The sequence below is a fragment of the Pocillopora verrucosa genome, chromosome 6 (genome assembly GCF_036669915.1).
Source record: "Pocillopora verrucosa isolate sample1 chromosome 6, ASM3666991v2, whole genome shotgun sequence".
Lineage (NCBI taxonomy): Eukaryota > Metazoa > Cnidaria > Anthozoa > Scleractinia > Pocilloporidae > Pocillopora > Pocillopora verrucosa.
Genome location: NC_089317.1, coordinates 11,638,870 through 11,710,958, shown reverse-complemented (window position 1 = coordinate 11,710,958; position 72,089 = coordinate 11,638,870). Strand labels below are relative to the sequence as shown.

Below are 72,089 nucleotides of genomic sequence, written 5' to 3'. Positions count from 1 at the left end.
CATGCTGGAACAAGATAAGCATCACCTGACAACATTTAAATAAATCCTCACAATTAAAAATTGATTTGTCATTTTCTCCTGGAAAGGGAAATCTTGCAAATCCAACAACTTAGGCAGACAAACAAAACCTTACACTTGACAAATGACTATTGTTTCTCTCCTAAACCACAGCACACTCAAGGGAGACTGACAAGGCCGGTTTCCCGACCAGGGATAATGCCTTACTGCCACAACACTTGTTGGGGGATAGGGACAAGACTATTCTCCTGACCAGGGATGAGGCCTTAGTGCCGCGACACTTGGGGGAGACTGACTGGACTGTTCTTCTCCTGACCAGGGACGAGGCCTTTGTGCCGCGACACTTGGGGGAGACTGACAATACTGTTCTCCTGACCAGGGACGAGGCCTCAGTGCCGCGACACTTGGGGGAGATGGACAAGACTGTTCTCCTGACCAGGGACGAGGTCTTAGTGCCGCGACACTTGGGGGAGTTGGACAATACTGTTCTCCTGACCAGGGACGAGGCCTCAGTGCCGCGACACTTGGGGGAGATTGACAATACTGTTCTCCTGACCAGGGACGAGGCCTTAGTGCCGCGACACTTGGGGGAAACTGACAAGACTGTTCTTCTCCTGACCAGGGACAAGGCCCTAGTGCTGCGACACTTGGGGGAGATGGACAAGACTGTTCTCCTGACCAGGGACGAGGCCTTAGTGCTGCGACACTTGGGGGAGATGGACAAGACTGTTCTCCTGACCAGGGACGAGGCCTTAGTGCCGCGACACTTGGGGGAGATTGACAAGACTGTTCTCCTGACCAGGGACAAGGCCTTAGTGCCGCGACACTTGGGGGAGATGGACAAGACTGTTCTCTTGACCAGGGATGAGGCCTTAGTGCCGTAACACCTGGGTGAGACTGACAAGACCAATCTTCTCCTAAACAGGGACAAGGCCTTAGTGCCACAACACTTGGGGGAGACTGACAAAGACTGTTTCACTTCTGACTATAAGATTGGCAAGAATGTTCCCCCTTCTGGTGAATGAATAGGCTCTTGTAGAGACAAGACAATCAGAGAGTTTGCCCAGACTTTTCCCCTTTGACAGGAAAAAGGCTCACAGGGAAATTCTCTTTTAGTTATTGAATTTCATTAATTCCTTCAACGCAATTATTATCAAGTGCTCCCAGAGATACTTGAATGAGCTGCATGGTAGGTATGAAAATTTAAGAAGAAAGGGATTTATTAAGTATGTTTGTTTTGAGTGGCAGGGAATTTCCCTAGAGTAATTTTGATACACCATTCCCTATGGAAGATGACACATTGGCATTGACTTGCGTAACACTGTTATAAAAACTAACAATAACATTAACATTAACATGCAAGAAAATGCAAATGGTATCTACTCTAGTGGAAATGTTTGAGGGAGGTATGCTGTGCAGATGAATTTGCCTATAAGCTGAATTATTCATCACCATGTTATCCATTTTGTACAGCATACTTCCCTTCCCTTCATTTCTTTGCAGGTTTGCTTCAAGGGAAATGTGCCACTAGGCAAACAGGAAATCCTGCAAACGACAGTCGAGGGTAAGAATTGTCTTTATGAGGTTTATGGTAGGTTTTCTAGCAAAACTTGTGAACAAAATTATTATCTTAGAATACTTAAAATGCTCTTTATTGCATCACCTCAATAATGAAGTGGTTGTAAAATCCATTACCAATGCCTGAGTTGATTGTTAAAGGGATTAAACCATCATCACTTTTACTGACAGATGAAGACCACCAAGACCATTATAAAAAGGAAAGAAGAATGGAAAAAAGAAGAAAAAAGGAAAGGAAAGAGAAAAGAGAAAAGAAGAAGCAAAAGAGCAAAGAGAAAAAAGACGCAAGAGTAGATAAAAATTGGAAAATGTAGAAGAGAAGATGCCAGCATGGAAGGTGAGGAAGGAGAAAAGGTAGAAAAAGAAGAAATAAAGGAAATCAATGCCAAAGGGGAAAAGAAAAAAAGGGAAAAAAGAACTGGCTGCCAAAGGAAGAAGTTGAAGAAGTAGTCAGTTGTTGGATAATGTAAGGATATTATGGGGAGAAGTTACTTGTTAATCACTTATAGAAGTTAAAGGGTGAAAAAAATTAATGGAAGTTTTTAACCCTTTAACTCCCGGTGGTGATTCACATAAAACTTCTACCTACAATATCCATACATTCTCCAGCAAACAGGTAAATTTAAAACTTATCAGGTAGAAGCTGCTATCTTGATCTAGCACCAAGTTCTCATAACTAATTCACAAGGAAATGTGTAGCAGCTACAGGGGAGGATTAACAATCAGATCTTGGGAGTTAAAGGGTTAAACTAGTTTGTAATTTAATTATGTGAATGTTTGTTATTCATTAAGTATTTAGTGGTTATGATTACTCAGTAAGTAATCATGCATGTTTATAAATTTGAGTATTCTTGTTACCTATTTGTTGGATAACATAAGGATTTTATGGGAAGAAGTTTCTTGTTAACCTTTTAACTGCCACGAGTGACCCAGACAGAATTTCTCCCTACAATATTAATACAATATCAACCAGATGGTAACCAGTCAATTCGCCGACGGACCAACTCGCCGACGCCAAGTCGCCGACGTATAAAATCGAGTAGAGACGTCGGCGAGTTGGTCGTCAATCCAATACAACTTATTAGAAGTTAAACATACAGAAAAGTAAACGATATTTAGTAAAAAAACACTGATGAACATTGGTGAACATCTAACAGAAGCTTAAACATTGGTGAACATTGGTGAACATCACCAATGACTATAACAGCTTAAGACGCGAACGAGTTATTGTGCGACAACAACACCGTAAAGACTCATCATGTTAATCGCTCAGATTTTTTAACGAAAACTTGGCTTTCTAGACAAGATCTTTAGTAAAAAGCAATTCTTTTTATTTGTAACAAAGTTTATAAGGATCTCCAGGCGAATAAAGTAAAGTAACCATCGCCAATGACTACATCCGCTTCAGACGCGAACGAGTTATTGTGTGACAACAACACCGTAAAGACTCATCATCTAAGAGTCAAAGGGTGAAAAAATTAATGCAAGTTTTTAAACTAGTTTGTTGTTTAATTATGTTAATGTTTGTTATTCATTAAGTATTTAGTGGTTATGATTACTCACTAAGTAATCATGCTTGTTTATAAATTTTGATCAAAGAAAAATATAAATTATTGTTGTTGTGCTGTATCACATTCAACAGATGTAGAGCAGTTGTTAATCAAAAGTTAACTCTCAATCTTTTGAAACTGTTTCTTAATTGTCCCCTCAAGCTGCTACACAATTCCTTGTAGATAGCTTATGCAAATTGGGTATTAGATCAAGATGAAAATTTCTACCTGATAAACATGAGTATTCTCATTACCTATTTGTTGGATAATGTAAGGATATTCTGGGAAGAAGTTTCTTGTTTATCACTTCTAGGGGTTAGAGGGTTAAAAAAATGATGCAAGTGTTTAAAGTAATTTGTATTCTAATTATGTTAATGTTTTTTTATCCATTAAGTATTTAGTGGTTATGATTAATCAGCTGGTAATCATGCGTATTTATCAATTATGAATTTTAATAAATTTTGCAAATAATATGTGCACTTAACAATGGCATGTTGAAAGTTATCTTTAAATATGTGGTAGAAAGGGAACGTCAAGGGAAGAGAGCATTTGTTAGACACTAACATACACCTGTTTCAACAATAAAATGAATGTCCCATCCCTTACTATATCTCTTTTAAATATTCTGGATTATTCTCATATTAACGGGGAAGGGGTTGAGAGGAAGAGAGGTTAAGACCCAAAAAAGTTGCGTCATCATCTAGTCACGAAGTTTCGTAATTTTCGGTAGTTTAGCAGCCACGAAATAAGAAAGAATAGAGAACCCATTTATGGGGATACACAAGTGTAAGAAAGCGTTCTTACCTAGTTCCAGCATTACAATGAGCTCGATAACGGTGTCATAAGAAAACTGATACCGAATAGTTAACATTTCAATTTTTACATTCGCCTGCTTCCCGAGATTTTTTATAGTGGCAGCGAACTCAAATTTTTGCTTAAGTCTGTTAATCCCAAACTTCATTAACCAGTCGCGTCTTTGAGCTTCTGCAATAAAGTGTAGATGCGCTGCTCCTTGGATACCAGCCTCTCGGTCACTCCTCCGTGGAACAAGACTCGACCCACTCTAGCGATTGGACTCTTTAAAACTTTAGAAAACCCCCTTTTTTTTTTTCATCTCACTCAAATTTTTGCTTAAGTCCGTTAATCACTTAAGTAACATGAAAAAATGAACAATGTGAAAGACGTGTAAATCTGGTGGTTAGAGTTTAACATTAAAAATTTGGTTGTTGCAAGCTTTAATTCAATGTATAATGTAAACATTTTAGATCTAGATGTCTAAAAAGCTGGTGATTGCAAGCTTAAGGACTAGGACCACAAGAACCGTTCCAGGTGCTCACTTCTTAATCTGCGTTTAAAACCTAGATTGAGTAAGTAAACAAAGTTTAAAAGAATCGTCCAACTGGTTGCATGAGGAAACCATTCAATAATTAATTGTTCTCTGTCCAAATGCTGTTTTAAACTTACGAAAAAACATGAAACAGGAAAAACCAAATATTTTTTTTAATTTTTCTCTTCACCATAGTTTTTAATATTATCTCTTCCCCTTGATAGTCTTATATCGAGCATGATCTGCACTTCCCCCTCCCCCCTCCCCCTGCCAGAAAAATAGATATGACGACCTAAATATGAAGGACTAAGCCGACTAGACAAAGCATCCCATTAAATTCACGACCTTAATGAAGATTTCAATAATAAGGGTACCAATTACCGCCAATACCAGAACCTAAACAAAGGAAATTAATTTATTAACCGCACAACGGAAATATTGACCTTTAAAAATCACACCGTTGTCATCAGAGGTTATTTGAGCAGCTTACACTGACAAGGAAACTTTATTACGACAGACCGTGATCGAAAATCCTTTAGTCCGTAACAATGTCTCATCAAAAGACCGAAGTGGTTTCCAAGTCCAACGAATTAACTTTTCTGAGGACAGTGGATTTGGAATGCTGTATTTGTTGAGTTGAATATCATTGCTGGCTGTCATATTTTGCCATCGTTTTTGTTACCGCTCATTTCCAGTGCTATTATACCGCCACATTCCTTTTCAGTTATAGCATCGTGTCAAGGCCCGTTACCCTTGCCTGAGGGCACTCTGGCTGCAAAAATTGCATGGAAACTTGGGCAGAATCGACAGCCACACCGTTGTGTCCCCAGTGTCGGGCAACGTTCCGAAAAGAAGAGCTGAGGTTAAATGTGGCAATGGATAAGGCGACCCGAGATTTGCCTGTTAAATGTAACAGCCAAGGCTGCCAGTGGAAGGGCAACTATAGCGATGCCAACGATCACCTCAGACATTGCCCAAAAGTACGAGAGAGGTGCCCCAACGAAGGATGCCAGCACGTGGCGGCACGGGAAGAAATGACAGCACACGCTTGCTCAAAAGAAAGGATCGCATGTTCAGGATGCCAACTGAGCGTAACCAGGGAAAAACTACAATTCCACCGTACATCTTTATGCAGAAACTCTGCAGTTCTATGCCCCTTGAGATGTGGAGCATCATTACCACGGTATGTTGTATTGATTAGGATAATTCAGCATTGCGATATTTTGGTGTTTGGCGATTGTCATAAGTGAAGTATTTTTCGGTAATTTTTAGCATGAATTGCAGTATTGCTGTATTCTCTTATCATTTCAATCGTCAATAGCAGGTGACAAACTTATCCTTCGTGTTATCCAAATCGAGGACTACGAGCAGTCCTAACTTGTGTCTGGTGCCACGCGATCAGCTGCATTCCTTAAAAATAACTGACAGAGAGGAATTAAATTTCATGAGCAAGAAACGATTTGAGAAACAGAAATAATGCCTATTTTTCAGTGGGGATCTAAGAGAGGGGCCTAGTGATACTTCCAATTACTTTAAGTCCCCCCGACCACCGCTCTCCCCAAAGCCCCAAAGTTTATATCAAGGTCAATTAATCTACAGAGCCAATTGGCGTGACCCTTGAGGTGTCATGTTTTTCCCACTTTTTTTTTTATCAAACCACTGTTGGAATATATGATACCAGTCAAAATGGAAGATCTAGAACTAACACATACCTCTTTTTGAATTGTAGAATGAACATCAACCTACATCTACACAAATGCCCAGAGAAGGCTTCAATGTGCCAAGTACCTGGCTGCAAAAGAATTGTGAAAAAGAAGGACATGAATGTCCATTTGAAGGAAGCAAGCACCTCGCATTTTGCCCTCCAATCAGGAGAAATCAAACGACTGCGAGGAATAATATACTTCAAGGTAAGCTGCCTTTTCACCAACCTAAAAATCAATAAACATGCACTCTTTTAAATGCCAAAACCAGCGAAGTATGTGGAAAAAAGGATGGCAACTGTTGCATTTACCTTCAAAATCTTACATTGAAAATCTTTTTCTGGTGCATTTCATAATATCCATAAAATCCATTTCTGTTTTAGAAATGCAACATAGAACCCATAGAGCCCAAAGTGGAAAGGGTTGTCTCCTTTTGCTGGAGAATTCCAAATTTTGTGGAGAGCAGGAGACAACAAGCTTCAGATGCCACTGGTGACAAGCCCCTTACAAGTGGGCCATTTATAGATGACAACTGCAGATGGAGAGGACTGTACTCCGGACAACAAAAATTGTTCCTGCAGCTGCTCTCAGCATCCCATCCAGTTACTGGGGAAATTCAGTAAGAACTTTAATTATTTCATGCAGAGTGTTTGTGAGTGCACTTAAAGGAAAATGCTACCTTTGCCTTCTTTCATGTCCCAAGAGTGACCAACACTATTTTCATCACAAATCGAATTATACTAAACCAGGAGAAAAGGTTATGAGAATTTGTTCATAGATTGTCAAAGGGAAATTGATATTATGTTTGAAAAAAATCACCTTTATAACTAAGGGGGCTTTAGAAGAAATGATGCATAACACTAAATTTGCTGTCTGTGTGTTGCATGAAAAAAACATTTCATTGTACCTATTTGTGTATCACTGTGCCAGAACTTGCTAACTGCTGTGTTCAAAGCCGAACCCACCCATGTACTACTCCTGTTTAAGCTGAGAGACAATACGGATATCTGGCATAAAAATACACAATGATTGTTGAGTGGAACAATGTTATGATATGTAAATATATATTCTATTTTCTTTTTGAAGAATTGTAATGGCCCCTGGAAGTGACAATGAGCAAGTGCTAGACTCGGACATAGTGTCCCTGAAAGAAGGAGAAATGTGGGGTAGGAGGATACCAAATGTGGACAGTCTACTGGACGGAAATGGCAGCCTTGATGTTAAATTTATTATTTACTACTTCAACTTGTATTAATTTCATTAACAGGTCATAAAATGTTCAATTCAGTTATTAAAAAAAGTCAACTGGCATTTTTATTAACCTCTTACTTAACAGTCATAAATGTCTTGCTTATTTTTTTTGTCATGACTGCAAATTAAGAATATGGTTTTTGCAGTCTATAAAGAGGGTTAGGTCAGGCCGTTTAAAAACTAAGGTTAAATCAACAAGCATTGATTATTTTGTTAAAAGTGAACTGTTGCAGTTGTTTAATGGCTTTTTGGTGGATCTATTAACACATTCATAACTGGATTGAACATTTTAAGACCTGTTAATAATGGAAACCTCTTTGCTCTCAACTATCAAACCAATTCCTGAAAATTACTCACTTTTCACAAAATTGGCAAATCTGTCTTCACCTAGCAACATTTAATCAATCTGGATTCAAAAATACATTTCTCTCACTGATAAACACAGCTTGAACTGTACTTTAGCTTCTTTTAACAATTACAGTAGCCCACCACACTTTCTTAATTTCGTGAAATGTCGTCAATCGGTATCCAGTTACCTCGCCACCAAGCAGACTCGCCACCAAGGAACGATCTCGCCACCAACGTACTCGCCACCAAGCGAAGTCTTCTTGCCACCAACCACCAATAAAGAGATTAGTCGAGGAGAGTAGGATGTTCGGCTGATAAGTTTGTTCGCTTGTCTGTACTCAAACTTTATAAACGTATGTTGTCGAAAGCATGTTCGAAACCGATAAGTTTGTTCGCTTGTCTGTACTCAAACTTTATAAATGTATGTTGTCGATAGCACGTTCGAAACCGAAGTAAGTTTTTATTCCTCGCATCGAGTTTTGCAATTTCTCCTCGCTTACGTGCAAAAGAAAAACGCGATACGTTTTGATGTCAATGAGTTAGGAACGGAACACATCTAACACGTCGCTGAAGGTCATAATTTAAATACAGACAAGCGCACAAACGTTCGGCCGATTTGAATTGTGCTCGTTCGAACATCCTACTCTCCTCGACTACTATATTCTAGTTTATCTCTTTATTGGTGGTTGGTGGCGAGAAGACTTCGCTTGGTGGCGAGTACATTGGTGGCGAGATCGTTCCTTGGTGGCGAGTTCGCTGGTGGCGAGTCTCCCTGGTGGCGAGGTAACCGGTAACCCGTCAATCAACCATGGTCTCTGATAATGCATATGTTCAGTATAGTTAATATTATTCTTCTTAATATTTGATTGCAAGGGATGAACATACATTACTTTTCAGACTTTTTTTTGTCATATTCTCCAAAAGATTTTCATATTTCATTAGAGTTCTGTTCCTTTTCCTCGTTACAAAAGACCAATTAAAATAGAAACACGAAAGTGTATTGAGCTTATATAATAAAAATGGAATGTGTGTATTGTTGCATGTTGTTATGTATACTTTTTTGTGGGGTAAACTTGGGGTTGGTAAAATTGAGGGAAACACTTTCTTATTACACAACTGAGATTTAAAATAACCGAGAAACGTACACTCCAGGATTGAGCTTAAGTTTGAAACTGAACAAAACGTTACTACAAACTATGAACCAGCAACTCGGAACACCCTCCCGTAAAGAGCCAATGCTCACCTTAGTGTCATTTCCTTCATCTCCTTAGCAGTAGAAATCATTCTTTGCTTTTCTTCTGTCACTCTTCTTCTTTTTTTTCGAATTCGACCGAAAACATACTCCTAAAAAGTCCCGAATTCACGAACTAAACTCGACAAATTTGCCAGAAACATGGCCACTCGCGCTCGTCCCATGCTCCCTCCCAAGTCTTGGTACCAGATTACCTCTCATTTGCTGAATGAAGATTAAACCGAGCTCGATATCAAATCGAGCTCAATATGAAACCTACAGAGGCAAACCGTGCTCGATAGAATACGTGGCAAACCGAGCTCGATAAAAATAACTGAGGTCGATAAGAGCAGATTGAGTTCGTCGAGCTCGTCTTTTTAATCGAGCACGATATAGTTGAATCGAGCTCGAATCGAATTGACTGCATTTCGAGCTCGTTGAACCGAGGTTGGTTTGAAATGGTACTCGAATTGCTATTCGAGTACGGTGAACATGAATCGAGCTCGGTTGCCCAGATACTAAATGTGGTCCCAAATATTGATCCGTGACGCGAGCTCGGATAGGCTTTCGAGCTCGAGTCACTTATGTCGAGCTCGGTTGCTCAGGATCTTTCTAGTCGAGTTGTGACTCGAGCTCGGGTAGGCTATCCAGATCGAGTCACTTATTTCGAGCTCGGTTGCCCAGAAACAAATATTGATCCGAATTTTTTCCTGGGAATTCCTAGGAATAAAGGTGTGAATTTTCACGGTAAATTCGGACAGGGGATTCCTAGGAATTCCTAGGAATTCCCAACCATAACAACTCTGGTTCTAAAAATCTAGAAATTCCAAGAAATTCCCAGAAATTCCAATTTTATAGCCAACAGGACTTCGAATTCCTTTCCTAGGAATTCCAACTCAGAGCACCAATGACTTTCCCTGAAAAGCTGTAAATCTAAAAAATTCCTAGGAATTTCTAGGAATTTTCAGGAATTTCTAAGAATGTTTAAGAATTACTGGGAATTTTAAGCAAAAGTTTGATGCTAATAATATAAAATAAATACTTTAAATTCAAAACACCCAGCTAAAATTTATGTATTCAATGAAATTTATCTACAAGCTTAATAAAGGTTTACATGTTATATATTTTGATTAATTCTGAACATCAGCATGTAGTAATATTAGGATGGAATTTGATTTATTTTTCTTTTCTTGAAAACTTCATACGGTTTAATCCTCAATTACAGCTATTCATGTAAAATAGTCCGAATCAATCATTACATTTGGTTTGACACAAATTGTGAATAAAATCTGTTGATTCTTTTCAATAAAATATAATATCTTAAATTATATTTGAAAACCAAGCACTCTTGGGAGTGAAGGGGTTAATTACAGTTAAGAGCGCTTGTCTGTAAAAATCAGACAAATTCTAAATTTCGCGGCAAGGGTGAAAAGTACTTGTAAGAGATTTCGATGTTCACAACAACAAAAAAGCTTAGCAGCAGTGACGTCTTTTTTACTTTACCCTTCCCCTACTGCCTAAAAAATAACTTTCCATTGTATGATTTGCATTGAGTGACGACTCTCCGTATACAAAACTACGTTGACTGCAACATATGTGAAGTGCTACTAAACATCGATCAGATCTACTGCACCACAAACTGAACAACACTCACAGTCAACTGAACCGCTGGATAAGATGCCACAGTGCAGAAAGATGTCAAACGTTTTATAACGAAGGTTGGTGACAGTTCGCAGATTGACAGGCAGTTTCATCGGACGTTATAGATACGACGAGCGACAAGATAACCACAGTAAAATGGTCTTTGGATCTTTCTTCTAAGGCAAATGAGGTTAGAGCAATTGGAAATGTGAACCCATGTACATTTTCCGGTCTCATATGGGTTGAATTATATTAAAGTGAGTATGTGACTCGCGACTGGAAAGTTGACCGCGAAAGGTCAAATAACGGCATTGTAACGGACTTTGAAAAGCTTTTGTATCGCTCTCAAACATTTGCCCAAACAAATTTTTACAGCTATGTTGAGAACATCTTTTCGAAATTCAACCACCAAAAGCTTAATCTATTTGAAGGTTTAGCACATGGTAAAAATTAATTTTATTCACGAAGTATTTTTACTGAAGAGAAATGCATACTTTCGAAATTAAATTATTTTAAGCGCAAAGAAGAACGCAATGTTTACAAAAATCATTTTGTGAGGTCTCATGAGAGCGAAAAAGAAGAAGTGTTTAAAAGACGAGATAGTGATTCGTTTTTAGCACGCAAAGCCCTCAAACTCGTGCAATAATTGAGGGTCTGAATGGGGGTACTTCGATAACACTAAATACTTATTTTTTTGACTGTACAACATTAAACAGTTAATTTTCAGCCATTTTAACACTAACATTAAAAAATTCGTTGTAACATTATTTTTTTTCCCCATAAACAAACAAACCACACCCTAAAAGAGGAAATATCTATGTTGGGCCTATGTTTATTGTCTCAAAGAGGTTTGTTTTGGCCATTTTCCAACAATTCGGGATTATTTCAAGACTTCCGAAGAGTGAGGAAGATATCCGAAAGCTGCCGAAGATTTCCGAAAGCTGTCGAAGATGTCTGAAGGCGGTCGAAGATGTCCGAACACTGCTGAAGATGTCCAAAGACTGCCGAAGATGTCCACTGAGACTGCCAAAGATGTCCACAGACTTATGACCGACGATATTTGAAGACTACCGCAGATTTGGCTCATAACAATTCTATTCTTAAAGCGCTTTTACAGCGAGGATTCACCAACCTTGACCACTTAGAGAGAATATATTAGTAACAAATCAGATTACAATATTCAAATCAAACAGCCAATGGGATAGAACATCAAAATAAACAGTAAAATTAAGCAAATTTACGGATTGCCGTCCGTTCTATGAATACCTCAATATGATTGGTTGGCTTTGTGAGATGGTCCCAGTTGGTGTATCTGCACTGTAAACAAAAAGAGATAAATACGAAAATTACAAGGAAAATGAGAGTTAACATATATGAGTGTTTAAATTTGACTAGTGATGAATGCAATAACAGAATATTCTTTTACCAATAAGATCGGCTACAGTGCTCACAATGTATAACGGTCAACAAAAAATGACAGACATGTCACTCCATATCTGAATAGTCGCGATTGCCCCAACTGTTTCTAGAGATCAAGGCGGAAATGAGCGCGGGTGGTGCGACCAAATCTGCTGAACGTTATGTCTATATGAACATTATCCGCATCGCTCTCTGAGTCGGTGTCGAATTCATCCTGTTGCTCGGGGAGGTCTGTCATGTCACCAACTGCGACAACTCCGAGCATGCTTTTGTCAACAAAGGTGATTCTCGGTACTTCGTTTGTAGCTCGTGGAATACTTGTATCCTGGTCGACTCGTTCTTTATTGTCTGTCCCTGGATTATCTTAAACATCCTCTTGGAATGTTTCTCTAGTACACGATGGCGCACTGGAATATACAGCTGGCGGCAGGGCTCCCGCTTTGTCTTTTGTTGATTCGCTTCTTACCGTCCTTGACAGGTCGATACCTGTCAACCAATTTCTTCATGGCTGCCTCAATGTTGGGGTCAACGTTATCAGCTGGAAGAGGTTTCATCAAATCTACGTCCCGTAACTCCACACTGGATTTAGGCACTGGATAATAAGACTTCTCAAGTGTGAAGTACTTCGCACCCCACTTCGTTGTTCTCTTTAAAGATTCCTTTGAAATTGTTCCAAAGTCTTGAGTATACTGAAGAGTGGTGAAAGTCTCGTTTTTGAATTGGGGGACTGCATGAAGGTTCTCCACCTGAGTTGTTAGCAGCGTACGCAGGTCAGTGTCACCAAGATAGTCCTCGTTTACATTCTTAACGTTATCTCGTAGCTGTTCCATACCTCTTTCGAGAAGCACCAATGACTCCTGTGTTTTGCTGGAAACAGTTCCTTCAGGGCCATTTATTGTTGCCGTTTCTTTCATTTTATAGTGCTGCCTTACTTCAGCGACTGTGTTTTTAATATAAGCATTTACCGATGAAACATTGCACACAGCATCTTGAAGAGATAATTGGACCGCGTCGATCGTATGTGCACCAATTCCAAAACTATCATAGAGACATTCGAGGTTGCGAAGAAAGGACGCTTTGCCAGTAAGCCACGAAGCTAGTTTGATTGTTTCAGCAGCTATATCGGAAACAAAAAAAATTTTCTACAAGGAACAGATTGAATGAAATTGTGTAAATGAGCAGCTTCCTTCAGTTCCATCAACGGTTCCTTCATGGCCAGTACCCAACAAGGTCTCGACTGTTGCACTTAAGGGATTAAAGGTCTTAACCTTTTGATCTTTGTTGTCGGTGAAAACAATGTTGCCTTCATAACCATACAGCTTCCTGATTTCCCTACAAGAGTCTGAAGAATTCCGCAAGAGTCGCTCAACATTGACAGAATCGAGGTTACAACCATATAACCCTCCAGCTGCGCTAGTTGCAGCCAAGTATGCTGATTGCCGCAGAACATAGAGAGATTCAACACTTGTCACGTCATTGGAGTAGTTTATCTGTCTCAGCCTACTACACATTGATAGCCACTCCATTGTACTGTGACTCCAGCTGCATTATGCTTCTCTGCTCATCATCTGCACACGAGAGGATATCCTTACTTGCCGCACAGATGGAAGTTGATTTATTTAAAGGTGGGTTAATCTGGACAATTTGTTTATTCAGTTCTCGACTTGTGCAGCTAAAGATCTCAGATGTGTCGTCAACCGCTTCTGTAGAACTGGACCTGTACCCTCAAGTGACAATCTGAAACGACTAAGCTGCGAGAGCAAATCAGCTCGCGATTTTAGGCGTCCGGGTTTGAAAAGTACTTCGCCTTTCAATTCAATGAAACGGATTGCTGATGAGCCCCTCTCTGCAACGAAGAATGCGCCATTGGTAAAGCATAGGTCCCGCGCATCCTTGAATACTTCCCTCCGAACATTTACATCGACTGGTCGGTGTAAAAGCAGTTCTACGAGACTATCGAGAGTCGAAATCGTGGTCTAACGCCAGTACTTTGCCTTGGGGCCCAATTTCAAGTGCAATTGGTCTTTTGCAAACACTACTTTGGTTGGATTTCCAGAAGCAATACTTTTCAGGAACTATTGTGTGGATTACCAAACGTATCCCCTTAAGTACATCCAGTACTGAGGGTCTAGTAAGGCGCATTAGCGGTTCTAAGGACAAGAGCATTTCAGGTTTGGCTTATTGTTCGCAAGTGATTTTCTTGATTTTCTTGCAGAATTTAAAAGAGCAGATAAAATTTGAAAATCCTTAAAAAAAAACTTTGGGGTCTCCTTTCAAACACTAAACAGTATTTTTTTCAAGAATAGTAAACATTTAAAAAATGGCCAATTTAACAGTAAACACTAAAAAATATGGAAAAATAACACTAAACACTAAACCCCATTCAGACCCTCTTCTTTTTGTCACGCAATTAGCCTGTGAGCGATCCGTTCCGGATTCAGCCGCGTTTACCTTAGCAGTCAGAATTTTAACGCGTAATTTAATCTCTGGCTCAGGCACAGTTTGAATTTTCAGCATCACTCTACGCTAGTTTTTTCACTCTCTGGTCGTCAATTTATCTGGCTTTTAAGTAAACCTTTTCTTACGCATATGGTTTACTTTAAGTTCTCCGGCTAACGTTTATAAGGTCAATGACCAACGATTCGTTTAATGTATATTTGAAGGAGATGGGAAATAGTTTAATTTTCCAAAACTTCATATAAGAATTAGGGCATATAGCTAGGTTGCTCTAAAGAGCCCATAATTTTCTGTAAGAAAGTCTTAATTAATGGTGCCTAAAGTACCTGTCATAATCTGCATATCGCGTTTCCGCTTGTCACAGTAGCAGAGCAAAGTTAGCTAATTAATAATGCAAAAAATGCAAAAATTGGGGGTTTTACCAGAGGGAACCCATATCTCCCGGGTAATTAAAATTATAACCTATCATTTTCACACATTTGTTCACTCATGAAATATTTCTGCCGAGTTTTAGGTAAGTCTGTGATTAGAGCATTATCACCCACCCCGGTTTCGCCCAGTTTTCTAGTACAGACCCTCGTAATTTTCCAAATTTTTGGAGTATCAATCCGTTCGTTCTAACATTTCAGTCCTACTATAGTTTCAACTTTAAAATAATTAAAATCTAAGATTTATTGAGCTATTAATTTAATACGATAGGAGTTTGCTCTAAATACTAATTTGCATAATTCGACTGTCACGCTAGCAAAATCACCAAAATTTCGAAGTCACTACGTCAAAGGAGGATAATAAGTGCAAGATTATTTTACATCTTTATGTTTTTTAACATCCTAGTACGGTAAATCAACCGGAGTTTTCAATTGCCTGGTTTGGACTTGTTGGTATCAACCAAGAAAGATTGAGTACCTTTGAACAATTTCAGAAAGCTTAGAAACCGATGTTTTTAAACAAATTATATTGAACCTCTAAATGAACAAAGATCAAAATTGGCATGCTTTCAACCCTCTCAGATATCACACGGTATAGAAATACAAACGATTTTTTGTTGCGTAAAGTGTGTTAGGAGGAGTAAGCTTGTTCACTTTAGAAATTTTCGATGCCGCAAGAGGTAAAAGAAGGAGCAATTTTCTACTTTAAATATTGAAGGCTCTGAAACCTTTATTTTAACGTATTTCCAGAAACCAGTATGGTTTTATTTACTCACTCCTAAATATAGTTTAATGGAAAAATTTTGAGGGAAAACTATGCCCTGACGGGAAATACCTTGGACCGCTCTTACAGAGATTACCATTTAACTAGTGTTTTTGGCATTCTTTGAGATTAGATTATGTCATTTGGACTTACTTCAGCTAAGACATATATCAATTTAAACTTCCTTTTCCAAGCCTTAAGCTTAAATTGCATATAAAGAGATTAAACCTTTTACATATACAATTTAAGTGTTATGAGCAAAGTGGAAAGTACACATGGTATCAAAATTGCAAAAGCTCTCGGGTATAGTACAGATAATCAAATATTCACCAGATCTTTGCCAAAAATTAACTGTTTCTTTCAGGCTGATGCACCCGTATTTTCTTCCCAAGCAGCAAAGGGTGATTCTAGACGCATAAAATAAACAGCTGTACATTTCTGTACACGTAGTGACAGGAGCAAATCAATGTCAATTCATCTGATGCAGAAATGCACTGACGTAGAAATGTAGGGCTTTTAGATTGATCGAACCAAATAACGCCCACTTAAAGTGTAACCACCATAAACTATGTATCAGTGACAAAGTTATGAAATGCAGTATCCGGGAAAAAATCTGCCTTGGAGCTTGATCTAATCCTGAGGGGTTGGTCTTCAAAGTTGTTGAAAATCTCCTCAGAAATGGTGTTAAACTTAAGAATCAACGAACATTATATGACACTTACTAGCTAATAAAATGTAAGGTTACTTAAGAAGCATAATACTGAGCGAATTTTTAGTTCAAAGGCGCCGCTTGATAGTTTCGGTTCATATTTAGCAGGTTGCCGATAGTAAATAGGGCTGACATTATTCGTTCATTTTTAATGGTAATTAATCGCTTCAAAATTTGCATGCGATCTAATCACACGAGGAGTGACAATCAGTCATTTATTTTTTCAGTGGTAAAACGATTAAGCGTAATTGACGAGCGTTCCATTTGTACATCTGATGCAATGAAATTTAAGGCTTAATTCTCGTAACACAATTTTAGGACAGCAACTTACCTGAGTGGCGAATCACACATACAATATAATAAAATATGGGACGATCACAAATTTCATTCCAGCCAGTTCAAGACACCAGGTGGATAAATGAGCCTGGTTTCACACTCTAACTCCCTTCGTCATCAAGTTATTTCCTCTTCTTTCACAAAGCAAAGATTATATAATGTCAGTTACCCACAATTCTCTTGGCACTAAATGATATTGCGATCACCTCTCTCAGGATATTATGCATCACTTTTTATGGCAACTGTTAAGCAAGAACCACGTAGAAGACATGTCGTTAGAAGATAATTAAGTAAGTCAGGGAATTTCGCGACTTTTTGTTGAGCGATCGGCGGCTCGAACTGGACAAGCAAGTTTACATGACTCACTTTTACTTTATAGCGTCTTAATAAAAAGTCCATTAGTGGAATGAATAATCATATAATTATATTCATATAATCATAATTATGCCAATGTGGAATTTTGGGAAAGAATAAGCATATTCTCTGTGAAATGGGCATCTGTGGTCTTCGATTGTCTATGATCTGATGTGAAACGCGGGTCGCGAGAACAGTTAAAGGCAATCATTGGCTGATTGATTTAATTTGACTAAACGCCATTATAACATTGACTTGAGCTTGGATTTTTTGTGGAAAAAATAGGCGATTTTTCAAACGAGGTTGAAATAATTAGTCTACGTAGCTGGCGATTTTTGTTGGGGAGTGCCTGAGCAAGCTGCCAAGCCTCAAAGGGAATGAAAAACAAATAAGAAATAAACTTCTGCTACGCAGGCTACACAAATGCAACGTCATGTGTAGCTCAAACCAACATTTACGATCGTTTGTACATTTTGTAAGCAATATCAAAACTACTGTTGCTATGGGTTATAAAAAAACGATTCCAAAGTGGGATAGAATACCATATCCATAAGGATTTGGGTATTCGACTTATCCCCGCGAAGCGGGATTCGCCAAAATCTGGGTACGGGATGCGGAATTTTTGCCTGTATGTCGGGAACTCAGGAAAGCTTCACGACCCAAATAAATGTTTTAGCGGCAAGAGCGAATCAATCAGGCAAGAGCTCAGTGTGTAAGTGGCGTCTCCTTGCAAATGAATCGATAGAGTGTGCCTGGTCAATAGTTATCTAATTGAAACTTTCAAGAAATCACCAGACCCTGAACCCTAAGACAGCAAAGGGTATTTTGATTTAACCGGATACCAGGAAAGCGCAAGCTCTTCACATGACTTCACATCTGTTATCTTAAGCAGTTGAGGGGATTTTTCTTATAGACCGCGAGATATGGTAAATACTGATACAAGCCTTACTATCATGACCAACACTCAACTCAACACAGTCAGAGTTTTCCTTGTCATTTTTTGCAGCCACAGACTAGTCGGACAATGCTATTAGCGCTATAAATCTAACATTCATTTCCTTTAGTACAAACATTTTCCCTTTCAATGTATTTATAGGATTGAAAAACGGGATTCGGAATGGTGATAAAAGAAGGTACGGGAAACAGGATTCTAGTGAAAAACGAGTGGGAATGCAGGATTAAGACCCCCACTTCGAGACCCTGTTTAATCAAGAAATTATATGAACAACTAAGCACTTACCCCTCCAACTACCCCATAAAAGTCAACTGATGACAAGTAATGGTCAACGTTCGGTTAGGGGAAGGGTAAGTGCGCATTTGCTGACACTAGTCCACATGCGGTTATACCTCTAAAACTTTGGATGCAAAAAAACCTGTCTGTTTTTTCGGCAAACGTGCCTTTTTTGAATGACTTAATAGGGTACGAAAACTTTACGAATTGCCTTGAAATTTGGTCAGAAGACTCCCGAGATATCAAACTATAAAAAACCGTGTGAAGGAATTCCGTTTCTTGACATCGGTAAAAATTTTTAAAATTTTGATAAGCAAACTAGACAGGAAAATTTCAAAGCAACAAATAGCAATATCGAAAAATCCTTGCACAACTTTGAAGACCAACCCCTCAGGATTAGATCAAGCTCCAAGGCAGATTTTTTACCCGGGTACCGCAGTTCATAACTTTGTCACTGATACATAGTTTATGGTGGTTACTGGACTTTTCGCGGGAACGTGCAAACGGGGGGAATTAACTCGTTAGAGATCACTCGGCTTGCGAGAACGGAAACTCGTCACGATTTCCTGGTCTGTTTCTACGACGAAAATAATCTCAAAAGTAAAAAGACGGATACAATAAACTTGAGACCATTAAAAATAGGAAACTTAGGTGAGAATTCACAGCTCTGATATAGAAAATATACCTATCTTAATTACAGTAGAGCAGCTTAGGAAATAAAAACGGAAAAGCAATTAAAAGTTTCTGCTATCTATGCAAGGTTGGTGTGGAAACTATCATATGAAAAGAAATTAAAGTTACGAGTATAAACTCAGCTGCTAACTACCATGAAAACCAATTTTTCCAGAAAGACCATTAACACTTGTATTTACCTAAAAAAAAAAACAGTAATATATAACAAACGTGGCGACAAGCAGGTACATATAATGAAAGCAAGTAACAAACAAAAATCTATTCCAAAATCTACTGTGATTTTTATACATTTTTTGATTAACAAAAATGAAAGGACTGGAAATGGTTAAATGTGAAAGTTTACGAATAAATGTGTTCCGAATAACAACCACGCGGAAAAATCAGTAAATTTTCCCGTAACAATATTTCACGCCAGGAGAGTCATCTCTGAACTTTTCAACACTTTTATTAAAAACAACATGTATGAAGCTACTCTTTTACAAAAATCCTTTTAAAATTCGTACAACTGTAAGACTAGTCTATATGAGATTAAGTATCAGTAAAGCTCATAACTATCTACCTCTTAGTTTACTTTTTTTAATATGAGAAACAAGCAAAGAATATTTTGAAAGATCAAACTGCATAATAAAACTTAAGCCTGGTGCCTTAAATGGCAAGTACTCAGTAAGTCTTTTTTATTATTATTTTTATTATTAGTTCACACAACCATGGCGTTCAGAGCGGGATCCCGTCGATCTAAATAAATGGGATTCCTTTTAATAAAGGTATAGTTACAATACATAGATATCAATGCGTGTGAACTAATTTCACTAAGGCTTCCTAACTCTCAGAGTGGAGCTGGGTATGCAACCCAGGCGCAATATTTTAAAGCGAGCACGCCTACTCTACTTCATATGTTAAGGAACAAATAAAGAGTAAATAATGACTGGGAAAGCGCAATTTTTGATAATATTTCACTTCAAATAGAAGTTATTGAAAATGAATCGGCTTTGAACCAAAATTACAAATACAAATTGACTACTTCAACCTTACAAGCTCTTTGGGCATAGAGATTAATCCCCTAAACATTGGTGGCAAAGCACTCAAACAGGCAATCAAACAATGACGCCGTGTGCTCGACTACACTAGTAAGTCCTCGACGTTTGCATACAACTGCTTGTCGTACATTGCCATATTGACCAGTTTCTGCATTGAAAAAAAATGCGGGAAAAATGTGAATCTGAATGATTTTCACGTTTACGTCATGAGCAGTCATCAAAATAAGCTCCTAATAGTAGAAGCAGGGAAAGTATGCTATTGACAGCTGTAAAGCATAGATATACTGTTTCGCTTCAACTTTACAGTGAATTTTTTACAATCATCTAATCCGTTTTTATTCAAACAGCATAAACGGTTGTCATCCGAAATCTTTGATGTGCTTATTTTAAGAGAATCAATGGATCGGAAAATAACACCCGGAGAGAAAATTTTTAACAATTCCTGTCGTAGAACATCGGTGACACAACAGAAAAGAAGCCAGAATTATACCAATAACAAGAGTTTAATGGGTGCTCTTCGGACATCTGAATAAATCATTGTCAATTTGGAGAGTGCTCGCACCTAAGCTTTCATTCTCTCTTACATGAAAGGGAAGTCATAGGTGTCATGTTCATCACAATTCTCACCTTGTGTAGGGTTTCCATGCCTTTAAGCTGGTCTCTTAAATCATTGAATGTTGGTCTTGCATCCGGGTCATTTTGCCAGCAGTTCGTCATGATCTGGTACCTGAAATGGATATACCTTTATTAAGACCACCATTTTATGGGGGATAGGCGCCCTGGATTCTGATGGTGCGGATTAAGCAGAAAACAGAAAATTAAGCTTACAACTTATCATCCACGTGTTGTGGTTTAGGCATTCTGTATCCCTGCTGAAGTAAGTTTGCAATTTTTCTTCCATCCATTCGTGGATAAGGCGAACCACCTGAAAAAAAAACAATTACTTGTGAATCATACTGTGCTTGAAAACAAAATTCAGCCTTGTGCTATTGTTTCATTAGGCGGAGAATGGATTCGCGTAGAAAAGATCGACTGGTTTACCCATATCCATCTAAATAGGGTAATTTAGTAATATCACCTGAGTTCATAACATAAATCGGCCACCGTAAAGGTTTTTAAAGCTGGCGTTTCGAAAGTTAGCTTTTAAACTCTTTACGGAGGCCAATTTACATTATCAAATCAGTTGATAATACTAAATCACCCTTCTATACTCTCCAACCGATGCAGCACCACAAATTTTGTAGAAACCTGCCCCCTTTGACCGTCTAAATAGATTGTGATGATTAATTCCACAAAATAACTTGGAATTCTTTAACAAAACAATCTATAATTAAACCAAAATCAAAGAGTGAACAAATTCCACAAAAAGTTACCTATGGTGAAAATCTCGAAAAGGACAACTCCATAGCTCCATCTGCGAAGAGGCGAAGCAAAAATACGTAAGGTAGATAATTGGAGACATCAAAATTACATAACACAACTGCGATTTTATTTTTGAAAAATCATGCAACTCCTAGCCTATACTTAATTGTTCTAGAGAAATCATCGCTAAGGGAAATGATGAGATGCACTTACACGTCACTTTTGATGGTATATTTACCATACAACAAGGCCTCATAAGCTGTCCACTTCACTGGAAGACGACCCTAAAGATTTCAGCAGAAGTTAATGATATACTCTTAAGTGTATTGAGAATTTATTAGCACATGGATTGTGGAGGACAATTATACTGTATATCATGCAACCGAATACCCTCTCATCTTTGTATAACCTTTGTTTTTCGTTCATAAATATTTTCCTGCTGCACATCTCTGGCCATCCCAAAATCTGTTACTTTACATGTTTCATTTTGCCCTACCAACACATTACGGGCTGCAAGGTCTCGGTGGATGATCTAGAAAAGAATTAACAATACAGAAGTGAAAATAAGTAAACAGGGGAAAAAGAACTGGAAAAAGGTTCAGATAGTAAAATGGAAATATATAGCAACCATAATGTCATGCGCGTTCCCAATTTTCTCGGTGGTAAAAAGTGTAAGTTGTCACTACAACGTTTACGTTGGGGAAACCAACTTCTTTATTAATTCAAAACGTGGACATTTTGCGGAACGGTCTCATTAAGATGTTGACAGAACTCCGTAGTGTGAGCAGTTTTTGGAACCCATTCCTCTTCTGTTCTAGTACTAAATTGGTGTCGCTTGTGTTCATGGTGAAAATGTTAAAATAAGCTCAATGTCCTTGTCTATATCTACACAGAACAAACCTGGAAAGCTTTATTTCAATCATCTTTGAAGTGGTGAATGAAAATCAACAACCGAAATGATATGAGAGGAAACGAAAATAGTTTAAGTCGAGGATAAGGTAACCTGCAATGATGCACAACGATTGCTGAACCTAGCTTAAGAAAAGAAAAGAAATAGATAATAACGTTAGGCGTTAAGAATACGTTTCCAACTCTGAGGCATAATCGTTTAAAGTGATTTCATTGGATGGTACGCCTCACAAGGATATATCATAACTAAATTTTGACTGTTTTTTTTTTCTTGTTCTTTTTTGTTCAACTCACAAACTTTGAAGACAGGTAACTCATTCCATCGGCAATTTGCCAAGCAAATTTCACTAACTGTTGTGACGTCAGATTTGTTTGCGGTTTGATATCCGGGTCTTTGTAGTAAGTGTCATTTAATCCACGGCTCTTTCTCAGGTAACCCAGCAGATCCCCAAAAGGCACATATTCAATCAAAACCAACAGCGGCTCTAAAGAAATTAAACAAGTTTAAAGAAAAGACACGGTCACTACGCTTTAAGGATTAAGAAAAACGGCTTGAAAATTAAGTTACGGTCTCGTAAGAGGGTATACACCAATTATAGCCTATCAGCAAGCGACAGGACTTGTACAGCAGACTGGTCAGTTAAGTCGCAAACATTGTCTCCACTTGCTCGATTCCTCTTTGTCAACCCAGAAAAAAAAACAGCGCGGTCAACTATGCTTACAGATTTTTTGCACTCGGATATAATCCAATAGAGTGGCTCAGCACCAAAAGAGCTGTCCCAAAAACCTGAACAAAGTTTATCACGACTAAATAGTCTTACGGAGTTAATTGCAAGGAAAATGCTTATGACAAAACTAAACCGCCACAACCAAAGCATACCTGACTCAGTAATACATCCCAGAAGTTTGATCACGTAAGGATGTGGTTTCAGCTGTTTCATTGTTTCAAGTTCTTTCATCAAATCTCTCTTGTCAGATTCATCAGCATTAGCTAAGGAGTTAAAAGTGGAGTGGAAATTAGTAACGAAAATGACATGCAAAGTGCCGGAGTAACAACAAAAGTTCTGAAAACTTCAGTTCTTCTTCATTCAGTTTTATTTTCGGAATGACTGTCAGCTAAAACTGCCATTATATTTAATTAAGGTTATGAAAACCTAAAAAAACAGTAAAACCATTTTTGGAAGTAGTGCTAGTACTCACATTTAAGCATCTTTATAGCCACGGTGGTCATTCCAGGCATCCCACGAAGTCCCACAGCTGTTCCTCTAGCAACTTGACCAAAAGCACCCTTACCAATGACTTTTTCTATATTAACGTGATGTCTTAGAACTTCCCAAGAGCGTGTTAATGGATGAAGAGGTGCGTAAGCAGCATCTGGACCATCACGTTGTGCTTGCCTATTATCTTTGCTGGCTTCTAAAAGATCTATGTATTCTGCAGGAGGCTGAGTGAGTTTGGTTGAATCGGGCTGACCTGGTTCGATATCTTCTAAACCTATTTCATTCTATTAAATCAATATACTAGTTAAAGTATTCACAAATAACTCTAACAAGTCTCGATAAAAAGTCGTACCTGGCGATAAAAAACAGTTTACCCATTTACATGAGACTAGCACTTATGTTCTTCCTGTATTATCATTAATAATAACTAGCACTTCGTTCCCTGCTAGCTAATGACAATTTTATGTCCAATTGAGTGATCAAAGTTAATAGCATATTCCCCGAATCTACAAACTGCAACATTAGGATTGTCGATGGGTAGTGGAATGTAGTGGTAGAAATATCCTGCTGCACCCACCACCCTAACTACCAATTAGAAATTACTGCATTGAGAAAATTACACGGCCAAGGAAGCGAAAAAATTATCTAGAAAGGAACTATCAACCGGGTGCAGTCCCGTTGGTTATCTATGAAGTGTAGCCAAGGAGTGAAACTGGGGACAAATGAAGAAAAATCAATTGAGTAGCTTGGTAAAGGACTTGATTCCATGTAAAACGCCCTATCGAGTCAAACTTCCTCCTCTATTTTATTGTATCTGTCACCCATTTAACTTGATTTTTGATAAAATCCCTCCTTTTTACCTTTCCTTTTTTGAAATTGTTTATTTTCCTAAAGGAAGCAGAAGTAAAGTTACATCGAAGTTACCTTAATGTCTCAGCTGTAACTTACGTCATAAACACCTCTATCTTCTCCAGTGGTCCTACAATTGAGAAAGCATACAAATGTTTATAAACAGCCAACGATTTTGTTGGTTCTAATAACATTTTATGTTTAGATGATACCAAATCTGGTGCTTTACATTGACAAAATCAAAGTGGTAGTGAATTTGATCCTCACCTCTGTTTCCCTACTGCGCCTGAAAAAAAAGGAAAAGAAAAACAGACACATCAAATATTTCCTCTTTAGTTTAATGGATCTCCCTGCCCCAACTTCTTAACATCAATAATACATTGTTACTTACCTCTCCTGTGTAGCCAGATTATGTACGCCATCAGAAGAAGGATTATGAAGGCAAGAACCCCAATTATGGCTTTTAACAAGACGTCGTTACAAGGGCAGTTACATTCCTCAGGACCTAAAGGGATTAAAGGATTCATTTCATGAAGTTTAAGGAGGTAATATTCTGATCCTGCTCGATACGCTGCTCTTATTACAAGGGTTAGGCTTGTGACCGTAAAAAAGTAAATTCTTATTGGCTAGGTGCTGGGAAAAAATAAGGCGTTACTCTCCCTATGAAATTTCCAAAAATCAAATTTTGTTACCTATGTCAACCTATGTCATATCGGAGTACAGATAGAAAAAGTCCATCATTTTCAAAAATATTGATACCTGTAAACACTCATTACTTTTGGAAAGTTAGGAAGACCATTTGAGTCCATTTGTAACATTTACCTTGCGTTGTACTTTCCAAGCCATCTGTGGGTGTCAAAACTTGTTTTATTGAGTCTGGATCGACTTTAAAAACTCCGAATTTATCTTGCCTTGCAGCATCCGACAAGAACGTCAAAACATTGCTTAAGATAACACTTTGATTGAACCTCATCATGAAATCAAGAACGACGCTGCCACACCTAGAGAGGGGTGGAGGAGAAAGAGTACCTTTACGCTTTTACATATTTGTACTTTAGTGACTTTTAAGTGTTAAAATACGTTAAGATCTAGCCAAAGAAGTATTTTTCATTTAAATCAGATTAATTACATTTGATGTTGTTCTGTGTCAGTCTACAGCCGCAGTTTAAATGCTGACGTTCCCACTAGAAAACATATTTGCGTTAGCTTTAATTGTTTCAATGTTTAGAGGCAAGCAGTACCTTACCTGCTGGTTAAAGTGTTCGCGGATGAGCAGCCAAACCTAAGGGCAACTTTACAAGCCTAAAGGGACATTTGAAGAGTAAGTTAAAATATATATATATATTCAAACGCCTGTTTCATTACTGAATGACGTTAAAAATATCATCTGATAGACAGAGAGGTAAAGATTTCATTCAAGAACGAATTGATTAGAAAACTCACTTTTCACTGTTATGGATAGTGACAGCAAAAATGAGTATCTAGAAATTTCTAGAATGCCTGGTCATGCTGACATGTAAACCATGGAACATTTTAGATCTTCCTATTAGGTCATTTAGTTATGATGCAATACTACCAAAATAATTGCGTTGTAAGATTCCGGAATGTTCGTTTTCGGAATACTCTTTAAATGCATATAAGGACTCAGTCGTATGGTAGTAGTTAGCTGTTGTTGTCGAGAGTGACTGACTGTTTGAAAAGAGAGAGCTTCTGAGGAAGATTGTTCGATTCAAGAAGATTTGGAAACAATTGCGCGATTGTGTTGGTGGTGAGCTAAGTCACTGTTTGTAGTGGGCTGAGGTAAATTTATTACAGATAATTAATGTATTGCCCGTATGAGTCACTCCTTCGTAAGAGTATTATATGTTTTTTAATAAAGTAGTTGGGTTTGTAGGAGGATAGTGTTCTTTTTGTCGGTAAAATTATAGCGGAGCGCGCAGCGTAGCCCCATAATTTTACAAAATAGTAGTAACCCATCAAACTGGAAAAATTTGGACATACGACCGTACGACCGTACGACCGACCGCGCAAGGTGCTATCTTTACCGCGGGCACTATCTTAGCTATTATGTATTGGAAGGGCGTGGAAGAAGGTAATGCGCAGGCGCCATTGCGCGCGTAACTTGGACACCCCATTAGTGTGCGCCAGGAAACACCGGCAGATGACAATGAAGTGCGCATACTCGAGTGTCGAGCTTCAGTGTAGCGTACCACGGGCACACGGCTAGGCATTGCATGAGGGCTTCACGTGGGCTAGTAGATGTGAAGCCGTGTAAGCAAATAATTTGCAATCCGCGTTTTGAGCGCGAAATCAAACTGGTGAGGTTGAACAGTAATTCTCAGTATTTTGCAATTTCTAATCAACACGCAAAGCAACAATACCGGCAGAGCTAAAGCTTTGTCAACGGGGAGGAAATTTTTATGATTCAAGTTTTTGGAGGGAGGGTTTTAAGTGAAAATAGGATGAAAAGAAAGAGACTGAGCGACCAAAAATAACCAGAAGTAAAATACTTAAAGCGAGTCGAGAAAAACGCTTAAGAAAGTTAGAGAGGACACCAAAATATGCGGAATACGGTGAAAGAGAACAAGAAAAGACATAAGTAAAAAGGCGAATATCTAGCAAAGAACAACGCGAGAAGGAAGTACAAAGACGCTCCTGAAAACAGACTGAGAAGAGGTCATCAACAAAGAGAAGCGAGCTACAAAGGATCCGAGAAAGACGAGGAGGTAAGTCGTGTCTTATCTAGGTTTTCTCTAACGCTAAGGCCCAAAAAAATTCAAACCTTTTTTAACAATCGTCGTTTGATACTAGCTTTAGTTTATAAGTAAAATCACGTTTCGGCAAAAACAATGATTTTGGCCTTCATCCCCTAAAAACCCTCGCGCCGGTTCATCACTCGAATAACATTTCAAAGTGTTCGTATTCTTTAAGTTATTTCTTGTCCTTTCGTTTGGAATGTTTTATTCAGTCGTGGTGTTAATGGAAAAGAAGTTATCTTACGGATCTTTTTTTCCCGAGAAAGCTTCCAAATGATAGCGAACGGCGAGCGTAAGTTTCTACTTTCTCTTTCTTTCTCTCTTCAGTCATCTATCGTGGGATTTACTCTGTTTATTTAAAAAAAAATCGCACTTTATCGAAGAAGTGTTGTTTTAGCCCAAGAACGAAGTAGTAGCCTATCCAAAAATTGAAATAAAATGAGATTGAGTCAGTGATGTCCATGTTTACATTAAGTCTGACGCGGTAATTTGAGTTTGACAGTATTGTCATGAGAGAACCCGTCAAACATCTAAGAATTAAATCACGGACCGCAAATGTGTGGTGGGAACAAACTCACGGGTAAAATGGAATTAGTTCTGCTGCTTAATGAGTGAACTTCATTGTTTAGTCATGTACTTTTGAGCGCTATGTTTTCGTGCTTTCTACTTGATTCGTACGAACTTCAGGAAATAATTTCAATTGTCTCACAAAACATAGAGCCACTCTCTCTTCTCTCAACATCTCGAGGCGTACTTACTGCTCGGTTATGATGAACATGCTTGCGATAGGATATTTTTTTCCTAATGCTGGAAACTGAAGAATCCATCTCTGAAATTGGTAGTCATCACATTTTGCAAACGTATACCTTATGGTAGAAGAAATGATCACAGAATACTTAAGAAGGGAAGCTTGAAATGCATAGGATTTAATGATTGTTTGCTAGTCTTCAAAAGTTGAAGCAGGTTGGTCAATTACATGACTTTCTTTGTTTGGAATTGTGTGATTATATAATTTTTCTGTGTAAGTTGCCACATTGTAACATGTATATTATTATTTGAATCGCATTAAATACTCTTGCTTATTCATTAATGCATGGTGTTTCTTACCAAAGGTCCTACCCAAACTTAACATTGATATAAGGAATTGGTCACAAGATATGTGAGTTTTAAATGGTGGGAAACTGGAAAAGCAAAGATCCCCCTTTAATTACGACTAAAATTAAAGTGGACTCTGCTATTTTAATTCATGTTTTTACTTTGACGTGCATGAAAGTTCAACTAATTGGCATCCACATAATGCACAAAGCAAGAATATATATAATTTAGCTTAATAGGTTATAAAATTAAAATAAGAAAGTTGTGCAGACCATATCTTGCCTTTTATCCTTCTCTGGATATTTACTCAAATAACATAGTCGCTATCAGTCTCTCTCACTCTCACTTTCCACTGAGCTTGTGGAGAGATGATAACCTCAGTAATTCTTTAAATGAAGAAAGGAAAGCCTGCCCTCTTACCACAGATAGTTCTTTCGTGCATCATCAGTACATACCTAGTCTTATTTGTACACAAAGTTGATTGTTGTAGGTAGGCTAACCCAATAAATTAGTTGTGAAAATTTATTTGTTTGACTCAATTTTACCTGACAATCCTAAACTGAATAAATAGAAACTTGAAATTTATTTCTTCTCCTTTTGAGGTGTGCATCAAAATTTTGAAGTCATGGCAGGCTTGAACTACAGGTTTATAAGAAATCTGCATGTGTAAGTGTTTTCAACATTTAAAACCGGTAAAAAGGTTGCTTAGCTTTTTTCATTAGTACACATTTCTTTTTTTAAGAATCTTGTTTATTTGGCCTACGCTGAGTTCTAGTTTTTCAAACAATTTTACATTCTTTTGAATATTCTTAGATGTCCTAGAATCAGTTGATATTCATGTAATTAATATAATTACATCAAAACTTGCAGATGTTTGGTACATTTTCCACTGATCCTACTGACATTTCATCATGCGTAGGGATTGGTATTGGCCATAAAAGTATAATTAAATTAAATATTTGTGCACAGCCTATGCATCAAATATTTGTGATAAAATATTGTATCCTTCTTAAAACTAGTTTATCAGAATAAGAATGAGTTACCAGGCACAAGTATGGCTTTCACGATGATAGTTTCCAGGTTTCAAAAGAGTCACTGCCTACTAAAATCCTCAGTTCTTTTACCTTGACAGCCCAACCTTATCAAAACATTAGCAACAGGAGTGATTAGCAAATTAACAATACAGATAAGAGAGTCTATTCCCACATACACCCTCCTCAATCCTGTTGGCTTACTATGGACATGACATTTCCAACATGGTATATGTTTCCCTGACTAATTGCTTTGTAATGATGTTTACAAATTATGGAAAATGGTTGGGTTGAAATGTAATACAACGACTTGCCAGTGGATAGTCAAATGAAAACTTTTTACATATCATTAAAATTTATTGTTGTGTTTCATGTTAACATGTTGCAATAACTCCACCTTCCAGTAAATTCAGCTATTTGCAAACATGAGAAAATACCATCAAAGACTTTTCAACCTATTTAATATAGCCAATAATAACATAAATTCAACTTTAAAACTAAAGAGAAAACTTGATTGATGTTTGGAATTTATTGCTGCGATGTAAAAATGAGATCCAGGTATTATCTCAAGTTTTCCACAAATGTCTTCATGATCGAATCTTAAGTCTCTCTTCGTCATCAAGTTTTAATCATGACATTTTAGCTCTAGCTTGTCTTCTTTTAAAGCAAACTTTTGCAGCACAAGAAACATGTCAGACAAATTTCGCACTTCATTAGCTAGAGTTGCTAAGATCATGGGCAGTTGGCTTGAAGAAACCTACATTATATGTAGTTATAGCAGAGGTTATCGAATTAAATAACAGAAAGAATCTCAAAAAGACGCCGTGTATTTCCAGCCAGAGGACAATCATGAAAGAATAATAGCCAAAAGAGGAAAAGGTTTAAGAAATAACAGGTTCAAACGCGAGTTGAAAATGACTTTTCTTTTTAATTTTTACGCGAAACAGAGGAGGTTGAAACGTTAGGGAAAAAAATGGAGGGGCAAGCAGTCATACCTGGCAACTTCAAGAGAAGAAATAAGAGAAGCGATTCTGGCGTCTTGATTTACTAATTCACTGTTATCATGTGTACATCCTTCAATCGACTACTGATGTCTAAACTCGAAGTAGTTTACCGTCGTTTCTTTCAATTTTGACTCATTTTCCCAAACCAAAATTATCAGTCACGCTCAAAAGAAAATAATTTCAACTGATGCGGACTGTTACGGGAAGACTTACTGATTTTTCCGTGTGTTTGTTTAGAGCATATTTATTCGTAAACTTTCACATTTAACCATTTCCAACTTACTCGAGTTCATTCAAGTTCTTCCATTTTAGTAAATCAAAAAATGAATAAAAACAACAACAGCTTTTGAAATAGATTTTTGCTTGTTACTCGCTTCATTATGCACCTACATGTCGGCACTTTTGTTACTTATTACTGGTTTTTTTAGGCAAATATAAGTGTTAATGGTCTTTCTGGAAAAATTGATTTTCATGGTAGTTAGCAGCTGAGTTTATACTATATTTATTCGTAAACTTTCACATTTAACCATTTCCAACTTACTCGAGTTCATTCAAGTTCTTCCATTTTAGTAAATCAAAAAATGAATAAAAACAACAACAGCTTTTGAAATAGATTTTTGCTTGTTACTCGCTTCATTATGCACCTACATGTCGGCACTTTTGTTACTTATTACTGGTTTTTTTAGGCAAATATAAGTGTTAATGGTCTTTCTGGAAAAATTGATTTTCATGGTAGTTAGCAGCTGAGTTTATACTCGTAACTTTAATTTCTTTTCATACGATAGTTTCCACACCAACCTTGCATAGATAAGCAGAAAATTTTGATTGCCTTTCCGTTTTTATTTCCTAAGCTGCTCTGCTGTAATTAAGCTATATTTTCAATATCAGAGCTGTAAATTCTCACCTAAGTTTCCTATTTTTAATGGCCTCGAGTTTATTGCATCCATCTTTTTAATTTTGAGATTCTTTCCGTCGTAGAAACAGATGGAATATTTAAGTAGCTTTCGTTTAACTTCAAAGAGACTTTTTTCCGCTCCTTTGTGTCCTTATTCAAATATTGTGATTTGTGTAACAATGGAACCTCACACCAGTTCATATTTAAGCAAGTGCTTTGTAAAGCTTTTTTCGATTACATCCACGACGGCGTACCGATTACATACGACGGAGTGCCGATTACAGTTTTAGTTTTGACCCTAGCATGAGGTATGTTAGAGCGCTCTACGAATAAAAGTCTATTGTGGAACTTAAACGCTGTCTCCTCCTTGAAGTCCGTACAAGTTCACTCGAAGTAGATCTCCGTGTGCCAGGAAATCGTGACGAGTTTCCGCTCTCGTTAGCCGAGTGGTCTCTACCGAGTAAATTACCCGTTTTGTACGTTCCCGCGAAGTCAAATTTAATGCGTGAAAACCTTACCGTCACATGACATCTCACACTTCCCCTGAAGAAGAAAAGATTCTCTATCTTCGAAAATTTACTCAAAACATCGGGAATAACAACGAAGGTCCTCAGCTGCTTGAAGATACCGCTGACTAGCATACGTTTTATCGCAAGTTGTGAGGACGTCGTCCCCAGGTTTCAGACCTCGCAAATTCTTCCCTTCCTTCCCCATCCCCGGACTGGTCTCCTAATCCCCTTAAAGAAACTCTTCTACAACCAGTGTTGAAGAGTTTTATTACAGTTTTTATTGTAATGAGGGGCTAGAAAATAAACTAACAAGAGTTCCGCTCTTAGGTTTGGCTAAATCTATATATTATCGTAACATTATGATGAAGTTTGTATCGGTATTTCATAAATTCCATGATATTAATAAATCATCTCACCATTTCTGGAAATTTCGCAGCAACGTGTGAACGTCTGCGACAGTTCTCCTGTATTGTCGCCGTCAGGTAAACTTCTGTTTTCTCTGAAGCTAAAGATTAATAGCCGTGTCCTTTTACAAAACGCATGAAGAATCTTCATTCAGGAAAAGTGCAGAGAAGTAGCTAAATCTATCTAACAATACTTTCGCTCAAAATTTGTCGAATAATCCCTACTCAAAAACTCATCCTGATAGACTCTGTTTAATTCTTATGTTTAATACGAGTATAAACATGAAAACGTTTTGATTATTGCTTATCACGGTATGTTAATATTTGATAAAGAAATGTGTTTTATATTTAAGTAGGTTCACATTAAAATTGTATTGATGTGTCTTGAACAGATGCAATAGTTCGCCCCGACCCCACCCCCCTCCCCCTCAAAAAAGTTTCATTGTGCCATATTAAAAAAATAAATTGTGTTTGAACATAACTGGCATGATATGTCACAAAATGTCCATCAAACCCAACCTATAATAGAGTCCTTGCAGAAATAATTTTCGACGTCTGTAAGTATGGTAATTTTGGCCATCCTTCCATTGAAGAAGGTACAGTCTTTTTGCTCATTGAGATCTTTTGAGTCGCAGCATGACACCTACCAAGATTCGCATAATCGCATATACGCTCACTAGATGAAAAGCAATTAGGGAATAGACACAGCTTTACTGATAAGCAATCTGTGTCACGACTGGTTACGAGTCTTCACTAAGTTCAAGACTCCGATTTATTTCGTAACATTAAAGAACGTCCTATTTTGATAAGATAATTTTAAAAGTTTGTTAAAAATAAGAACAAAAACACAGTCACCTGCAGGAGTTGTTCTGGATGAAGTGGCAATGGTACTTGATACTGGCTTAACTAGGGAAAGTAAAATACGACTTCTTGATTCTCTGATCGTCATGAAATTTCAGTTTTGTCATCGATCATACCAAACTAAAACCACTTGATCATGGTATCAATATTTTTTCCGGAGGCTCGGCTCTCAGAATTTGTTTCAGGGAGGTCCTGTGTTATGACAAACTACACATTGTTATTATTATTTAAGAGGCTGTCTCTCTTATTTCCACCCGGTCAATTTTGCGTCAAAAATAATTTTGCCTGAAACTCTGTTAACAGAAAGACTTTACCTAGGAAAGAACTAAATTAGATTTGGTTTGATTCGAAATAATTTTCTGACTGCTGACGGGCCATAATTATTTCCCAGTCCGTAGGGACCGTCGCAACGTCTCGAAAATTAAAAAATAGGCATATTTTGTAACGTTTTAAAATATTTTTTTCGCATAGTTAAGCCACAGAATTTATATCAGATTGCTTAAAAACCTTTCTAGTTTGCCAAGAAAGTTAGAATTTGCCCTCTCAACATATTTGAAAAGGCGAATTTTAACATATTCTGACCACTAGAAATCGCCATCGGCCGAGCTGAATTTTTTCCAAAATCAGAATATAAACTCTCCATGTCTGGAAACTGAGGGAGAAATGAAGGTTTTAGGCTTCTGAAGTGAAGAAATAATCGCTTAAATTTAGATCAGTTCGATGTTATACTGTTCTCACAAAGGTCCGCACAAAAGAGAAGACCGCTGATAGCTTGTGCCGTACGTTGTGCCATATGGTTTTGTTTTGTATCCCACAGTAATATTTGGGCAGAAAAATTTTGGATGAAAAGAATAAATTCTTTTACCTGGAGTTTGATATCATATAATTAATAAATCAATTTCAGATATCCTGAGCTTGCTTGCTTTGCAGCGATGTTAAATGGGTGATTCACCGCGAAATGTGGCCAATTTCGACATTTGTTTTGATACCACGAATCACGATGGATGCCGCCTACTTTTCGAAGGCAATACCTAGCTATTTGTTGAAGTTATCATGGATTTCACCAATTTGGTTATTAGAAAAATTCTGAAGTGAGCCATGAAGCCGGGCTGCAAAGCGGGTAAGCTGTATTTATGACGAAATCTGCTCCAGTGGTTCGATTTTGATGTAGGCGAAAAAATCGCGAATGCTCGTACATGTGCTGATTCAAACGGTCATAACTTTTGAAAAATCGAAAACGTACAAAGGTTTTTGCATATTTTTGCCTATAAAGGTCTAAACTTAACGGCTGTGTAGGATAGAATCGTCAACCAGGTCCCAAATCCCAAAACTTAGCGTCTTAATTAAGGTTATTTACGGCCATCGGCCGATGGCGATTTTTAGTGGTCAGAATATGCTAAAATTCGCCTTTTCAAATATGTTGAGAGGGCAAATTCTAACTTTCTTGGCAAACTAGAAAGGTTTTTAAGCAATCTGATATAAATTCTGTGGCTTAACTATGCGAAAAAAATATTTTACAACGTTACAAAATATGCCTATTTTTCAATTTTCGAGACGTTGCGACGGTCCCTACGGACTGGGAAGTAATTATGGCCCGTAATGCAGTCAGAAAATTATTTCGAATCAAACCAAATCTAATTTAGTTCTTTCCTAGGTAAAGTCTTTCTGTTAACAGAGTTTCAGGCAAAATTATTTTTGACGCAAAATTGACCGGGTGGAAATAAGAGAGACAGCCTCTTAAGGCTACGGTTGACCTTCAAGGGTATATTTTGCCAAATATTGCTACTTTAACTACAATTTCCAAGAAAAAGCCTTGAAAAATATCGAAAAGTGCGCGAGTTACTCACTAAAACGTATTTTCGAACAAAATGTGTATTATAACATGTCACTAGACCTTGAATAGGGAGAGAGAAAAAGGAGGAGAGTCCTTATGCGAACCTCTAAGACAAACGCAGTGATGGATTAAGGCTCTTAGATTAAGGAATCTTCGCTTCCCTCACCCGACCACCAGCCGTTTACGAGTTCTGCAGCGGCGTGCTTAAGCCGCCTTTAATTAAAAAAAACTTGAAATGAAAATAACGGCCAGAAAATTTAACAAAGGTCTATCACCTGCAATTTTTTCGCTGCGGGTCTCGTGAGACGCCTCTAGACGCACCTGTGTTTCTATTTGAGGTCGGAATTTCCAGTTTTCGAAGATCTGACCTAACTTGACATGTGGTCACCCAAAGTGAAATGTTGGCAAAACTCTGGAGGCGAGAAAAACCTCCTTCGGTTTTACGTAAATGTGTCTATACTTTGATCGAATGAATAAGGAATGAAAACCTTACGAATTGCCTTGAATTTTTTTCCAAAGACTTCCATGATACCAAACTAAAAATGAAAAAGATATACAGAGGGGTCCATGGAATCTATGAATAAAACTAATTTTTTAGTGTTAAACTCAATGGAACAATAACATTGAAAAAAAGCTTCTGTGTTTCAAAGATATCGATGGACTTATACTGTTTAATGTCAAGTTTGAAATATAATGTCAAATGATGAAATGTCAAATGCAATTCACGTTTTATTATCTAAGTATGGAGCCTTATTTGTTCCTTTAATTTCAAACGTATTTCAGTGTAATGAAAACAACTTTGATGCAATTTTAGAGTCTAAAAAGTGTAACACAGTTTGTTAAGATATGTAGAGTGTATCACACTGAATTTTAGATAACAATGCTTAAACCTTTACTCTTTACTGCCTGTTCCAGTTAACAATAGAGAAGTTGACCGGTAGGGAGCTGGTTATGATGCTCACTCCCAATGAAAGGAGTTATCTTAGGTCGTAGGATAAGACTCATTGTTGCAAAAAAGGTTCTGATTTTTTAACCTTCATCTAGTGTCTTTTTCTATTGTTAAAAAGTTCTTTAGAAAATCCTTAGTTCCTGTACATATGCAAGAGATGCTCCTTTTGTATTCGACGTGATCCCTGGAAAGAAAATAGTTTTTGACCCTTGAAATGTTGTCTTTCGAATGATAGAGTGACCTTCTTCACTGTGTTGCAGACATAAGTAGGCCGCACCATTCGAAAACTAATTTTTAGTTATCGATAACTGTAGTAAAACTATATAATCTTGAAATGTTCCCCTGTTAATAAAACTTGATCAGCATTTCTCGCTGTTTAGATAGTCACTTTCCCTGCCCTATGAAAAAATAATACACTTCTGCGGTTTTAATTATGTGAAGAATATGTTAGCAATGGTGCAATGATGTGGGATACCTGAATCAGCAATATAGTTCAAATATTAGTTAAAATTATTTATTACACTAAACCCATAATACTTACCAACACTTAAGAAGAGCGTTGTAGATACATTTCCTACTTCATTTTTAGCAAAACAGGTATACCATCCCTCGTCACTTAGAGCAGCATTCTGAACCTTCAGAGTTGAGCCGTTGGTCGTTTCATTGCCGTTGGTATCATTTCCTTTGTACCACGTGACAACAGCTGGGGGGTTTCCACTGTTTTTAAGGCAAGGAATGGCCACGTGCTTTCCTTCTGTAACAGTTTCACTCTTTAGGGAGTTGACCGATGGTCCATCTAAACAAAAAGAATTACACATGCAGTGAGGATGAGTGCTAAGAGTAGCGAACCTTGATGTCAAAACATAAAGTATATAGGCGAAGCAAATAGTGCTTTACCCATCTCCATATCTTTTGTTAGCAATGTTCTTTGTACAAATTTCCACAGTTGATAAGGATAGGACTGATATCAAAATTGACATGCATAGGACTGTGTAAGGTAAAACAATAAAGTAATATAAAACACTTCAATAGAGAACAATGCGAGGTAGTTTTATTTCGGTAGACACAAACGTGCAAACCCAGCATTTCTGTGTTATGACTACACAATCCAAACAAATCCATGTCCATCTTATTCCTTAACAACCGCGTACAGGACCAAATGAGTATAATTTGTCATAATAGAGTAAGGAGTAGCTACACGTACAGGAATCAAAATATTCCCCATTTACAGGCAGCTATAGCATAGAACAACTCACCAACAAAATGCATTACCTAAATCAGTCTTAGTAAATTTTAAAAGTGTCCATACTAATGAAGATTCTTACATGTAGTTATGAAATATGGAAGTATTTAAAGTTTAGGAAATAAAGGCGCAGCTAGGTCGTATTAAACACTAACGGAACAAGTATTTTTGTCAAAACTGTGTGGCTGATGCAAGCAAGCACCTACAAGAACAAAAAGCTCAAACATTATTACAGCAGAGAAGAAAAAACTAAAAAATGGAAGGTGGAAATAAATGTTGAAGGAGAGGAAATTTTGTTTCACCAAATGAGGCTCCACAAACTTCCATTAGATCCTTCAAGTTCTTTGCACTGACATAGTTTAAAACTACCAAAAAATGTAAACTAGTTAACATCAATTCGCCCTTTCATTGTGACAGCTTGGAAAAGAAGTGTTACAACAAATCCACCATTACTTCAACTAAAATTTATTTTAAAAAAAGGAATCAATGACAACTGCAGCATTAGTGCTGGTGATTACATCTATTAATAAAGATAAAATATATTCTTCCTTACACTTTACATCAATGAACATGGTTGTAGAAGCTCTTCCACAAGTGTTGTTTGCAACACATCCGTATTCTGTTTGATATCTTGTGATGTTAATGATGGTCAACAGCTTTCCTGATTCAACGAATTGATCAGTTGTTACATTCTGCCAAAATAGATTCAGGGGAGGAGTCCCTGTAGTTAAATTACACTCCCCCATCACATTTTCACCTTCCTTGACTGTTACATTTGGTGTCTGTTTTACTGCAGGTGGTTCTGGTGGGAATAAATTAAAAAATATTGTTGAACTATAAGTAGCTCAATCAGTGAACAAATTTTTATTCTTTAGCCACCAAGTATTCCTCAGAAAGTATATTGAAGAGTAAAGGCGAGAGCTCTGAATAATGATACCAAATTGACATGTGCTCTCTATTCTAGGGACCTGTTCACTATCATGAAGTTAAGCGTTACCCTCAAGAACTGTCCCCTCAATATCCAAACGGCTCTCAGCACAGAATCGTGCCTAGGGTTTCTGCGGCATGAAGTGACTAAGAGTAATGCTACTCCCCTTGACCGGATGTTGGGTCACAAAAGTTAACCCTCAGCAATTTACGTGTTTCACTAACAATTTGCTGTTACCTGTTTATACTCCTTAGGGATATGAGAAATGATTTTTTAATGAACACAACACGACAACACTGACCCAGTCTCAACTCAGGAACTTTCGGAAGATCGCTAAGTAAGAATTTACGATGGGCCACATTTGCGACTTGAGGCCACGAAGTTTCTAACAAGATTAAGATTACTTGGAGTAAGGACTTAAAATTCCATATAATAAGTTTTTCATATTGAAAACTGATAATTTCTTGTCAAGTGCATCAATGACTTTCATAAAGTTTTTAACATTTTCAGGTTAAAATGTCTCTTATGCCTTTAAGTACCAGCAATCTTACCACCAACATTCAAAAGAGTATCCTTGCTTGCACTGTTTCCTTTTGACGATTGTGCCTCACATCTGAAGATAAACTTGCCACTAGAGTTCATTATCTTTGTCCATGTTCCAGATTTGTCTGTACTGACCCTTTTACCGTTTTCAAACAACACATAAGTATGCACTGGTGGATTAGCATCAGTAGTACAAATGAATTTAACAGCACTTCCTCGGCAGACTGTGCCTCTCGGTGCTATATCTAAATTGACTTGATCAGGGTCATCTGGAAGAAATAATGCAAAGAATTTGTCAAACCATAATTTATTTAATAATGTATTTCCATCTATATAAATAATTCAATTATATTGGTTACATTGCACGATGCTAGAGTTACTTCAGTTAAACTTTATGCTTGTCCGTTAGCAAGCATGGGACAAGTGCAAAAAGTAAAGGTGAGCCTTTTATACTTTATGGAAGAATTCCTCTTCACTCTTAGGCAAAAATTATATCAACTCTAAATTATATCCTGTTATAATTTTTTATAAAATAAAATACTGAGATAAAAGAAAGAAATAAAACGGTTGCAATCACATCAAAGGAACGGGTTTCCAAGAAAATTAAATCAATTGATCTGGACACTTTTTGAAATGCTCTTGCAGTTTCTGAACTGTGCCAAGGAACCCACAGGGGGTTAAATGAGCTTGTTGAATGCTACAATAAGACATTGGCATTTGTTCTTGATATACACGCTCCACTTCAAAGAAAAATCATTCACCGGAGGCAACGCGTACCGTGGTATAGCGATCAGATTTTAGCGACAAAAAGGATGAAAAGAAAAGCAGAGAGAAAATAACGCCCATCAAGTTCTACACACGACATAATAGAATAAAAATCTGCAAGAAACTTCGCTACTAATTCGATTAAAAAGGCACGTTCTAACTTTTATGAGAACCTCAATCATTTGGGGAAACATGATCTTTACCCATCGCTACAATCTGCCTACAGAAAGAACCGTAGTACAGAAACTACTTTTGAAAGTTACTAACGACACCTTGATGGAAATGAATTCTCAGTGTGCTGTTCTACTTGTGTTACTTGACTTGAGCGCTGCACTTGACACTGTTGATCATAGTGTTCTTAGAATCTCTGGAGCACCATTAGATTGGTTTAAGTCGTGCTTTTCAGCAAGAAGGCAACGTGTTTCTATTCCCGGCGCCCTCTCTACCAGTCTTCCTCTTGACTGGGGCGTTCCATAAGGGTCCTGTCTTGTTCCCTTGTTACATATCATCCACGCTTCAAACCTATTTAACATCACTGAACGTCACCTTCCAAATTTTCATTGTCATGCGGAATGATTCACAAATATATTTGGCCTTCCGGCCCGATGACTTGTCAAGTCAACAAGATGCTATAACTGCCATGCAAACTTGCATTGACGACATTCGCTTAACAGTTATGTAAGGTTAATATTCCTTAGATCACCGTGGGAAACTCTGATACAACGAAATCGTCAGTTGTTAAGAACCTTGGCTCGTACATTGATGACGAGCTATCAATGAAATCCCACATCAATAAAGTCTGTAATGCATCATTTTACTATCTCCAGAACATTAAACGTTTCCATTCAGAGAAACAAAATATGATCACATGTGGCATTACTAAATATAAAAAAGGGCTGACTACTTCTACTCCCTAACAGGCTTGCAACCCCTTTCTTCGGTGGAATACTGCTTCAAAGGAATGACTAAAGGTAAACTTGATCCCCTTCCCTCTGTTTTTACACAGATTCAAAATTTGAAACTTCTCTAATCGTGAAGAAAACATTCTCCTTAAAAGTATATATTTCATTTGGTAAAAAGTAGCCACATTTAGGGAGAAACCGTCGCCCGATATGTGCATGCACAATTGCAAAATATAATGTCACTTCGAAAGTGCCCTATAATAATACATTTATGAATATAAACAAGCCTGCAGCAGTGTTCCAGAACACTTACAATCCCCCTCCCGTGAAAAAATCCTGAATCTTGGTAAGTCACACCAACATAACTGGCAAAAACAAGTAATATAGTTACTTTTGGGTGATTAAAGGACTAAATAGATAGGTTGAAGAGTAAACAAAAACTAAGCAGAGCAGACACAAACAATATAAAAAAGAAGTGTGCTCTTGAATGTAGTAAACGAGTCTTCAAACAGCAACGTTGAACAAACCTGCATGAAGAGTATGACAAGGCCATCTTTTCTCCGAAGATCACAGTAGAATGCTGAGCTCATGGTAGACAATGGTTAACACAAAACAGTTGTGCAGACACGAAAACTAAATGTGGCTCATTGCGTTTCCTTTTCACAAAGTAACTTAAGTTTGTGGTGGTTGGAATAGAAATAGATTTTATATGCCGTTACCGTCACAATCTGACAAACGCGAGCCGAGAATAATCTCTGCAAAAGTACAACTTTCTTCAGGTAGCAAAAGTGAATGAAAATCCCTACCCTTTCAAAAGCCTTGCAGTAAAATATACTTTCATTGAAAAGATCATATAAATCCAAGCCTAACCAGGGTGCGACAAAAGTGCTGTCAGATATCCTAGGCTTGGTAAAAAGTCCCATTATGCAACCATGATTCCATGGTGATTTGCTCGATGAGCAAGCAGACTTTGTTGAGACAGAGCAATTGATGGAATTCTTTCTTGTAAGGCAACATTGTTTCTTAGTTGAATTGTCGAGAACTGGGTAAAGATATTTTGTTTTTTCATTACTTTGAAACCAGGCGAACTCTTTTCCGGCGTGTACATATGCATGCGTAGAGATATGGTATTTTCCAAACTTCCCCTTTGCGGCATGTTTGGTTATTAAAGTTTTCTCCACTTATTAAATTTTGCTTCAATGCTGTTGTTTGTTACATTTATGGTTTTTTGTTTTTTCAGTCTTTCACATGACTTTTTTTTAGTCTTCAAGTTACGATCCATCATTTTTTTATCAGATTATTCCAGACAATAAGTTTAATAGCAGTACCACTCTGTGTTAAAGAAAATTTTATTTCAAAGGATCATAACATTACGGTTAAAAAAAATTGAAATGTGAAGTCATTTTACTTGATGTTTCCAACATTGACACAGTGTCTGCTTCAAAACTGAAATATCTTATTTCTATTGGAACATCGTCAAGGGTTTTGTACTTCCACACTGGTGCAACATTCACAAAAACTTTAAAATAAGAGCAAGCTTTATACACCAGTCTTACCAAAATTATAAAAGAAAATTATCTTTAACACTTAAAAAAAAATTTCAGTATATAACATCAAAATTTCCCTGCAAATACAGCTAGGTCAAATCAATTAGGCAAATTAAATAAGGATTAAAGATACACTAGTTTGTAGTACAAGGTATACTCACAAAGAACATTGACGGAGATTGTACTGTTAACTGCACTTGGAACCCCATTGTCTGCAACACAGCGGTATTTTCCATTATAAGTCCTGTTGATATTAACAATATGCCAGGGATTTCCAACAAACAGCACTTCATCCTCTGACACTCTGGTCCAGGTTATATTTGGGGCTGGTTTACCAGTTGCGTTGCAAAACAAAGTTAGGTTAGAACCCTCATTCACAGTCTGGTTATCACTTGTTTTGGTTATCCTTGATGGAACTGAGAAAAGAAAAAATTTTAAAAATCTCAGGTGACGTTGATGGCGAAAATAGTCAACTTCAGCATTACTTTTATTATGCACCTTAGAGGAACATTGTCGATCGCGGTCAAACTTCTGTGCATACGTATGTCTAAATACTTTTCGTTCCATTTGCCTCGACATCCATGTGATCTTCACCATGGGAAGAATCTCTGCTTTCCTTTGGTTTTCATCAAGTGATTATAAACTGTTTATAACCTCTTGTTTTCTTTCAAAACAATTCAGCTCTCCTCGCTGAACGAATTTCTTTGTTTTAAACGCTGTTCTTCTATCAAAATTGCTGGTTAATTTCATGTGCGACAAGAGAAGTTAGTAGCTTTAAAGTTGGCTCTTCAGATTTTGGGAGCTCATCCCGTATTCCATTTTCTTAAAGCAAAGCTTTTAAGAAATGTATTCGTACATCACATCTTTGCCCATTTACAAAGATTTCAGCTTTTTCACCATCAACTTAAATTCAGTGTGTTATGGTATAATCTAACGAAGAAATCTATCGAAGAAGATACTCCCTAGGGAAAAGAAATCATTTCTCATTAAGCATATTCAGATGGACGGAAAGCTTTGTACTGACAACAAAAAGATTGCAAATGCTTTTAACACGTTCTTTGCATCAGCTGTCACGCGCCTTAAACAATCTCTGGATCTTGGCAGTAACGAAGAAGGTTTTCTCAAGCTGTGAATCGTTCACTATCAGGTTTTAAGTATAAAATGGTGGATGAATCGTTTAGTTTAAATGCCCTCTGACAGCTAAAAACTAGTAAAGCAAGTGGACTTGATGGCATTTCACCGCGGTTGCTGAAGGATGCCGCTGAAGTCATTTCCAAGCCACTGACTCTGATAATTAATGCTTCATTATCGCAAGAAATTGTGCCGCAGGAATGGAAACAGACAAGAATTACTCCCCTTTTAAAAAAGGAGCGTCTACCGATAGGGACAATTATCGACCCATATCTGTCCTGCCCGTGGCATCGAAATTACTGGAGCGGGCTGTTCACCATCAGTTGTACAGTTTCTGCAATGAAAACAAGTTACTAAGTCCTTTTCAGCGTGGATTTAGAGCAAACCACCCTCAATGAATTTGCTGTCGTTGCCTTCTCTGATTTCGTTCGACATGGTATGGATCAAGGTTTACTTACTGGCGCTGAGTTTATTGACCTGCGTAAAGTGTTTGATTCTGTCGACCACGATCTATGGATAAACAGGCCAGAATCATATGGAATTTAGGACACTGAACTGAATTGGTTCAAAAGCTATTTATCTGATCGCAAGCAAGTAGTTAGCGTTGGCAAAACGCCCAAAAATTAAGTTTTTTTTCCATTTAAGTTGCTTTTCCATTATTGCATTTGTTTTAAAGATCAAACAGGCCATTGTTAATAAATGAGCTGTTTTGGAAGTGTCGTCGTTTCAAATTGTTGGAGTTTGTTTCAAATTTTTGGAGTGTGTCGGAAAGATCTTATCGTTGTCCAAAAGCAGGCACAAGAAAATCAAATGGCCTTTTTCATGTTTACATCTAAGTTTAAAGATTACTCAGTTAATTGTTGGTTAATTTGAAATACGTTGGTTTGGAGGAGTTTTCTATTCAAAATGTTGGTGATTTGGTGTCGGAAAACCCATAGGATGCCTCGTGTTTACGTCCATGTGAATAAAAGATCCCCATAACCTAGGCCGGTTTTGTCAGGCTATCGTTGTTGGTTCAGCACTTAGGTTACATGCGCAGTTTTAAGCCAGTCAGGATTTCAACGCATTAGGCTTTGGATGACTTGCAAACACTTGATGTTACGTATCAAATACAAGTACTCACAACTGTTTTTATCCTAAATTGGTGTCACTGTCGTGACTTTGACTGGCTACAGGCAGGCTTTAGCTCTGTTCCCGTTGCGTTATACCTGCTGACAAAAGATTTAATGCCCATAGAGGGCGGAAGCCATAATTATTCACAATGCTTTTGACTCAAGCAGGAGTTACGAAATACCATTACAGCCGATAGTTTAGACGACTTGTTCAGTTGCTCTTTGATGCCAAGTCCCCCTTCCGGCATGCTTTTTATTCCAGGTTTTCATGTTACATGCTATCATCTTCTAACCCCGTCACCAAGAGTACAGTTCTTCAATTACTTTTTGGTTTCCTGTGCAGTGATCACTTTCTTATGCACACTTTTGTCTTAACCAGTGCTCAGGAATGTGCATAGTAAAACAAAATCGCCCTTAATAATTCTCGTAATCATGTTTAACCTTATCCAGTAATTATTAAATATTTCCATTCTCTGTACTTGAATTGTACGTTCGATAATCTTAGGAAAAAACTGGCGAGACGGAAATCTGTCTAAAGATGTTTTAGTTTGAATCACATCATTGGTGATCGTCGATCGTTCTATTTATAAACAAAAGGTCCAATTATTTTCTCTTGATTTATCTGCTGTTCGTTAAAGAAATTTTTTTTGTTTCAAACCAGTTGTAAAGTCAAATTTTCCAAGGATTGGGAAAGAATTTTCGAGCCAGATTATTTAGGGCTCCTTATTTATCATATTCTGTAACTTTATTTAAATTCTCGTCTTCAGAGTCTTTCTTACCCTTTCGTCAATGTACTCAGTTTGATGTCTCGTGTGCCAGTGAGCTTTTTACGCATGAATTGAGCTTCCGAATAAATAGATTCAAAGAGGTTTCCTTCAGAAAAATTGTTGAGCTCACTTTGAGTATGTACTAAAATTGCTTTTTTTTCTTTTCAGTCACGATAAATAGTACTAGAACATCTATTCACCAAGATTTTAAAGAATAATTTTCTATTTCAAAGAAAAGGATTAAAATAAAGTGAAAAAAAGATCTTAAAAATTATATAGAGACCTGCACGTATATTTTAAAGTAGCTTTTCCCCTCTAACATTCATGTCACAACAGGTTTGTGTCCTTCATTAAACTGGCTTTTTCACCGAGCGGACTTCCTGAAACGGCCAGTTACAAAACTGGTTCATATCGGCTAATCAAGGAGATCAGCCTATGAAAGTTTGATTATTTCCTTTTCAAGCTTAATAACTTTTACTGGGTGAGAATGAAATCACTGACTCCCTTTTCATTCGTTCCAGTATCATATTAGTTCATGATACTGCGAAAATTCTGTCAATAAAATCAGAGAAAGTGCTGCTGAAGGGGTGGAAGAGTTGCCTTTCCGCCTTAACGGAAATTTTCCTCAGCATGCATGCCTCTTTTATTTATTTCGGCAGCAATAGCTTCTAACGCATCTTCAATCTTAGCCTGCAGAGCCGACGTAGTTTTAGGAGCAAAGGTAATTAACGAGCAATTGCTCAGTAAAATATGGCTGGATTCTTTGATTTTCATTGCCGTGAGTGGGCGACGGTTAAAAGAAAGGAGAGGGGAGGGTCAGGCAATAAAAATTACGCCGTCTTCCCACCTTTCCCCGCCCCCTTCCCCCACCGTCCACTCTAACTCTTAATCAAACATGGCCGGTCGAATAAACGATCGCGAGCTTTTTTAACATCAGCTCGCGTTAAATCAATAAGACGCCTGCACAGCAGGTTACCTAAATCTGGTACCTAAAATATATCAGTCAGTTACTCGGGTTTAACTTTTCATAGGCGATATACTGATTTGCTATAATTATCAATCGGCTTGTTGTACCGGTTCACCGAAAGGTAGTGTATGTTGTACTTCGATTTAGGACTTTTTACTTAATTAGTTTATTCTGTCTCTCACCTGTAATTTCCAGCCGTATATTATATTTCCAGATACCTAAGTTCGTCTGAACCGCACACTGAATGGTAGCATCTCCCAACTCACTGACATTTTTAATCATCAAAGTGGCCACTTCACTTTTGTTGACGTCAAAACGATCGTCATTTATTAATGTTATACCGCCCAATATTGCAATCTGAGTTCCATCCAGTGCCCATATTTTTAATACCACTACTTCCCCAGTTCCCAGTGTATAGTTCCACCTCAAAGCCACATTAGTACTTCCATCCAACACTGAAAACGTGAATGTTCGTACGTCATTTCCATCAGTCGGAGCCCAGGCTGGTGGAGGAGCCGTCCAAGTAAAAGATTCAGCTTTGAATTGAAAAACGTAATAGTTGTTGAAACAGCAAATTATTTTAATGGCCCAAGTTATTTACTTACATGGTAATTTCCCATTTACCTTTTGTTATTGCTCTTATTAACAAAACATGTACCGTCAGGGTTACCAGCGTCTACGTTTGGCAGTAAGTGTGATATGCCGCAAATCTTTTGAGGTTATCCGCTTTTAAAATCAATACCCAAATACAACAAAATGCTTCTAGTATAATTGTAGAACGAACGCGCTAGAAGGAGTTTGCACAGTAGTTCGTTCACCGTTTCAGGCAGCAGCTCGGTCATAACATTCAACCTTGAAGCGATGTCACGACAGCAGCTGGTTAATAGACCCTACCTGAGTCCAACTTTTAATTATTCAGGAAAGCTAACCATTGAAGAAAAAGTTCTTCGTTCATATTTAAAATATCCTTCCAGATACTCAGGTTAAGTTAACTTTTTCCTTTGGAGCAAAACTTTGGAAAGCAATGAATTCATTTTCAAGTTTTCTCCTAGTACACTCAAGTTGCATATGAGAAATTTCTTAAGCTAGGCTAAAATCACAGAAGAAAACACAAAACACAAAATCGTTTGCACAGTTATGTTTCTCGTGGTTAAAAAGGCTGAGCGAGGAAACGCGTTGAAGCCTCTTGCGTAACTGGTCACTGAAATTTCGGGCAGTTACATTCGAGAAGAGTGCCTCTTTTAGATTATTTGACGTAAGCATATTAAATTGTCCTTAAGTTGATTTTCGCGTATTTGTTTAGCTGCCATTCTGCCATATTTAACACATATTTAGCAGCAGATTTATTATGTTTTGAATTTTTACCTAATTCAATCGGTTTGACCTTTTTTTTGTCATGCAATTACCTTGTGAGCTATTTCGTTCCTGATTCGGCTGCGTTCATCTTATTAGTCAGAATTGTAACGCTCAGTTATATTTTATTTCTGGCTTTGGCACAATTTGAATTTTCAGCATCAAATTGGCCATCACTCTACGCTATTTTTTCTTACTCTTCGGTCGTCAATCTATTTGACTTTTAAATGAACCTTGCCTTACGCATATGGCCTACTTTAAGTGTTTCGGCTAACGCACATAAATTCAATAATCAACTTTTAATTTAAAGGATATTGGAAGGAGATAGGAAATGGTTTAATTTCCCAACACTTCATTTAAGTATTAAGGCACGTAACTGGTTGCTATAGGGAACCTTTAATCATCTGTAAGAAAGGTTTAATTAATTGTGCGTAAAATACCTGTCATAATCAAAATTTATTGATGAGGTACAGCAAGCCTTAGTTTCCAGAAGTTAGCTTGCGTCAATATTATTTATGATAAAATTGACGGTGAAATCTATTCAACCCCCAAGGTGAGTGAAATTACGTCTTACTACTGAGATATTTTTTTTGTAATTAAAGATTTCACGAGGTCGTAAAAATAGTTTTGAAAATCACATGTTATATTAGAAGCAAATCAAGGTTTTTTTTCCAAATGAGATGATTTTTACTGATACTCTCTTGACGTCGATAGGCGGAATATCCTAGAGGAGAATCAATCGGGGCAAAGATTAAGATGATTGCAAAACCGCATGAAGAATTCTGCGGCAAGAACACAACCACTCGACTGCTAAAATCACAAAATCCCTCACGAGTAAGGCAAATTTTATGTCCACAGTGAGACGAGTTGAAGCTACAAATTTCCATTCAACAACGACTATAAAATGCGAAGCGATGCAGAACTAAAAAGAAAATAAGAGCTGCAAAATTCGGGAAAGAGCAAATTTCAACTTAATAGAAAAGCGAAAAAGGGAAAGGCAACAAAAACGAAACTTGCTGTACTTATGACTTAGCGACAAAACACGCGGTACGTACACGATGGAGGAGCAAAATAAAAAATAGAACGCTTCAGCAAAATATAGGATATGGCCAAACCAGTGTCTAACCTTCTACCTACGTAAAGGACTCTGCATGTTTCTGATACCAATGCCTATTCCTTAAAATGTGCCAAGTGTAGAAGAGTCCTAAGGGTAACATCTCTGGGCTAAAGAGAGAGCTTAAAGTTTCCCTCATTAAAAGATCTTTAGTCTGTGTGCACCTCACCTAACCTCATTTCGCATGATAACGAAGTTTACTTCAAAAATATTATAATCGTTTGATTTACATCAGTTTTCAGGATATCAAATGATCTTTTTGTTACCTCCTAATAACATACAGATCGCAAAATAAAACGTAGTACAAGACTGAAAATATTAATCGATCTTCCCAAGAGCTGCAGCTGAGGTACCGCAGAGATACGTATGTAGTGTTCAGTTTCTTCGATGATTTCGTCAACTGTTGCTTTTACACGGGAATAATCCAAACATGGCTATAGAAAAATTTCTCGAAAAGGGCTCAGTTGTCGATATTCAGTGATGTCGGGACTGAATATCTTCTCACTGCCTCTCACACTGGCGGACGACATGTGGCTCGTAGAATGGAAGAACCAGAAGACCCTTCATTGACCTCCTCGAGAACATTGATGCTTTCATTGATGATCGTGTCCTTCGATTTTGCTATATTGGTTGTCTTGAAATGAGTGGCGTGCTAGTACATGAATCTCTTTCCATTTGTGGTGTTAAACCCCCTTCATACTGAACTGTGCCTTATCAGATCCTATCACAACATTGGAGGTAGGTGCGAGTTTGAGCTCGAACACAAACTCATTAGAAAGAGCTCTTGGAAAGAAGACCAATCTGATCCTTCAGAACTCGTGATCCAATGGAACCCCATATTTGTGTTCATAGTCAACTCCTGATTTCTTCTTATCTCCAGCATTGCATCTGATCTTAAAATCAACAGACTGAATACCTCCTCTGAACGTGCTAGCTCTCTCACTCCAAGTCAAGAAGACGTCCCCATATAGCTGAAAAGATCATAACCGTCGGAGTCTTACACGATTTCTCCACCGAATTTCACAGTCAACTCGTCAATAAGAGCTCTTGTGACATTGTTCACGATATAATTGTTTGTGTGACCACTAACTGCCAAGTCAAAGATGAGTGAAAGAGATCACTTTTCCGCTTGATTTGATCATTTAAATCAAATTGAGTTTTTAATAATTAACTGTTGTCCCTGTGTTTAAATTCTGCTACAATAGAATCAAAATTTATTTTACTAATGTCAAATTCAGTTAATAAATGCATGAATTCATTTAAGTTTTTAGCTGCTTATTAATTGTTAGATAGACTGTTCCAAGCTATTGCTCCTCTGTATTTAATGGAGTTCCTAGTCAAGTTTGTTTCTGGTCTTGTAAGAATGATATCAGCACTTCTTCTACTTTCGCGGCTTGATTTCCTCACTCACTTTTTTTTTTTTACTCACTCATTTTTATTTGTTCACATCAGATGGTTATTACTAAGCTGGCTTGCAAATAGCGAAGAGCTAGTCGCGGCAAGCCAGACAGTTGACAAATAATTTTACACAATTTCACAAAATAAATATTCACATACAATTACAACATTTAGACATTAATCTTCGTGCTTAAAAACATCTAGGTATTAGGATAATATGTAAAGAGGAAAACTGCAGACTAAACATAATTACAGTTAGTAATTAATCTATCATCTTATTAATTAGAGTATCTATGTCGACATAGGAGTTTTCAGTTTCTGGAATTTCGATTAAATTTGTTCTAATGGATTATTTAAGAGAGTTCATGGATGAGTTTTTGAGACTAGTTGGTGTCCCATTCCAGATTTTAACGCCAACACGTGAAAAGGCCTTACTTTGCTCAGACGTTGATGAACGTGTGCTGTACGAGTTAACGCTGGTAATTTTAGAAAACAAATTCGAAATATTAATCGGTGCAGAACTAGTATTGATGTCGTACATTAAATTAGCAATTTTTTCATGATATTGGAATTCTAGCGGTAGAAGCTTTGCTTTCAAGAAAAGGGGTATTGCATGCTTCCTTACTGGAGCAAAGTGAATATGACGGAGTACACGTTTTTAAAGGACAAGAATGTTATTTAACAGGGTCTTGAATGCAGTTCCCCAAGAAGTTAATCCATACGTTATATAAGGTGCAATGAGGGACTTATAAATATCAAGAAGAGTTCGATTAGGAACAATATGTCTTAACTTTGCTATTAGACCGACAGTTTTACTTATTTTTGTTGTAAGGGTATAGATATGGTTTTTCCAACTTAGATTTTCATCAATCAATAACCCAAGACATTTAATGCAGTTCTTATGTTCGAGTGCAACATTCTTATTTTCTTCCTGATTTTCCTCTGCACAAATAGATCCTTGAATGCTGAGACGGTGTAGCCTTTATTGCATTTAAAAACGAACTCCGTCAGTCGAACTTTGTATATTGCTTCCAAACTGTTCCATTGTGTTAGTGTCAAAACGTCTTCGGCACTGGTGTCTCATGATAGTCCATACACAATGCGTCTGGCCCTTGTGTGTGGTTTTTCCAGGTTGCTGAAGCATGTCTTGTTGCACGATCCCCAAACTACTAAGCAGTACGTCACCGGTGGCAATATAATCTTAACATAAAAATCTATCACTTGCTTCCGGGGGAGAAACCGCATCCGACGGAGTAAACTTAGTTTGGACGCGAAGGACTTCGCTACAATTGCAGCATGTTCTGACCAGGACATCTTATTGTCCACCTATACCCCAGGAAGTCGTTCCGAGGTTGTCCAGTTTATGGTCTTGTTACCAAGATGCAGAGCTGTTGCTTGTCTTTTATTATCAAACGACACTTGCGCACTGAACTTACTCAAGTCTATATTCGGATATCTTGCTTTGAAGTCGTTCCAACCTTTTGCCTCAGTTTTATCTGCAATTTTATTCGCTTCACCTGATATTCACCACGCAAACATTTTTATTGCTTTTATAGTCAAAATGGTTGTGTTCACAATTATTGCAGATTAAAATGAACATACGGTTAGCTTCAGAGAACCTCTCGGGGGGCGGCAGCGAAAAATGTAAACATTTAAAGCTGGTGAGCTGCGCTCTTCTTACCTGATGGTTTAATTTGAAGCGAACTGGATAAATCTCTATATTCGATTCCAAAGGCACTGCAACTTTAAAGATAACTCCTGAAAGTATTTATTCACTCAAAAGCCTTGGTCAAGCTCTTCAAGATACATTGAAGAGTGAAAGAGTGAAGGTTACGGTGAAGAAGTTTCAGTAAAAGAGTCGGCTAAAGAAGCTGGGGTGTCTGAAGAAGACACAAAGCTTTGGCTGATGAAGCAACCCATCTGGCAGATTTATTTGCCTGCCCCAAGGCATTTTTCGTGACCAGATTTTGATGTTGAATCTCCAAATGCAGTTCATCAAGCTGATCTTCTTTTCCATCCCCGTGGTCTTTAAGTATGCATAGACAGTTATTAATTTTGCAAGCAGATTCAAGGCTACGGAACCTCTCCCCTCAAAGGATTCTACTAAGGTCGCAAGAGCTTTTCAGGCAATTTACAAGCGTTGACCACTGGGATGGCCAAAAGTTCTTCAGGTTGATCCTGGGCGTGAATTCATGGGCGATATCACAAGAGAGATTCAAGAGATGGCAATGTAACCTCAAAAGGTTACCTAAGAGAATGAGCGGACAATTCGAACACACACAGTGATCTTTATTGTTTTTAGATGATAGCGCTGAGACGAAATTTGCTTGATGAGAGTAGCGGTTGAGATTGCGTGCGTATGGTTCGAACTAAAAGAAAATACAACAGAAACTAAGCTAAAAAAAATGCCTTGAGAAATGTATCATTAACCCAACTAAAAATGAAGCGATCGCACGGAAAACTAAATACGTGAACCATACCAATAATGCATAAGGTAAACAACGTAAATGTAAAAGAAATAGAGACTTACTTTGGTATAGCTCCTAACGGTAGCAAATAGCTCGTAGCGATTATCTAGCAGCGACGATTTAGCAGCGATGATTTTTTAGAAATGATTTTGTAGCGATAATTGAATAGAATCTTTACACGTGTCCTTAAATGAGAATTGATCGAAGATAACAAACTTATTGTGTAATAATCATTAACTAATGAAAGACTTATTGACAGAAATGAACCAGAGAAAAAACGATAATAAGATGTGTATTAGCGTTTTGAAACCAACAGGCAAAGCATGATGTAAGGATAAGGAGAGGAAATGTGAGCTATTATAGGGATCAAGGAATCGTTGAGCGATTTAATCGAACTTTAGGTGAACGTCTCTTTACTTTCCAATACAGTCAAGCGATGAACTTCAAATCTTCAGAGAGATCAACCGAATGGATGAAGAGGCTTCCAGAAGTTGTTTCAGCTTTGAATAGCGAAGTGAACAGGCTGACTGGAAAGAAACCTGTCAACGTAATCAAAGGCAAGTCGGTTGACGCAAAGAGTTCAACTTCTTATTAAAAACCTGTTGGCTCAAGCGAAAAGAGATTAGATTCTTCAAAGAATGTAAGATATTTCTATGCCGCTGCTTAGCTGGTAGGTGGTCAATGGCGATCCACAGATCCCGTTTGGGCTCCGGAAGTCTATAGTATCGAGAAATCAATTAAGAATAAAGATTAACCAGTTCTTTAATATCTAAAAGATGGACGAAAGCGTGGAGTCCTTCGAGTGGAACTACGGATTTTTCCGCCTGGAACTGAGTTGCCTTCTGAAGGAATTCGTTAATTTGAAAAAAATTGTTAAAAATAAGTTTCTGAATAGACCCAGTCTTACCAATCCAAATGACAACGACGATGAAGCAAACAAGAAGTATGTTAATGAAAAAATAGAAACAATCGATTTATCCTCTTTTTCGTTAAAGCATGAAGGCAGAAATTACTTCATGGAGACATTCATCAGGGAAAAAGCTGGTTTCACGCAGACCACAACTCAAACAGTCAGATACTTCATCAAAATAAACTTTGTGTCACTTTCGATCAATCAGGATTGAATAACGCAACACAAAACAGAAAATTTCACTCACGCAAAGGACATTTTTTCGAAAAACAACTGAAGACACTTTTTCCATTTTTATGATCTTCCTTTTATCATTAATCTTTTCATCTCAAGTGTCTTTAGCGTTATCAAGATCAGTAAAGGAAGTACAAGAGGTACAAAAATTTACACTAGAAACTGTTTATTTGGAAATAGAGGCTTTTTTCTTCCCCTTGGAAAAGATAAATGTTGTAATTGGAGGAGTAAGAGCAAACATAAAAACAAGTGCATTATTCATTACGGTTGGAAATAACTCAAAATAATTCGTTGTAAACAGAGAAGTTTTAGAACAAGATCTACTCATTAATGTTAAGCCTTCTGCTTGATTTAAGACAAAAGAATATCCATCAAAAGTAAGAGATTGGAAAATTGTTGGCTGTCACTGGAATGGAGGAAATGGAGATGATGTAATAATTAATTCTTCTTTCTGGTGTAACGGGGAAAAAACCTGTCAACTTTACTGCAAAATGATATATTTCTAGAAAACCACGCGCATTCTCCATAAGAAGATACAACATTGATACTGATCCTGACATATAAAATCTCAGGAAAACATATATAAGAAGCCACACGCATGAAATATTCACACAAACATTCAACAAGAGTACCCTTTCAGCGAACGACGACAAGAGGACCATTCAAGATAATAATATTTATACCCTCTTCAGAACTTACGATTGAGACAATCTCAAAAATCTCAAGTTGCCTTTGAAATCAAGCTTGATTTCAAAATGTACTAGAACTGTTTCCTTTTTTTAATCAACCTTGATTTCATGGTTGATTTCATGAGTTTCCTTTGAAATCAAGGTTGATATCAAAAAGTGCCAGAAACCCCTTTTTCATGCTACTCGTAGAGACGCTCGTAATTTGCAAAATTATTGCCGTTTCAAATGTTTGGAGTATCAATCCGAACGGTTTAAAACCTCTGTACTACTATAGTTTCAACTTTAAAATAGTCAAAATCTAACTTATCAAGGTATTAATTCAATACGATAGCAGTTTGCTTAAAAGACTATTTTGCATGATTCGGCCGTCACGCTTGCAAAATCACCAAAAGTTTAAGGTCACTATGGCAAAGGAAGATAACAAGTGCAAGGTTATTTCATATGTCTATGCTTTCTAACATCTCAGTAAAACAAATCGACCAGATTTTTCAATTGACTGGTCTGGACTTGATAAATATCAACCAAAAAAGGTAGACTACTCTCGATCAACTTCAAAAGCTGACCAACAGGTGTTTTTGAATAAATTAGAGCGAACCCCCAGATAAACACATACCAAAATTGACACGCTTTTCAACCCTCTCAGATATAACACAATTTAGACATATAAACGACTTTTTGCTGTGTACATTGTGCTAACAGGGGTAAGCTTGTCGACTTTTGAAAGTTTCGTGTCGCAAGAGGTAAAAGAAGGGCCATTCGCTGCTTTGAATATTGACACCTTTGTAAGCTTGTCGACTTTTGAAAGTTTCGTGTCGCAAGAGGTAAAAGAAGGGCCATTCGCTGCCTTGAATATTGACACCTTTGAAAACTTTATTTTTAAGTATTTCCAGAAAACAGTGTAGTTTTATTCACCTAGCACTAAATATAGTTTAATGGACAAAGTTTTAGGGATAAATTTGTTCTGATGCGAAATGCCCCACACTGCTCTTACAGAGATTACCATTCAACTAGTGTTTGGGGCGTTCTCTAAGATATGATTACGTTATTTGGAGTTACTTCAGCCCAGACATAATATTAATTTAACTGGCCTTTCCTAGCCTTAAACTCAAAAGTTTAGGGCTAGGAAAAGCAAGTTAAATTCATATTAACATTAATATTAATTTGAAAATTGCATATAAAGTGACTGCACCTTTTAAATTTACAATTTAAATGGTATGAAAAAAGTGGAAAAAAAGTAAAAAAATTAACGGTTTCTTTCAGGCTGATGCGCTCTTTTTTTCTACGCAAACGGCAAAGGGTAATTCTAGAAGCATAAAATAAACAGCCGACTCGGAATGAAAACGTCTGTGCTCCATAAGAATAAATAACAAAAGCTAAACACTCAAACTGTCTAACTACACAGACTTAATTGTGTTACTTGCTGTTTGGGAAAATTTGCATTTCTGTACGCTTAGTGACATGAAACAAAACAAGATCAATTCATCAGCGGCACTGATGCAGAAATGTAGGGCTTCTAAATTAATCGAATCAATAATTTTTTAGAATCTTCTCAGAAATGCTATTAAACTTAATAAGCCGTGAACATGATGTGACGGTTACCTGCTCAAAAAATGTAAGGTCACCCATGAAGCATAATACTGGAAGAACTCAAGTCCGAAGCCGCCGCTTAATAGTTTCGGTTTCCGTGCTCAGTAGATTGCCATAATCGGTAGTTTTTGATGGAAATCAATCTTTTTAAATCTTGCATGTGATCCAATCACACGACAAGTGACATTTAGTAATTTATTTTTCCAGTGGTGAAACGATTGGGCATAATTGAGGAACGGTCCATTTGTCCGTTTGATGCGATAAAATTCAAGGCTTAATTCTTGGAACACTTTTAAGAGAGCAACTTACCTGAGTAGCGAATCACAAATACAAATGTAATGAAATGTGGGACGATTACAAACTTCATTCCAGCCAGTTCAAGACACCGAGTGAATAAAAAAGCAATGAGAATTGCTTTCACACTCCAAGTCCCGTCGTCATCAAGTTTATTTCCTCCTCCGTGACAGAGCAAAGATTAAGTGATGTTATTACCCACAATGCTCTCGGCTCTAAATCATCCCAGAGATCGCGCGAATTAAATTTCACATGGTTTTCGCCTGACGTCTCTGCATTTGATAAACAAACTAAGATAGCAGAGAGCAAAGGGAAACGAATGAAGAATTGAGGATGACATTGTGTGGCTAAAGCGCTGAACGGTCAAAGTTGTAAGAATACTATTTACACACCATGTGTGTGCAATAGAAATAACAGACGGCGTACGTCCCAGTTTCCAGAGACACTTTTTAAGGAAAATTGGCCGTATGTCGGCCTCAAAAAAATCATCTAATTCTTCTTTTCATTTTAAAATCATTATTCGTTTACTGCATACACCAAGGGAAGGAAAATACGGAAAAGTGAATTTTTAGTCATATATGTACTTTTACGTTTTAAGACAACTGGTCATTTGAAGGTACATCACGCGCTATTGGAGGGAGATGGCAAAGAATTAAGTTCTCACCACTTGGATGGTTCGGGTATATCGTGGGGTAGCACATGGGAGCCTTTGATTACTCCGTGGCATGACGTCAGTCATACTATGAGGTTTTAGTTTGGAAGGAAAATTCACAAATTCACTCCTTGCTAGGAAGGTGAGATGGTTGGTGTAGCGTGCGAGCTTGCTCGAGCAACGCTCATGTCGACGACTCAACCTTAGGGCTGGGCGCCCATATATCCGGTAAATTTTGTGGAAAAGGTTGTGGTTATTCATCGTGGTGAATAACAACAAAAGGTAAGTTTTTCGTTTGTCTTTTTTTTTTTCTTTCTTTCTTTTTCTTTTTTCTTTCTTGCAGAAACTTACCAAGACCGGAAAACCAAAAAACAGTGCCGAACCCGCCAACGAGTTCAAAGCCACTGCGGTTTTACCTTATGTTAAAGGTCTATCCGAACAGCTTCGCCGTTGCCTGCAACAACAAGGCGTACGCGCTATATTCAAGTCGGGGACTACGCTAAGATCTCGGTTAGTACGACCAAAAGACGCTGTCGACCCGGCTAAACAAGATGGTGTAGTTTACAGGATTCCCTGTGAATGCGGCAAGGTGTACATCGGAGAGACTGGAAGACCTATGCAAGACAGAATTAAGGAGTACGATCGAGACATTTGTACCGTTGCATTTATGTCCTCTCATTGCAGATATGTCCTCAGACGTAATGTGATAGAGTGGCCAATCATATCCTGTGATCTATCGAGCGACACGCGGCTTGGGACTGGTTAAGAGACTCCGTTGTAGTTATGTCTTCAAGCAAAAGTACTTATTCGAGGGGGTCGGGATAAGTGGAAAATTTGACCAGTATTTTCCGGTAACTGATCTCAGGAAAACATGCTGTTCGCATGATCACTGCGAACCGGATCATTGGCCTCTCACATTATTTTCTTTGAAGTTCTATCGTTCCTTCGTTAGCGCCGTGTGATCGCATCGTTGTTATAGCCTGAACGTGGAAGAATAACTTGCTACGTAAATAACAAAGCGACTTTCGACCAAAAGATGCGTTATTGTTCAAGCTTTATTTGCAGTCTTGCTTTATTTACTGTCCTCATTATTCGACTTGCGACTCCATTGACAACATTTTACACACAAGCTAAGACAAAAGCACAATGTGGCGTCATATCACAATTGTTTTGTTTTGTCTAATAGTTGAAGATCATAGATTACGGTTCGTCGGCATTAAATTATATATTTTTGACGCTTCGCTGATCTGCCGGAGGTGAGATCGACTGAGAGGTCAAAGTTGTGATAATTTGTCTGCGTCGCGTCACGAAGTCTTCCTTGAATCACAGAAGTTTGGCCTTTGGTTGTTTATTTTGAATATTGTAGGTTTTTGCTGTATCGCACTAAACCCTCCGTAAAAATTTGAAGTAGTAGATTGTGATGCGATTTTATTGCGGTCCCGCTGATTTTAGCTGTTCTTTTTTTAGTACTGTTTCTAGATCATCGTTGGATTTATTGCACGTTTGGGTGGATTTGTCATAATTTACCCCGTTTATGACAAATTCACACAATGATCCAATCGAAAATCGGGGTAAAGTTGGCTATGGCAAGTCAGTAGGATATATTCCACCTAAAGAATGAATTTCACAGAATTTATCCCGTTTTTCTAGAATTCGCTGATCAAATGGAAAATCTGAGTAAAGATGGTATATGGGAACTTAGCGTGTTGGCCACTTGCGGATGAATTCGTAGAATTTATCCCGTTTTTCTAGAATTCGTTGAAAAAAATGGAAAATCGGGTTAAAGATTGGATATGGTAACTTGGGATCCTTTTTATTTGGAGGATGAATTCTCAGATTTTACCCCGTTTTTTGCCAAATTCACTGAAAAAAAAATGGAAATTCGGGGTAAAGATAGCATATGGGAACTTCGAGTATTATTCACTTGTAACATGAATGCTCAGAAATTTACCCCGTTTTTCTCGAATTTACTGATCGAATGGTAAATCGGGGTAAAGATGGCATATGGCAACTTAACGTGTTAGCCACTTGCCGATGAATTCGCAGAATTAATCCCGTTTCTCTAGAATTCATTGAAAAAAAATGGAGAATCGGGTTGAAGATTGGATATGGCAACTTGGGATCTATTCAATTTGGAGGATGAATTCTTAGATTTTACCCTGTTTTTCTAGAATTTGTTGAAAAAAATGGAAATTCGGGGTAAAGATTTTTTTTTTTAAATCTGACTGTCACAATATTTTTATTTATTTTTTATTTATTTATTTATTTTTTAATACAAAAACAACTATATTACTTTAATTACAGCTATATTATTTACATCACGGCTACAGAAAATAACTTACAGTACAGTTACATCTATAGCTACATTACTTACGTTTTTTGTTTTTTACAAATACGTACGTTACAGTGCAATACAATATTTAAAACAATATACTGTTTGAAGAGCGACTAAACATTGGATATATCACAAGTCCAAAATAGGTGAATGAGAGTCTCTTTATCACTTTTACAAAAAGTGCACTGCTAATTGTCCCTGAGGTTTACCTTGGTAAGAAAAGTGTTGGTGGCTAGTCTTCTGTGCAGTAGCTTAAATTGAAAAACAATCAATTTTGTGATTTTTGTGCATAGAAAAGGAGTTCTGTAAACTGCCTTCCAGTCGACATTATCTGGTGTTTCGAGCATACATTCTGTTGCTCGTCAGAATTTTATATGTTAGTCTTTTTGGTTTTGTCGTCTTTAGGAAGGTGTCGAAGGTAGTTTCGTATGCAGTATTACAGCTGTTGAAGTTAGCTTCATTGTTTTTTTGTAAGGCCTTAACAGCCGAAAAGATGCCTTGAAAAGAAGGAAGTTTGTTTTAATGTCGTAAAGCTCTTTAAAATCAGAGAAAGATAGGAAACTATTCGCATCATTCATCAAATGGCCCACTGTTTTAACTCCCTTTACAGACCATGAACGATAGTATACAGGTTTGTTACCGACACGTATAAGAGAGTTATGCCATAGACTTTGTGCCTTTAGCTGATCAATGGAGGAGACATTAGTTTCAAGTGAGATTTCTGACCAGATGTGGAGTATTTCTGAAGTAAAGGCCTCTGCAGTTTATATAGTTTTTAACAGATCTTGTTTATTAAGGTTGGTACGAAAAAAAATTCGACACCACCTAGATTTTGTAATTCATAGTCAAACAAAAGTTTCCATTTTCCTTGATTTTCCCATTTAAAATCTTTGTCGGGTCTGAGATGTGTTTCGTTTCGAATATTCGCACCGATCCACAAAGCTTCAGTTTTCTTGCTATTCAATCGGAGACCAGAAATCTCGCTGAAAAAGTCTAATATTTGTTTGGAGGTTGTTAGAGAGGCGGGCGATCCATCTAAAATAAGGGTAGTATCATCCGCGTATTGACTGATTTTTACTTCTTGTTCGTTTATTTTTATGCCCTTAATGTTTTTATTTGCCGTTTTGTTTCGGCTAGTATTTCTACACAGAGAATAAAGAGATACGGAGAGAGAGGGCAGCCTTGTCTTACCCCCCTTTCAAGTTTGAAGAAGTTGCTAGACCAACTGTTGTTAAGAATGCAGCTTTCTGTGTTATGGTAAAAGAGCTTGATCCAGTTGATAGCAGATTGCCCAAAATTGTAACACTGTAAAGTTTTTGGAAGAAAAGACCATTCTACCGTGTCGAAGGCCTTTTCAAAGTCGAGAAAAAGTAGAAGTCCTGGAATGAATCACAAATCGGGGTTAAGATAGCGTATGGGTACTTCGGCTATTATCCACTTGTAGTATGAATGCTCAGAATTTACCTCGTTTTTCTAAAATTCACCGATCAAATGGAAAATCGGGGTGAATATGGCATATGGGAACTGAGGGTATTAGCCACTTGGGGGACGAATTCTTAAAATTCATACCGTTTTTCTGGAATTCATTGAAAAAAAAAATGGAAAATCGGGTTAAAGATTGGATTTGGCACCCTAGGATCAATTCCACTTGAAGGACGAATTCTCAGAATTTACCCCGCTTTTCTAGAATTCACTAAGAACATAAACTTCTTTTAAAATTTGTAATTTTTTCTATCTTTCATTTTTAACTAAGACTAGCGAGCCGCACAAAGAAACACTTTTTGTAGTTGTAAGCTTCTCGTTTATTTCGGACGCGTTTCGTCTCTAATTGAGACTTCTTTGGGGAATAACTACAATTAAAGAGGAAGAATATATTATATAGCACGTTGTTGTGCCTAAGTTTTGAATTTCTATGGACGTTAATAATAACTGAAAGCGGGCGTTATAAAAAACTCCTAATTACAATTAAGTTATTGCGTATCGCTTTATTTTGGGGGGCTAACGATAAGCGCTAATCGTAGAATTTCACCGCTGAAAAAAGTCATGGAAAATAGGGGTAAAGATGGCATATGAGAACTTAGGGTATTATCTAGTTGTAGCGTGAATTCTCAGAATGTACCCCGTTTTTCTAGAATTTACTGAAAAAAAAATGGAAAATCGGGTAAAGATAGGATATGGCAAGTCAGTAGGATAAACATGATAAATTCCACTTGGAGGAAGCATTTTCAGAATGTGCCCCGTTTTTCTATAATTCATCCAAAAAAAATGGAAAATCGGGGTAAAGTAGATTAGATGTGGCAGGTCAATAGAATATATTCCACTTGGAGGATGAGTTACTAGAATTCACCCCGTTTTTCTATAATTCCTTGAAAAAAAAATTGCAAAACCAGAGTAAAGATGGCATTTGGGAACTTGTAGCATGGATTCTCAGGGTTTACCCTCTTTTTCTCGAATTAATTCATTAAAAAAAGGAAAATCGGGGTAAAGATAAGATATGACAACTTAGGATATACTCCACTTACGCTATAAATTCTTATAACTTACCCCGTTTTTCTGGAATTCATTGAAATAAAAATAGAAGACCGGGTTGAAGATTGGATATGGAAACTTAAAATGTATTCCACTTACGGGACGAATTCTCAGAATTAACCCCCTTTTTCTGGAATTAATTAGAAAAAAAAATGGAAAATTAGGGATGTCCCGAGTTATAATTTATTTCAGTTTTAAGATGAATGGACACAATTTAGCCCGTTTTCAGAATTCATTGAAAAATTCATTCGGCACGTTAGAATACATTCTTTTATGAGATGAATTTTTTTTTTAGAATTCTCTGAAAATAATGGAAAATCGGGTAAAGATTACATATAACAAGTTGGGATATGTTTCACTTGTAGGATGAATTGTCCTTTTTTTACCCCATTTTTTACAGAATTCTTGGAAAAAAAGCAAAAAACCGGGACAAAGATTGAATGTGACATGTTAGGATGTATTCCACTTAAAGGATGAATACTCAGATTTTACCCCATTTTTCCAGAATTTACTCAAGAAACGGAAAATCGGGGTGAAGATTGACTATGAAAAGCTATGATGTATCCTACATGTGGGATTAATTGTAAGATTTAACCTTATTTGTCTCTAATAAACGAAAAAAAAAAATGGAAAATAAGGGTAAAGATTTGATATGGCAAAATTGGAAACTCGGAGTGAAGGATGGCATATGGGAGCTAAGGGTATTATGAACTCTCAGAGTTTACCCTGTTTTTCTAGAACTAATTCATTCAAACAAAGAAAATTGGGGTAAAGATTTGACATGACAACTAAGGTTATATTCCACTTGCGTGATGAATTGTCAGAACTTATCCCGTTTTTCTAGAATTCATTGAACAAATGGAAAATCAGGGTAAAGATTGAATATTGCAAGTTATGATATTAACCACTCGAATTGTCGCGATTTACCCCGTTTTTCTAAAGTTAATTGAACAAATCGGGGTAAAGATTGGATATAGAAAAGTTGTGATATTATCTACTTGTAGGATGAATTGTCACAATTAACCACGTGTTTCTAGAGTTGATTGAGAAAATGGAAAATTGCGGTGAAGATTGGATTTAGTATGTTAAGATATATTCTACTCGCTGGATAAATTGTCAGAATTTATTTCATTTTTTGAGAATTTCCACATTCAATGAAAGCTTACCCTCGGGTGAGTTCAATAATTTTAGCCGGTACACTGTAGAATCCCCTGCACAAAGCCTGGGGATTACTCGACAAATATCACTGAGTCTGAGGAGATTATTTTGCTGGAAAAGAGAATGTAGCCTTCCCTATAAAATATCAGTTTACCAGTCTGCAAGGTTTGGTGTTATGTTTTACCACTGTGATCTGATTGTTGAAAAGGTCTGCATATTCCTCACACCCTTGGAATTTAAGTCAGTTTAGCGTTAAAAATGTTTTCAGGCAATGAGAAATTTCCCCAGAAGTCGCTGTATACACAGATGCATGTGCATACATTGACGGCAAACTATTGATTTATCTTTGCGTTATAAGCAAAGTGAACATCTACGTAGAGGCCCACGGGTACTATTCACCGTCAGATAAAACTTTGTAACAGAATAATTAAAGGGTTGAGTGCAAAAGAAGCCCTTGGTGACTTGGGATGAACTACTATCATCTCATTCCAACATGGTGTCTGTTTACTTGTGGAACCAATGGAGAACTTGACATGACATCAAGAGTCACTTAGTAGGGCGTAACAAAAGAAAAATCTATGTAAGCAAAGGACAAGTTTTAAGTTTCTCTTCCAAATATTTAATGTCTTTCGATAACATTGACGTACTATTACGGCTGTCCTAAACAAGATCATTAAGCTCACGTAAAAATAAAAAAAGAAACAACATACATTAAATTTATAATACTGATAAATCACGTGTACCTTTTTATTTAATTGATTATTAGTATTAAAGTATAAAATAAACCTCTTGGCAATGTAAGATAACTGACTAAACTTATTAGTGAAATCTTACATTGTCAAGAGAGGCGTGAAAATGATAGTTATTCACTATCACTTCTTTTCCTTGATCTACCGCTTGCTTTTCTTGGTGGGGCACAACCGGGCCGCGTCTCGTCGGGCATTCGGCACGTACGTGGCCAAACCCTCTACACTTGTGACACCGAACTGGAATAAAAATATAAATGAGAAAATTACAGACAAGCACAATGCTGTTGCAGTCCAAATAAGAGGGAAGGGAAGTTTTCCAGAAAAATGTCCTCTAACTTTAACCTCTCTGAGTAGAGCCGGAAAAAAACACAAAGTCCCAATTAAAAGTCCTGCCTCAGGTGAGCATCATCTGGCCTCACCTTAGACTCAAACGATAAAACCTTTTGGGTCAGGGTTAGACAAAAGGGAATCTTTTGGCGCCAGACACACCAACAGTCGTGTATACATTTATTATTCGTCTTCATGAAATACCTGTACCAGAATTTTGACCGTTCCTACAATGCTTTCTCCTCCTATCTTTCACAAGATTTTGATGTTGCCATAGCTATCGAATTAAAACTGTAAGATTTGTCTCCTTCAACCAAAGTGTTTCCTCTAGATATTTGAGCGAGATATATATGATTAAACACAACACTTCATCTACACATTCACTACAATCGTGTGCTGTGTGTAATCTTATCATTTAAGGGTCACTTGGAAAGACGCCCCAAGCGACTTGTTAGACATGCCATTGAAATGGGACCTTTTACAGTCAGTCAACACTTGCTTAATGCTTGGTTTTACACTTACCTCTTCTCTTATCTCTTCCTCTGTTAATATCATCCCGAGTCCTTTCTTTTGCCGTTACGCCCACTCTTCCCCTCTCTAACTCCGCGCCTCTCATCTCTTGACGTCTCTCTCTTTTTCTTCCTAACCTTTTTACCCTCTCCTGTTGCGCTTTCCATTCCCTTTCTCTTTTTCTTCGTTCTTCTCTCTTTCTTTGTTCTTCTCTCTTTATTTGTTCCTCTCTTTTCGTTTGCTCTTCACCTTTTCTTTTTTCTTCTCTTCCTCTTTCCAGTTCCTCTTCCATAACTATTTCCCTTTCAAGCTAGTCCATGTTTATGACATGCTCTTCAAACATAAGAAATGTATCACTCAGTAATAACAATATACAACAACAATTTACGAAGCTGTTTAGCCCTAGGCCTCTGTGGTTTAATCTTTCCTTCAAAATCCGTAAAAATGACCGTTCAATGATGGCCTTTGTCAAAAATATCACCACCAATGTTCACACTAGAGATACAATAAAGCTCACCCTGGAATATGCACATGAACCATTAAAGAGAGTACCTCTTTCCGTGCCAATATTCTTTGATATGCGTGACATCTAAGTCATCGATAATTAATTTTTAAGTAATGTTAAAAGTGACAAAACAGTAGTTTGATTGCTTTTTAGGGATGAAATGCACCAGTACTTCACTACACCAGAAACCCTCATCTGGAGTTGTGTGTAATTCATAACAGTCTTGTTCACTGCTTTTAATTCATGATAGGCGATAAACCTCCGAGCAATTTCAAGGACTCCCTTAGAACATTTAATTTAAAAGTGACGATTTCCTGTTGAGTTGTTAGGGTAGCCAGAATTCTGTTCTATTCTGAAAGTATAGAAAACCTTCTCAGGATAGCAGAGAAGAAAATTGGTTTATCTCACCACGTGATCCTCCATCTCGGGCCATGGTGGCCAACTCAGCAAAAATTGATCAACAATTCTATTTTAAAGAGAACGAGAGAATATGGGTAGTTATCAGTTTGCTCGGCTCCCAGGCATATAAAGAAAAACATAAGAGGATGTATCAGAGTATTCACTTCGATATATAAAAGTCATGTATAATTTTTGTGTTTAGGGCCGATATATACGGTACGACTTAAACGCATGCGACAAGCTTAAGGTTACTTCCCTTCGCGGGTGTCCTTCGGGAAAAAATTCGTTCGCGCACCAGTTTCACTACAATCCTAGCAAACGATATATCAGAAGAAAGCTTCATAAATGCAGTTTGCGATAAAAATAGACTTCAAGCAACTTTTCTTTTAAGGAAGTGTCAGGATCCGGTAAGGCGTGAAACGACCGAAGGGTCTTCTATTTAATTTATCGCGTATGGGATGCTGCAGCACGAACTAATTGGCTGCACAGTCCTATTCACAAGGCGTCAGTCAACAAAAGTGTAATAGACTTTTTTGATATTCTAATTGGTTGTCTAGATATTGGCATCTAAAGTTGGAATAACTAAAAATGTGCGAGTCGTGTTGCGTAAATGGAAGCCACGGGATAAATATTTCAAATATCAAAACTTCCCAAAACACTTTTGTTTGGCATTATTCCTAGGATGTTTTGGCGAAATTTGACGAAAATCGGTCAAATCTGTATACCCCATAAATTCGCTCAAAGTGGTTGTACTCCTCCCAAAATCAAATGTGAGATTTTAGTTCATAAAGGTTCGCGAACAACCGCGTCACGCCAGGTGATTATCCGCTTGCCTCCTGAAACCGCAAACCAATAGGACAACGCAACCTCCTGGCGTCAATGACGATGATCAAGATTAACCAAGAAAAGTAACCCATTGCAGGCACGTTTCTTTTTTTGCTTATCTCGATCGCTGAGTGGAGCGTTGAGGAGGACGACACATTAATGTGCAAAGTTGCGAAGGGCCAAGAAAAAACCCGCGGCAAAAATGGAAAAACCGCAAAATGTGCTGAGGAGCAAGACAACAAATCGACATACAGCTTTCAAAATTGCGATTCGAGGCAATTGTTAATGTCTTTGTAACAAGGCTGGTACTTGCGTAACGAAAAGGAAACCTCGTTTTAACATCATTTATGGCAAATTTTGGGGTAAAATTTCCGCACATTATGCATTCAGTTTTTGGATAGAGAAGACAATAACAAAAACAATAGATTGTCATTGGGAAAACAGATTTGCTTTACAATAGTATGGGGCTGTGCGGAAATTTTACCAATTTTGGTTTGACGGCGACTTCTTAGATCGAAATCTGGACGCCAGCGTGGAGCTCCGCCAGTACCAGTCGCTTTCACGAAAGCAAATATATTTCCATAAACAAAGAGCTTTCCATGTGTGAATTTTGTCAAGTGCGCGATGTAAACAAAATATGGAAATAACATGAAAATCGAACCTAAACATGAGCGGTTGCCGCGAAAATTTCCCCAGGGTCCAAGATTACGACACCTTCCTGATTTATCAACTTTTTTTTTGAAAATACGTTTTTCTTAATAACTCGGGTGCTTTTAAAGATTTCGGAATTTTTGTTAATGGAAACGTTAGGTTGAAAGTTTGAATTCAGTTTAGTCTAGTAAAAGAAAAATCGATCTTTTCAGTCTCTGAAGGTGATAAGTAACCTTAAGACAGGGTAGGACCATTTACACGCGTACGACATTTTATTTACTCCCTGCAAAAATCGCGTACAATTTCAAATGCCATTTTGTCTGGCATCCGTCATAAAATGGTCCTCATGACGGCTATTTTAAAAAGTTGTGCTCGATTGTGTCTTGTTGACATTTTGACGCAAGAAAACTTCGCCTTCCTCCCCTTCCCCTAGAAATTTGTGACAATATATTAAGTAATTTCTGTCGAATTCGGTTACGATTGTCGCAGCGTTTTAGAAAATGTTTTCAAAGCCTACGACATTTTTTGTGTCGCATGTGAAAGTTGTAAGCGATCGCGAGTTTTTGGTTTGATTCACACGACACAAGTCTGTAGTTGGCCTGTCGTAAGCTTGTCGCATGCGAGAAACTCTGACGTACCGTGTAAATAGGCCCTTAAGCATCCGGAGATAGAGAATCCACAATCTGTGAAAAAGTGTTGGAACACAGTTCTCAAGATAGGACTAACCTCCCCCCACTAACCTCCCCCTCGTACCTTGCGGTGTTAGTGCGGTAAACTAACGTGGAGTCTCATTTAGATTGTGTTAGGCAACATTGCAAGGGGCAGGAAGCCGGAAGGGTTCGAAGTGTTTCAAAGACTTTTGTCAGAGATTGTAGCCCATTAAAGGAATGACTGTTTACCACTGATTCATTTCTTTCAAGGATCCTGCAAATCATCTGAAATATCATCAGCGAGGATACCCGAACAACGCTTACTCGTGGAAATTCAAACGGCTAATGACAACAGCGGACAATGTAATAAACTGAAACTTAGATTGCCGTGCTTTCGTCGATCAAACTCTTTACCGTATTCAACAAAGGATGAGTTTTGAAAAGTTGGCGATTTAACTAGTCAGCTACAATATTATTTTTCTTATTTTAAGAATAAAAGTAATAACCTTTAGAACTAAATTGTTAAAGCATTTGACAATAAAAATCTGCGATAAAATATTATAAAGCATGACACGACGTTTCGACGTTTCCAGAACGTCATTATCAAGTAAACTAAAATAATAAAATCGAGTATATATATAATGAAGCGGTGAATAAATTACAAAGCGTTAAAAGTTAAACAAAGAGTTTGGCCCTAATGGAATCGCTCTGGGTGTTTAAATTGGGCCTTATTGTTCTTATGTACAACATTTCATAAACAAGACAATCCCATTTCGTGCCACATTTTTTGAGCATTCTAAACTGGCTCTCATTGAGTAAGTCAATGTTCCCATGGGCATCTCTCAGGTGGCGACCAATGGCAGAGTATCGATGATCAGCAATGCGTTGAAACAAATGGCGCGTCGTATATCCGACGTAATTTGAATCACACAAATCACATTTAAAACAGTAAACAACGCTATGCTGATTTACGATGCGTGGCTTGATTTCTTTAAGCTTTAGGTCCTGCTCAAGTTTCTTACTGGTGTAGACTGGTTGTACATCAATGCCAATTTTTGAACTGAGATCGCGCATTTGTCTTTTAGCAATGTTCACAGAGACTTGATCTTTGAAAGGAATACTGACCCTTAAAGTTTCATCAGATTTTGTCTTAGTATCTGGTGTAGAGGAATAATCACATTTGTCGATAATACAGTTCACCAAAGAACTAGGGTAACCAAGGCGATGAAACATAGATTTTAGATGCCTACACTCATCGACGAATGCTTGATGCGTAGAGGACAATTCCTTTGCACGATGAACCATTGTTTTGATAAGACACTTCTTGTAGCGCAAATCGGTGTGACTTTGAAAGTGAAGTAAAAGGCCCGTGTTCGTAGGTTTACGATAGACTTGAGTCTCCAGCTTGTTGCCGTTCTTTGTTATCAACGTTCCAATAAAAGGAATTGAATCGTTGTTGGAAAGTTCCATAGTGAAATGAATACTAGGGTGGAGTCCATTGAGTACATTGAGGAAACTTTCAGCTACATCGAGTCCAGGCATTATTGCAAGCGTATCGTCGACATAACGCTTGTAATAAGAAGGAATTAAATCATCGTCAGATAGTCTTTCTTCCAGATGGCACATAAACACGTTCGCAAACTCGATGTAGCTGAAAGTTTCCTCAATGTACTCAATGGACTCCACTCAACTTCTCAGAATGGCTTCCACGGACCAACTTTTCCAATTTGATGGTCAACTTTACGAACAGTGTGAAGGAGTTGCTATGGGGTCCCCCCTTGGTCCTTTGTTGGCGAACGTGTTTATGTTTATATAAACTAAATTGTTTTCGCAATAGTCGTTTTGTCATAAAAAGTAATAATACGATGTATCGTATTCCAGGCTGTTACAAAGTTCTCCATGGGAGAGATTTCCAGCTACAAAACCTTTAGGTTTCGTATAATGAGGTACGATCACCGTTGCGTGATCATAGAAGTTAAATAGAAAATTTTTCTTACCTGAAAAAAAACAGGCGAGCAGAACAGCAGTTGTTCGGCGAAGTTGGTTTTAGATCATGGACCAAACGTGATCGCGAGGAGTTTTTCAGTTAGCAGTTGTTGACAAATGCACTGATAAAACCCAACACAAAGACACCACAGTCAAAAATATTCTGTCCTTGAGAAGGCAACTTTTCTCTTTCCTCCTGACTTAACCTTCGAAATGAAGAAATATCAATATTTGCAGTTTTGAATTCCCTGCACAAGACCTGAAAAACATAATCACTCCTTCGATCTTTACAAAGGGAGTCAAATTCCCCATACAACTTCATTGGCCTGTCTATTAAGACACACCACCAGTGACCAGGGCAATGAACAGGAAATACAAACTTTTCATACTTGTGAAAATCACACCTTAGCATTTCCTTACGACCCAGCTCTTGGCTGCAATGATTTAGCCAAAAGGTGATTGCCACATACACATCCTTTTTCTGACCCATTAAGAATGGACCAATGTAGTTGATCACGACATCATTTATTTGGTTACCTGGCTTGAGGGTACGAACATCTTTTGCTTTGACTTGTCCATGGAGTGTGGCAATGATGGTATCATCACTTATGGTACTGCTTAAATCCCACACGTCATCCAGTGTGCAATGAAAATTTGTGTGCAGCTTAACTTCTGGCAAGTCATTCACTCTCACAGGATTGCCATAAGTTCCAGGCCCTTGAAGGTTTACAGCAGCAAAATCTGGGTTCTGATATGCTTCTCTGTGAATGTAGCCTAGGCCATCTTTAAGGGACAGTGGAAGAGCAGATGTCCTGCGACTATCAAGAAGTACAATTGCATCTGCTTTCAAGAGCAGAGGAACAAAGTGATATTCCTTTGTCCTCACAATGAGTGATGGTCTCTCATCTGCCTGGAACAATCCTAGAGGAAGGGAATAAAATTCCTGGAGACTGCTGGGGTCAAGGGAATTAATTGCAGCACCATCCACAAGTGCCCTCAAGGGTAAATCTAGTCTTTGAAATGTACAGTTCTTCCTAATTGCTGCCTCCTCCATTGCTAGAATACTGTAGTCACCAAGACCCCGCATAGGCTCTAAAGGTACAGAAAATCCACAGCCAACTTCACAAACCTGTTTTAACCAAATGATGTCTGCTGCCAAATCTAGGTCAAACAAATTGAACATAGTAGGTCCTTTCCTGGAACAACCTATTGCATTGTTCATTGCACAAAGTCCACAGAATGAGCTGTACCCTTGAACTTGCATACACTCCTGACTGCCATTGTTGCTACTTAGGCGCACTTGGCTCTGTACATCTTTATTTGCATGCTTGTTAATAATATTTAAAAAGTACCTCAAGTTACTTCTTTCTGTGGCATTATCATGAGAAGGATTTATGGCTGCAAGAAAACCCTTCAAGGGCATTAAAAACTTGGCCAGTTCACTGCAATAAGGATCAATGTTCTCTAGATGTTGCTGACACTTGTCCTTCAACTCAGCTAGCTTCCATAGCATTCCTTGATTACTACCTGGCATGAACAGCAATGATGTGGATGGCTCACCAAGGGTGACTTCATGGGTTTTCAGACTTCCTTGGGGTGTACTGCATCTGTTGGATCCAACATCAACATTTACATCATTTGTATGGTCAAGCAGATCATCCTTGTTGAACACTGGCTCATCAACACCGACTTGGGTGCTGGGTCTTTTGATACTGTCTTTATCATGGCATGAAGAACTAGCCTCAGTTGTACGGCTACTTAACAGAGGGGTTTCCTTTGGAGCTGTCTGAGATGTTTTCATTATACTATCATCAGATGGTACAATGCAACCATCTATTGTTACACAGAAGAGCCCACAGTTAACAGCCATCTAAAGCACAAGATTCTGGCAGCAGGGATGAAAGCATGGAGTTTCTTTTTGCTCTCCAACGCATGACAAGCAGTCAGAGTGTTCCTCGTAACTGGTGAGATGACTTAGAATTGACTTTCCCAGGTTTTGCTTTCTGTCTCTCTCCCAAAAGATTCTACCATAGAGAAAGTACTGAAAACCCGAAGCCTGTAAAGTTTGAAGGCCAGTTACAAACTTCTGGTGAAACACAGCTTCTTCTTCCTCTCTGTCAGAAAACGACGATACCATGGCAAGGAGTCCATAATCCAGAATCTGACAATAACTCTTCAACAAATCATCAATACTTCTATGGTGAGCCACTTTCCTCAACTTTAGACTTCGATTATACATCTCCTTACGCACAGTTAGGCCAAACTCTGAAATGAAATTGTGCATATTCAGCAAAGATAACTTGGGGGGTGTTTCACAAAGGGGAAGTTCACACTGCTTTTCCTTGAACAAAACTATCTGGCCACCAAAAATGGATTTAACTACTAATTGCTCTCCACATTCTATCTCCACCTTGAACATTCCTCCAGGACGCACCTCTTTGATGACCCCCAGAACATTCAAGGGCTGAAAGGGATCCGGCTTTGAAAAATGCGACCCTTCTAAACGTGGATTTTGGAAGAGAACTTTGTCTCCCACCTTCAATTCCCGCTCTTTAGCCCTCTTAAGAGCTCGTTTGTGATTCTCTTGAATGGTGTGTTCTGTTGCTTCCAGGACATCCACCATCTTAGATTTGTATTCTTCACTCAAGTTGAAGAGGTATTTCGTGATGCTCTCTACCTGGAATTCTGCCTCTGAATCCACTGATTGAAGTGGGATATTGTTGTGACTGTGAGAAGGTGGAGAATGTGAATTTCCTTGCACTATCTTCTTAACAGCTGCTGACAGCTGCTTAGCTGAAACACCCAATGAGGACAATAATATGGTCTCAGAAGAAATTTGCAGGATGGCCTCTGTCATCTCTTCTAATTTAGATTTATCCATGGAAGTGCTTTCCCCATGTCCCTCAAGTTCAATGGAATCTTCTGATGAAAATTCATAATACTCAAGGCAACCATCTTCAATACTTTCTGTCCGCATACTATCATCTGGGATGATGTAGTCCACCAAGCAGGAAGGCTCACGGTTCTTATATGTTCGAAAAGGCATCATTAATTGTGCTGTGCCACTTGCAATTCAAAAGGTCTGCAATAGCAGAGAGTAGTAAAGGCC

General features: G+C 37.7%; 3 protein-coding genes and 2 long non-coding RNA genes across 8 annotated transcripts in view; 1 reads left to right on the top strand and 4 right to left on the bottom strand.

Moving 5' to 3' along the window:
* LOC136281694 (uncharacterized) overlaps positions 1 to 3,453 on the top strand; it is a 3,880-nt gene extending 427 nt beyond the window's left edge. Inside the window, exons 2-3 of the long non-coding RNA XR_010717904.1 lie at positions 1,522 to 1,582; positions 1,768 to 3,453. This is a non-coding gene — a long non-coding RNA (uncharacterized lncRNA). The remainder of the gene's footprint in view (positions 1 to 1,521; positions 1,583 to 1,767) is intronic.
* Positions 3,454 to 5,594: 2,141 nt separating this feature from the next.
* LOC136281697 (uncharacterized) lies at positions 5,595 to 9,204 on the bottom strand. The gene is made up of 4 exons (XR_010717907.1): positions 9,019 to 9,204; positions 6,488 to 6,782; positions 6,186 to 6,265; positions 5,595 to 5,894 (listed from the first exon to the last, which is right to left on the bottom strand). It is a non-coding gene; the product is annotated as an uncharacterized lncRNA (long non-coding RNA).
* A 3,251-nt stretch (positions 9,205 to 12,455) lies between these two features.
* LOC136281688 (uncharacterized) lies at positions 12,456 to 12,980 on the bottom strand. The gene has a single exon (XM_066168463.1). It carries the CDS (start codon positions 12,978 to 12,980, stop codon positions 12,456 to 12,458), a length of 525 nt encoding a protein of 174 aa, XP_066024560.1.
* Positions 12,981 to 19,487: 6,507 nt separating this feature from the next.
* On the bottom strand, positions 19,488 to 55,855 carry LOC131779864 (proto-oncogene tyrosine-protein kinase receptor Ret-like). 4 transcript variants are annotated; one of them, XM_066168399.1, is made up of 22 exons: positions 55,720 to 55,855; positions 45,840 to 46,193; positions 41,842 to 42,096; positions 38,475 to 38,735; positions 37,549 to 37,797; positions 36,294 to 36,548; positions 32,964 to 33,014; positions 32,121 to 32,209; positions 25,661 to 25,716; positions 25,237 to 25,415; positions 24,806 to 24,919; positions 24,682 to 24,700; positions 24,514 to 24,544; positions 23,546 to 23,849; positions 23,226 to 23,336; positions 22,640 to 22,830; positions 21,846 to 21,968; positions 21,650 to 21,720; positions 21,448 to 21,488; positions 20,903 to 20,999; positions 20,702 to 20,801; positions 19,488 to 20,222 (listed from the first exon to the last, which is right to left on the bottom strand). In XM_066168399.1, exons 1-22 carry the CDS (start codon positions 55,775 to 55,777, stop codon positions 20,157 to 20,159), a joined length of 3,075 nt encoding a protein of 1,024 aa, XP_066024496.1. In that variant the 5' UTR covers positions 55,778 to 55,855; the 3' UTR covers positions 19,488 to 20,156. The 4 variants fall into 4 exon arrangements, with proteins under 4 accessions (XP_066024496.1, XP_066024499.1, XP_066024498.1 ...); XM_066168402.1 differs by lacking the exons at positions 41,842 to 42,096; positions 45,840 to 46,193; positions 55,720 to 55,855 and adding exons at positions 39,504 to 39,753; positions 40,447 to 40,546; XM_066168401.1 differs by lacking the exons at positions 19,488 to 20,222; positions 20,702 to 20,801; positions 20,903 to 20,999; positions 21,448 to 21,488; positions 21,650 to 21,720 and adding an exon at positions 22,337 to 22,467 and having other exon boundaries at positions 21,870 to 21,968.
* A 7,342-nt stretch (positions 55,856 to 63,197) lies between these two features.
* Positions 63,198 to 64,256, bottom strand: LOC136281863 (putative uncharacterized protein DDB_G0271982). Its single transcript, XM_066168902.1, has 2 exons — positions 63,977 to 64,256; positions 63,198 to 63,364 (listed from the first exon to the last, which is right to left on the bottom strand). The coding sequence occupies exons 1-2, from the start codon at positions 64,254 to 64,256 to the stop codon at positions 63,198 to 63,200; spliced, it is 447 nt and encodes a 148-aa protein (XP_066024999.1).
* Between the last annotated feature and the right edge of the window lie 7,833 nt (positions 64,257 to 72,089).

Bases quoted from the DNA above. Each gene is read 5' to 3' on its own strand.
- LOC136281688 (XM_066168463.1), bottom strand. From the start codon at position 12,980: ATGAAAGAAACGGCAACAATAAATGGCCCTGAAGGAACTGTTTCCAGC.
- LOC136281863 (XM_066168902.1), bottom strand. From the start codon at position 64,256: ATGGAAGAGGAACTGGAAAGAGGAAGAGAAGAAAAAAGAAAAGGTGAA. The intron at 63,365-63,976 runs GTAAGTGTAAAA...TTTTTATTCCAG, and splicing joins AGGAAGAGATAAGAGAAGAG to TTCGGTGTCACAAGTGTAGA.
- LOC131779864 (XM_066168399.1), bottom strand. From the start codon at position 55,777: ATGAAGTTTGTAATCGTCCCACATTTCATTACATTTGTATTTGTGATT. The intron at 38,736-41,841 runs GTGAGTATACCT...TATTTCTTCCAG, and splicing joins AATCTCCGTCAATGTTCTTT to ATGACCCTGATCAAGTCAAT. The intron at 33,015-36,293 runs GTAAGTATTATG...TACTTTCCCTAG, and splicing joins AACGCTCTTCTTAAGTGTTG to TTAAGCCAGTATCAAGTACC.